The following is a 72,089-nucleotide window of genomic DNA, read 5'->3' on the forward strand; positions in this document are numbered from 1 at the left end:
CGGTAAGCTGTTCCAAGGTTCCATTACCCTGCTAAAATAATAATTTTTCCAAATATCCATGTTAGCCTGAGATTTAAATAGCTTAAAACAATGACCCTTTGTCCTGTTTTCAGGACTAAACTTCAGCCCCGTAACATCTTTCATTTTAATAAATTTAAACAACTGAATCATGTCCCCCTCGGTCTCTTCTTTGCTCAAAACTGCATTTTTAGCCTTCTAAGCCTGGAATCATAGTCTAAGTGAGCAAGTCCATTTATTAGCCTTGTAGCCCGCCTTTGAACCCTTTCCAATGCATTAATATCTTTAAGATAAGGAGACCAAAAACTGAACAGCATACTCCAAATGAGGTCTTACCAAACTTCTATATAAGGGCAGAAGAACCCCAGACAACCACAATTGTCCCTTAGACATCCAAAAAGGTCCATGGCATATCCAAATATCCATTGGATTTGCCACACAGCTGATGGATATCCATATCTGGTTATGTCTATATGGATTTCTGATATATCTTCAAGACATCCAAACGGTTACATGTTTTGGATGTGGATATTCGGATAGCTTATGGATATCCAGATTTTGGATATGGATTTTCGTAAGTCGTCTAGCTATCCAGAGTTCTACATGTTTTAGACATAGATATTTGGATAGCTTGTGGATGACTGTTCAATAACCTGAATGTTTAAAATAAATATCCATCGAAGTCTCATTTACGGATATCTGCTAGATATTTGACTGTTGGATATTACTTGATTTGTTTATATTCAGGTCTCTGCGACAAAATTCTTTTAATTTAAAGTTTTGTTGATGTGAGGTGAGTTTTTTTTAAATTCATTTCTTTTTAAAGTGTGGTGAACTGAGAAAACTAACACTTCTTCTAAACTTCATTGTTTATCAACAAAATCGCGATCGCGATACGGCGTGAGTTTGGTGGATAACAATTTTGTACTGGATACTTTTCTTTGTTGTTACTACATTAATTAATGTAGATGTTCTTTTCTTAGATAAGTGTTTCAGATGCTGCTGATTTTTTGTGTTTTTCAAATTTTAGAACATTTGTTGGTCAGCAAAAGGCAAGCGTTTGTATGTTACCTACCGCTTTTCCGTTTGATTTGAATGTCGGCCATTGCTACTTTGTTTGCTGTTTTAAAAATTTAGTGGAGTATTAAACTGTTTTGACGTTTTTCTTTTCTTTATTGGTATGTTTCTTTGTTTCTGGTAAATGTATTTTTTTTTTTTACTCTATGATAATTTTTTCACTAATGAAGAGTTAAGTTCACAGGTACCCTAACTTTGATTTCTGTTCGTGAATGTTCGATCTGCATTTCTTCCACAATGTTAACTTTTCATTTTTTTAAATATAAAAATCTATCTTGCAAGTAGACTAGGTTATTAACTTAGATTTCTTTGCATGTGTTGTGTTACTTTGCTGAAACTCTAAAGTTGTTTTGTGGAAATGTTTAAGGCTTATTTTCTAGAAATTTTTATGTTTATGAATGTTCAGTTTAACCATTCAATTTAAGCATGCATTCCCCCAAAACATCTATCCAGTTTGTTAATTTTTTCAATTGCACATTGCTTGAACATGTGTTTGCATTATAAAGATAAAGATTGCATTTTTTCTTTCCCCTTGTTGTCGGATGGCACAAAAAGACCCAATGTTGGGTTTATTATTTGCATTCATGTTTTAGCACCTCATCGTTTACATTAGCAAGATGTGCACTGCTATTAATATTATTTCTCCCTAAAAGCTATGAAATCTCAATATGCTGGAATTTTGGTTTTACCAATGTATTCCAAGTGTCTCACTTACTCCTCCTTAATAATAAGCATTTTTTGGCATGATTTTTTTTCAATTTCCCAATTGTTTTATTTAAATTCAAATGGTATTATATTTGCTTGAAAACTCAGCCCACTGTTGACTAAAAAGTGGTTGCGTTTAAAAATGCCAGGTTAATGAGAATGCATATATAAAGTTTTTCTCTCAGGTGTTTTTGTCCTGCCAGAATGTAGATGAGTTTTCTGGATTTGATGGGGTTATTAAGTATCAAGTTTTTGGAAATCTACCATATTAAAATTAGCGTAATGTTTTATAAGTCTCTGAATGCTGTAAATTTTGCAACAATTAAATATGAATCCAAGTTAGCCAACTATTACTCATAAAAGTCTGGCTTCAAAATTCACATTGTATGTATTTGATGTGTAGTTTTCACTAGTGCCGTACCAAGTAACTCTTAGTTCGAGTTCAGAGTATCAACCTTGTTGACATACACTTTACCGAGGATGTAGAATGACGCTAATACTCGTAATACAATATACAAATTATTCTTTTTCAAATATTTCATTATTTTATAGTATGAAAGAGAAAATAGAGAATGAGAAACATCCAGAGAGGAACATTTAACAGCGACTACCTAATAAAATTGACATAGTTTCTTTTTTATGTTCCTTCTCTGTCAAGCCAGTTTTTTTTTTTTTTTTTTAAATTGCAGTATCCTGTGTTTGTCAAGTATGTAAATATATAATTCATAAATTGTTATGAAAAACAAGATAGCAAATATTTATTTCTTTATTTTAGCAGAAGAAAAAAACCAAGCGGAAAAATTACTGAGAAAAACATTCAGGAGGAACTATTTAAATTAAATGTAGTTTCTCTTTTATGTTTGTTCTCTGTGTTTTCGACATCTTTTAAAATTATATCCTTTAACGCTCAAACATATAAGGTATGTATATCTTATAATTTAATAATTCCAAATGTGAAAACACATGCTTTATGCAGCATCAGTCCATTATTTTTGCAATTTTCTCATATTTTGAATTAAAAAGTTTTCTTGGCTGTTTTTCAGAACAAAAATTAGAAAAAGGAGATGTTTAATTCAAATATTTTGGAACAGATTGGACTTTTTGGTGAAAAGGTCTTCACGCTAGTTACATCTGCAATTGTGGTTATGGCTGCAATTTTCTTGAGTATTGTATACTCGACTGCAAGTTTACTTGACAATGGAGAAATAAGATGAGACCAAATGAAGGAAATAGTTCATTGCGTCTTTTCCGATATTGGGGTGAAATTGTGCTCTACCGTTTAAAAATAAGATTTGTTCGTTAAACCCATGCATACTACCTTTTTTAGTCTTAATTTCTGTCAATCTTTAAATATTTTCAATTTTACGAGCAAAGCAGCGAGGAACATTAAAACCATTTGAATCAAACACGCTAGCCAGTAGCAGCTCATACACAGGTGGTGATCTCCTCTTATTCGTGAAGCAGGTAAGGTGAGGAAGCTAATAAGTGTGACATTTTATCTTTTAACTCGGTTTTTCTTCTGTGTGTGGTGATGATGTCACTGTCCACTTAAGTTGCAGACAAGTATAGTTCCAAATGTCATGTTATTGTAATTGAAATTCTAAATTTTTGCATTAAATTCTAAGTATTTATGTATGCTGTAATATGTAGTAACAAAGTTCCAGATTGCATTGCCAAAATAAGTACTTTTATAAATTGGTTTTCTCCCAGTATTAATCAAAATTAGGGCAACAGGTTCTGCCATGAAAGTTGTGGTTAAAAAGTAGTTGCAGCAAATCAAAACCTGACTAGATAAAATCAAATAAATAATAATAATAAACCTGAATTTTTGACATCTTGAATTAAAATGAAGCTTTTTGCAATCATGAGTGTGCATGTGCTGGTACGTGTGTTTTTGTGTAGGTATGTGTAAAGATATACGAATGTTTGAAGGCGTGTGTATGTGTAAAGACGTGTGTATGTTTGAAAGCGTGTGTGTAAGATACAGAAGCAACCGCACAGCAGGAGCGGATTCTGGTGGTCAGTGCTGCTGATGGAGACCGTGCTTGCTGAAGAAGCAGGAAGCTGAGCCAGTCAACAGTGGTGCTCCCGAGGCTCCTTTCCAAAAATCAAAGGACTAACATCATTCACCGGTGAAGTGAAAACAAGAAGCAATTCGTGATTGCTGAAAACAAACATAGATGTTTTGTCCCTGTCAAATTTTCATGCATTTGTGATATTTTGTTTGTATGCATTTTTTAAAATGTTAGTCAATAAAAATATTTTACATTAATTTTGATGACATTAAAGCTTTTTTCACTACGTAGAATTTAGTTTTAAAAAGTAGAGATTGCTGTGTGTAACTCATGTAAAGGGAAGGAGCATATAAAGGTAGGTCATTTTGCCTAAAAATATCAAAATTTTATTGTAGTTCAGTTTTCAGATTTGAAATTGGACATCTTTTAAGAGATATGAAACAAAATAAATATTTTCATATTTGTCTATTATTTTTTTTTCTAGATTATACATGCATTAATCACAATGCATCATAATATTTTAGTGTGATAGTTAATTTTTTTTGAACACTTATCAAATAAACTAAACTTTATTAAGTATTATGCATTGTGTGAAATCCTTTTACTTATAAATTATATTTGAGCCACGAGTTTCTAATAATATATTATTGGATGTAAAAGTTCAAATTGGTTGCAAATAAAGTGAATTACTAGCTGAATAAAAATATTTTTTTGTGTGTGTATGGGTGAGGGGGGGGAGGTTGCATATTTATTAGTAAAGCTACTTTAAATTACCAAGTATAATTTAAAAGATTTAATCAAATACAATTAATGACATAAGGTTTATAAAATATATAAAATTGCAGTAAGGAGGTTATTGCTTAGAGTTAGCAATTATGATTTTATCAAAATAAAGTAAAATATAAGTACACATTTTAAATTTGACATTAGTCAAAAAAATTGATGTAGTTATTTTTATTTTTTGATCAAACTACTATAAAGTGTATTAAACCTATAGCATTTAATATCTGAGTAAATATAGGTTGCATTTTTAATATTAAAAATGTTAAATTTGTCTTAAGTAAATATTTTAAATGAGTAGTAGTGAAAATATATAAATTTTAATAATCACTGTTTTTTTTAAAATGATTTAGTATTTAAAATTTTAAGGATGCATTTTATGTCCAGATTTATTTTGCTTACAGGCTTAGTACACAAAGTAAACAACATGGATATTCTAGATATCTATAAACTATCTAAATAGCTATCTCCCATGGCTATCTAATGCACGTAATCGACGTAAAACGCATATCTCGTGGATATCTATCGCAAATTCATAACAACCATTGGAGATCATATCATATCCAAGAGAGATCCAAATATCCAGACCTCCCTGGGATGTCTTTTAAGTGCAACCTTTCTGACCTCTGGTGGATATGGACTTGGATATGTAGACCACGCATGGATGTCTAGTGGATTTGGTGATGTCTGCTTGCTTTATCCAATGGATATCTTAAAGATGGCTTTTGGATTTGGTTGGTTGTCTGGGATATTTTATGTCAGTGGAAAAAGAAATGAATGATTGTTTACTAAAATATTTTCATTGTTGATTTTGAGTAAAATTTGGGGAGGTTTGGATACTATACAGTTGAATCCGCTTATAACGAGGGTGATGGGACCTTGATATTTGCTTGTTATACCCAGGTGCTTGTAAAAACTCCAGTTAGTGTAAAAAATCAAAAATATTCATTCATACATGCTATTGTTTTCTGTACAGTACCAAACAAGTTTGTGAATTTTCTTCGAACTGCCTTATTGTCTCTTATGTTATTGTTTTCAACGCATACTCATGACCCAAAAAACAGTCATTTGCACCTCTGGTTTCGAAAAAAGCTTTTCTGCACATCAAAAGTCACGGAGCATGTTATTGCGGGGTTGTTCTGCTTCATATTTTTTACATTTGTCAGTTTCTTTACTTTTTCATCTGCACTTAGCTTGAATTATAGCCACTGAGTGATAAAATTGACGTTAACAAATACTATATAATTTTCAAATGCTTCTTTACACCACCAAGTTAAAAAAAGGGGGGGGGGGAGCCTCTCTGAGTTTGACTCATCTCATCAGTCATCACTAACTTACGACTGACTTCAGAATTTTTCCAAAAAAGAATAAATTGAGCTGGAAGTCAATAGCAATTTTAGGTGCTAATATGCTATTCTAGCAATGCAATATTTTTGCAAATTTCTCTTTATTAATTTGTATTTGTAAGTTTAAATTTACAAGAATCGAAGCTGTTCATTGGAAAATATTTTTCATTGAATTTTACCTTGAAAGACTTATAAACTGCTTTGCTGCACTGCTTTAAGAATGTAGGTGGCTATGTGTAAATTTGATAGTGTTCCCTTGTAGCAACTAAATGATTTTAAAGGGAAGTTTGTTCCTGTCACTTTGACTTTTTCGGGGGGAAGGGAGAGGGGCAATGGGTGTGTACTCAATGCAAATTTAATCGGAAAGCATAAAAAAAAACCACTCCCATAGCAAAAACGTTACTTTCTCAAAGTTGGGGAGCACTTACCCCCCCCCCCCCCCCATCTTTCACTAAAATTTTTGACAGAATTTTTTTTAATACTAAGTATGAAAAGAGATGTTGACTTTGTTGAAAATAACTACATAATACCATTAATAATTTCCATTAACTACCAATTTTATTTTCAACCCCCCACCCCAACATTATGATATACCGCAAAATACGAAATACCATATTCATTTGTAGCAGTAGACAGTTCATCTTTTCTTTTGCATTTTGTCTTTAAATAAACGGAAAAGTAATTTAAGTAACAATTAAATTATTCAGATTTTAGTTGTGTTTCATAGATGTCGCCACTAGTTTTTCAATAAAAAAAAAAAAAATAGAAGTAAATGACCAATTAATAAAAGGATTTTAGAATAAAAACTGAAATCCATTTGAATGTTCACTTTGCCAAACTATTAAAATAGTGATGAAAAGTAAAATTATTTCTGCTAAAGAAATGCTGCTTATCATATGGCAGAGTTATGCGCGAAATGAGACCGACCGAATGGTAGCAAAGCTGCATTCTTAGCTCCGCCTACTCGTTCGCAGCGGGGGGTCTAGCGAGTACGAATTCCATATATGCCTGCAGCGGTCACCATTCTAAGCAATTGATTGGTTGATTGGAGCACGTGATCATTAGCTGTCACGTGATTAACTAACCGGTCGCTCTCGTCGAACGCACCCCGAATGTAACCAAAAAAAAAAAAAAAAAACCCGCTTTCCTTGAGGACTAGAGTACTGACCAAAAATGTAAAAACAAAAAATTTTAAAAACTTTGCAGGCATGTTGATTGAGTTAATCGAAGGTCAAAATTTCCCCTGAGACGAAAGACAAGAATTTTAAATCTTTATTTACTAACCGATCAACTAGACTCAAATTTTATCACATGATATCAGTTAGCCAATCAGCGAATCTAGATTCCGATGTCCGTCTGTTTTCTTAACGACAGACGACACATTCTCAAGAATCGAAAATTTGATTAAAAAAAAAAAACAATGCTTTTGTTTGAGTGGAGTTAGTTCTGTTGCAAAGTTTTCTTTCAAGTTTTTGCAAGATGTTTCGGAAATCATATTCTTACTCCAGTGTTTCCGAGGAACAATCTTCGGGATGCTGTCGAGGATGTAAGTAATTTTCTTTTTAATCACAAAACTTGGCATATTACCTAGTTTCGCTAGTTACAAGAATTAATTGAAACACATATTATAATCCACTTCTTCTGCGTTCAAATACTTTCAAACGCAGTGTCATCCTCATTGGTTTCACAAACTGCTCAGCTTCCTGCAAATATATTTACCTCTAGTACAGGATCAATATAAACTGAGGAAGTTTTGTAGCTGATTTTGAGGCATGCATGATAATTCGATTTTTTTTCTTCAATGAAGACATTATTTTGCTACCGCCGACAATCTGATATAGTAATCCTTGAACTAGAAAATCCGACGCATCAGCTTTGCATTTCAATGACAGAGTCCATTTCTTGTTTTTGCTGTCAGAATTCGGATATGATGTATCATACTTGAATGATATGAGCCAGTTATGGGTAAGAAATAATGTCATGGTTTGTAACATTGGATTTGGAACCTTGTCATTGTGCTTTTGAGCTTTTAATTTTTTAAATCAATGTAGGATTTTGCTTATTTTTAAACCCTGTCGGGAATTTTAATTTGCCAATCATTTCAGGTTATAAGCTAGAAATATGTATTTCTATATTTCTGAGATTCTCTATGTTAAAACTGTTAAACTATTGATAAAACGTGAAATAAAAATTATTCCCCCCCTCCCCCCAACAAATCAGGGATTTGTTATGGAACGTTTCTATGAGACGAAGTTTCGAACCTCATCTTTCACAATCAAAAGTTATAATAACTATTTGAGGTAGTGAGGCGTGTGGTCGGGTCGAAAAAAAAACCTACATTCATTCGGGGGTGAGCAAAATGGAAATTAAGGTCGATTTTCGAGTGAAAACTTTTTTGCGAATACAATACTTCCTTTTTTGTAAAAGGAAAAGTCATGTGAGGTGTTTAATCATTTTATTAAACATAAAGAAATACCCTTCTTTACCGTAGTTCAATGGGCTCGAACCACATCTAAACGGTACTCAAGTTCATTCTATGTCCATAAACGGTAAAAACAACGGTAAACTCGAGTAATGAAACATTTACTTTTTGTTTTACAATATAATTAAACACCTCACATGACTTCTTTTTTATTTACTGTGAAGATACTGCGATTACTTATAATTACACTTTTTCCTTTTTTCCCTTTTCTTACGATGTCATAAAACCTTCTTGAACCTTTGAAGCATTATGGCGCAAACCGCATATTCATACCACAATTTGTTGCTTTTCTGTAAATTTTCAAAATGCGACAAGGTCTTTTCAGATGTCCTACATATTTTCTCAAGTCCCGCTGGTCGGTGGTACTGTTAATAACGCGCAATACACTCCATTCTAATTTCGAAATCTTTTATCTTCAAATAATTCGCTCTCTTGCGTATTGGTTTTGGATAAATGAGGTAGTGAGAAGCAAAGGGATGCAAGTGGCAAAATTAAAAATGTGGAGATAACCAGTACACATGGTATGTGAACCTCTCCTCTGTCTTGGGGCAAGAGATGGTACTAGTAGCCCTGGTTGTTACAGCATGATTTAGAAAAAAAAATCAATGAAACCCTACCGCAGATGTTATCTTTAAAAGCGCTTTACTCAAAACTTGAAAATGTCCACTTACATCCCTTTGCTTCTCCCTGCCTCATTTAGCTTTTTATTTTGGGAAAAGGGTGTGATTTTTATAACTTGCTAGTACAAAGTATATTTCTACTGATTGATGTTGTTGACATAATTCTGTCCTATGCAGAGCCGTGTCCAAGGGAGGGTTTTAGGGGTTAAACCCCTCCCATTAGGAAAAACAAAACAATGAATCATTAAATGATTTTTCAAAATGTATTTTAAGTTTTAATCAATTTTAGAGTTAACACTCTGATACAGTCACATCAAAAAAAAAAAAAAAAAAAAAAAATAGAGGGGCAGGGGAAATGGTTACTTTGCTTACTATTAGGTTTTTTTTTGATGGTCAAAAAGGGAAAGCTTATTGGGTTTCGGGAAAGGATATATCCTCAAATATTTCCCTTTGGATATGCCTTTAGTGTTTGCTGGATGAATTTGTCGTTTCACATATCAGAAGAATGCTTCTATGCGAAACAGCAGTTGTTTGCTATGAAATTTATATTTTCATTAAATTCCTGTTAATATTATTATTTAAGGAAAAAGAAAAGAAAGTAACTAGCATTTGGTGGCATAAAAGACTATGCCACCAAACTATGTGTGCAGTTTTTTCCACTTTTGCAGGTTGTTAAACTGTAAAAAAAAAAAAATAAATAGCAAAAGATTTCATTAAAAAAAACACAAAGGGTAAAAAAAAGGGGGGGGGGAGGTTCTGGTTATCGAACTAAAATGGTTTATTCAAATTGCTTAGTTACTTTCCTTTGAAAATCTAAGTTTTAAGGAAAAAAAGTTTGAACCCCTCCCTTTTTGAAATCCTGAACACGGGCCTGGTCCTATGTATACTTTTACAATATTATGAGAGAAAAGTAGCGTAAAATATGCACTATGAATTTAAATTATCTTACACCTTCCATTATCAAAGTTGGTGTTTTCATGTGGGGTGCTGAACATTAGAAAATATTTTAAAAAAAAAACATCGGAATTAAAATATTGTACATTTTTGAATACAATATTTTCTTCGAAAAATTTCAATTTCTTCCCAAGTGGAAATAAATCCCTCCAGAGAAAACGCTTGTTTCCCCTCAAAACTTGCGGGTTTTTTCTGACTATGGCTCATCTTTAGGCACATCAAATGAAAATATATTGAAATGTTTACTTAAACATTTTCACTAATTAATGTTATTGATATTCTAATTATGTTTTTTGTACATATTTGCAGCTTTAATAAAAAAAAAGTAGATAGCAAATATGCTTAGGTATGCTGGGAAATTAAATGATCTTACAGCTTGCATTATCGAACGTAGTGTTCTCATGTGGAATACTAGCCATAACAGGATATTTTAGCAAAATGCATTGGAATATAATTGTTATAAATTTCTATATACAGAATTTTCTGCTAGAAATTTTCAAAATTTCCAATTTTTTTTCTGGTGAAAATAAACCTCTTCTGAAAAAACTGGGGAAAAAAACCTTTTTTCCCCAATGTTTCCGGTTTTTCCCCCATCCTATGTTTTCCCACCATTCCCATCTCTACTCATCTTTAATTTTTAATTTTAACAAGCATCGACTAAAGTTTTCATTCTTCATTATCAAAATAACCTCTGATGCATTTTGAAAGACTGACTTATGATTCTTTAATATTTTAGTTTAAAACTTTGTTATTGAAAAAAAAAATAAATAATAATAATAACAAAGGTTTTTATTGTTGTAGTAATATTTCATTTCATTAAATATTTTAGTTATTTACCTTTGCATACACATTGTTTCTGATAAATTTCCCTTTTAACTGAATATTTGCTCACTGCTTAACTAGCTTTGCTTAAACAGGGTGGCGACAGATCAGGGAGATCAGGGAAAAGTCAGGGAACTTTATTAATCAGGGAAAAGTCAGGGAAATATCAGGGAATTTTGAAAAAATAACAAAAAAATCAGGGAAAAGTGATTTTATGAAGAAAAAAAAAATTTTTTTTTTTGCTTTAAGAACTCTAATTCCCAATGCATTTTCTGCCAATTATCTGTAAAAAAAAAAAATAATGAGGTGCGATTATACACTGTCAAATATTTGTGCATCTTTTTTCCTCAACGTCAAAGTATTGAATCTTTCTTATTAAACACAGGATGAACTTCCTAAGATTGCTTCTGTGTTTGTTACGTTGTTTATTTTCCCTAGCTTGAAATTTCCTTTTACGCTTTCAATGCTACGTAAGATAAACAACCATACAGGCAAAGAGGGAGCCTTCATTAATGCCTTAGCTCCTTTGTCTTTATTTCATTGTCTCAAAGTAATTAGGTACTGTAATCACGATTTCAAGAAGAAATCCTTGGTTTCCGAATTAATACTATAAAAAGCTTAAAAATTATTACTTCTTTGCATTTTTAATTTAATTGCTAAACTTGAACTTTCAATAAAAAAAAAACTAACGGCAAAAATAGTTTTTTGCCGTTATACTATTTGTTGTCACCGCAGATTATAAAGGTTTTCTTTTCTTCAGACTTAAGTGATTCTTTAATTTTATAACCAAGTTGTATTTTTCTTTTATATATTTTGAAATTAACTAATTGCTTTTTTTCCCCTTGCATTTCAAAGTTGTTTATTACAAAAGCAATCTAAGATTTTTTCAACTATTATTATACTGTTTGAAAACTTAGTTCAAAATAATTTCAATTACTTTTTAGTTCTATCATAAATACACATATGTTTTTAAGAGTAATTTTAATAGTTTCTTAAAATTCTTATACTAAGTGGTTTCTGGAAGTAAAGTATTTTTTTTTTTTTTAATTTTCTATAATCTTTCCATTGTAGAAAAATTTAATATACTGTTTAGTAGGGTTTATTTTCCCCCAAAAAAACTGACTTGATATGTTTTTTTAACCATTCTATTAAAAAAGTAGCATATTTTAAAAATATATCTTTAGTTCAATAACTTTACACAACTTAAACATTTAAAATACTGCATTTTATACAAACATACAATGGATTTCAAGTAGAGCAAAGAAAGAAAACCATTATCTTTGGTAACTTAAATCAGGGAAATTTTGTGAACTTAATCAGGGAAAAGTCAGGGAACTTTTTTTCACAGTTTCTGTCGCCACCCTGTTAAATCCTGAAACTTTTTTTTTTAAATGAAAGAAATAGTTCTTACCTGACATTCCAAGTGTCAATAGAATTTTCTTATTGAAGCGTGATGTAACATTAATTGGGAAGCCTTTTTGTTCTTTTTGCCATGCCTTTTTTTTTTTTGTTGTTGTTGAGAGGATGCCAAAAAAATCAATATTTCCATTTTTTATGGCTTCTCTTTTGTTTTATATATCACTTGGAGTTAGTTTGTGTCATGGATGGCTTTCAAGGGCCTGTGATGTTTTCTTATCCTATTCCGTTTCACTTTTTAGAAGAATACCTGTATGATGAAAAAGGTGAATCATTTTATAAGTTGCTTTAATTTTCAAAGATTGTGGTTAGTCTAGTTTTACAGTTAAGAGAAATAATTCTGTCGGGAGAAAGAATGTTACAGGGTACCTTTTTCATTCACTGATAAAGAAATGTTTTTTTAATATTAATGTTCTTTTTTAGGAGCTTATATAAACATTACATCAAATGTGCCACTCAGTAAAAAAAAGGTAGGGGAATGTGGGGCAAAGTGAAATGGTTAGGATGACTGAGCCTTTTCAAAATGAACAAATTAGAAAATTATTTCGAAAATTATAGTACATAAAGAAAGAACATTCTATTTTATAATAAAACTAACATTGAAACAATATTTTTTATTTTTGGCAATAAATTTGCGCCTTCAAAAAAAAGTGGAAAATTTTCATTTTTTTCCCATGTGGTAAAGTGAAAAGTGAAATTTTTTCAAATGAAATATTTTCTATTCAATCACAAAAAATATTTTTGATCAAATGAATCGGTAAATAAAAGTTTCATGAGTAAATGAAATGATACTGAAACATTAAACTGGAAATTAAAAATAGTTAATTAATTGAAATATGATGAAAATAAATGAGCAATTAAAAGAGTGTGAATGATTAAGAAAATAAGTGAATGAATTAATAAATGAATACATAAATGGTTTAGTAAATGAATGAGCAAGTAAACAAAATAAACTATTTCACTTTGACCCATCCACTTTGCCCTGCATATACTTGACTGATTGTAGAAAATATTTAAAATACAAATCAGCTTAATATTAACTAAATAACTATTTTACAGAGTATTAGATGGTCTCAAACAAGAATTTTATTGTTTTATAATAATACAAATCATTTTTGACTTTCAACAAAATATTACAATATGGGTATCAATTTTTGAAAATTGCCTGTGTTATCATATGCTTTAATCATCAGTGGTATTTTTTTCTGACTGGAATAGATTACATGTGCTATTATATGTAGGTAAAGGATTACCAGATGTGTGGGGGCTAAAAGCTGAGTAAATATTTCACCATTTCACTTTGTCCTGCTATTTCACTTTGCCCCACATTCCCTACCTACTGTACATACTTGCGTGTAGAAGTCGATCTCTCGTATAAGTAAAGTCCCCTACTTGATACGAAAAATCAGTAAAAAATAAAAAACTTGCTCTTAAGTTGAGCCATTACTTTCTGGAAGAAGTCTGAATGGTTTTGCCATGACTTTTTTTGAAAAGTGTTTCAAAAGTGAAAGGAAAATGAAATGTAATTCACGTGCTTACGATTGGAGGCACGTGATTTTCATATTTTGTACAAAAAAGCTTCATTTCTACAAATGAGATTTTTTAAAAGCTTTTGTTTTCATGATTATGATTTTTGTTAATTGCTGCTTTTACTGAGAATCAATAAATAAGAGTTTGTGTTGTAGCTATATTACATTCATTTCTTTAAATGAGCATTAATTTGCATGCAAATGACTAGGAAAATTCTTGTATCGGGTATTTCCCGCACTTTTCGAGAAACGTAGTTATTTATTCTTTATTTAAAACCGTGCAAAATGTATGCATATTCATTTCTTCGGCACTTGCTTAAAAGGGTTAGACTCAAACCAGGAAAAAGTTTTCATGTTTAAGTGATTTTTTTCAACAATAGTTTGGGGAATTTTTTTCAGAAAGCCTGCCCTGGTATATTGTCAACTCTACAAAGGGGGGGGGGGGTTTAACCTCATTCTTTTTCTTCTAGATTTTTCTACCCTTATGTGAGTAACTGTATTTTAATATTCATGAAAATGATATTCAGAAAGATTATCTTCAAAAGAAATCATTTATTCATAAGAAAAAAAAAGCTCAATATAAATATATATATATATATATATATATATATATATATATATATATATATATATATATATATAAAATAACAACCAAAACAAAATAAATAAACATATTTCTGTGCTGAACCAGCATAATATTTTTCATTGCAGAGGGTATATTTCAAGAATTTTATAGTGGTTTAGCCCTGGATGACCAGAGCAAACGCGAGCAGTTTGACAAAAATTTTCACATTTTGATTTTTCCAAGAATTTTCAACTTGAAGGTCTTAATAAATCTGAAGTTCTTTCTCTCTTCCAATCAGAGAGCAAAGAAAGTATAAAAAATTTTTTTCGGAAATAATTAGAGGCCAATACAATAATTTTACTATTAAATCTTTTTTTTTAAGTTAAATATCATACAAAGTTTTACTATGACAATAATAAAAGAGATTATATTGAATTTTTGAAGACTTTATAGCTAAATTGCCAGATTTGGCTTGCTATATCTTTTGTTTGCGTGTAACAATGCTTGATGTTTAATAAAGGGATCATAGCCAACCTAAATTTTGGATTAATCCTACATTTTCATAAAAGGGAAAGAACTTTCCTATATTTTCTATAAATCCTTATTTAAGAAAAATGTACTGTAATCTTGGTACTCCAAGAATTACTTTCCAAATTTTCTCAATAATCCAATACTACCATCTTTTCTCTGAACCTTGAGAGTTTAAAAATTATTTCTTTTAATCAATGAAATTTATTTTACTAAGTAGCAGTCAATGAAGTTTTTTTTCTATAGTCAGATATTTCATTAAAGTTACTTCTGAATGAAAACTTTTCAGTTCACTGATTTTTTTTTAATTTTAAAATTTATTATTATATCTTTTAAGATTTGATAACATTTCTGTTTTATTTTTGTTTATGATTAAGTTTCTGCTATGTAGTTGATAAAATAAAAATCTGAAAACTAATTTTAGAACAAGACCTCATGTGTCATTGAGAAAATATTTTTTAACAAAAAATTTGAACATTGATGTTTTTAAAATTATGCTAATAAATACTGCTTGTACTTAAATAAAAGTTATACAAACAATGATGTACATTTGTTGTCTTTTTCAGCGTGCAGATGTTTAACAAGGATACCTTACGCTACTCTTATAGCAACAGTATTATGCTGTGCTGGTTGTGGAATATTCTTAGGTTCTTTTTACCGTGGTATATCTTTGACATTGAGAACATTTGAAGAAGTTTTTCATTTTCAGTTTGAATGGTATGATTCATGATTTTACTTTAGTATGGTCTGTTGGGGTCATTTGGGTATAAAAATGACCTACTTTGAACTTTCCAGTTCTGTAATAAATTTATATAAACATATATTTTTCTTTTTCCTGTTTCAGATTAGCATTATTACTTTCTAGAAAAGTTTCCTACAAATTATATATTAATAGACCCATTGGCATATAAATGGCTAACATAAGTTTCACTATGCCCAAATTACCCCGTGGAGGGGGAAATTTGGGTATGGTAATGGTTAAAGAGCAAAGCATGGTTTTAATAACAATCTTACTCAATGTTTTCAAACTTAGGTTTAATGTAGGTACAATAGAAATGATGGAATAGTATGAAAAATGTTTTTAAGTATTAAGATGTATTAAACTGAAAATTGCATAATATGACATTCCGTTAATAGACGGGAAGTAGTTTTTTTGTTACAGAACATTTAAGCAAATTTAAACAACCGTCCAATTCATTTTTAGCATATATTACCGTGGGTAGCGAGGATGCACATACATGCCTATGTTAGTAGTCCAATAAAATTATTATTTGTCCTTCTGATTGGTAAAATGTAATTTATACCCAAATTACCCCATGTTTTTAAATCATTAATTACATGAAAACTAATTATGTTAAATGTTTCAATTCAATGCCAAATTAAAGTAAACATATGTAATGTCTACATACCTAAACTTGAAAGACATAGAGTGGCAGGTTAATTAGTAGCACAATTTGGAAGTAGTTGATTTGCATTGCATTGACATCTCCAAAAAGTTGAATTTATTTTTTATCAATTTCAAAAAGAGTGTTGGCAACATTTTTTTCAGCTTATATTCATTGGTAATGATAATTTTTGTAGGTGTATCAAATGAATAGTTTTCATTTTATTCAATAAAATATAACTTATACCCCAACGGTCCTTATTCTTTAATATAGAGTTTAAGTAAACTATTTCATAGTTTTATAGTTTTTTAGGTCAATCAATCAGAATGAACGTAAAATTTGTCTTTATCTAAAGATTGAATTGAAGCAAAATGCTTAGATTCCATTTCTACAATTATTTTCAATACTGTTTTTCAAAAGTTCATTCATTAAAGAATAAGTCAGTGTTTGGCAGATTTAAAAAGTGCACATTTGTAAAAGTTAAAAAAAAAAAAAAATCAATAACCACCTGGATACTTTTTTTTCTTTTTCTTTTTAAGTAAATAAGCGCTTTTGTTAAAATAAAATGTGCTACTGACTGTTCTAAATTAAAATTTGTCCCTAGAGATACTTGTCTCCACCATGGTTTTACAGAACCTATTTGTTGAGATTTTCACATGATGGTATATCATTTAAGTTTTAAAATTGTATGATTTTTCATGTTCTTATCAGCAACTACTTTTTGCTTGACTTCGCAAATGAAAGTTTTAACTTTCTTCCTTCAGCTACAAATTTTAAATCAAAGTAAATTATCTTTGTTTGTATTTCCTTATGATATAGTAGAAATGAATAAAATAAAAAAAAAAATAGCTACAGTAAACAACTAAATATTAAAATTATTTCTTTATAAAAATATGACCTTAATTTTATGTGTAAAAACAAACTCCAAATTTTTATCTCTGTTACAGTTGATTTAGCTATGCAAATGTTAAAGTGCTTACATGAATGTTTCAGGCTGAATGACATATACATTGTGTTCATTATCATCGGAGGAGTCATGGGTGCCTTTAGCTTAATATTATTGCTTGTTGGATTTTTAGCAACTGGTGCAACAAGAGAAAGAGTCTATCGTGGCTTTAAATCTAGAATTGGTGGCCGTCTATCATGTGCATTTGTGAGTATTGATATGTTTGATTTTTAGTCTCATATATATAATCCCCAGCATAAAGTTAAGATATCCTACTGTTGCTCTGAGGCGACAATATATATATATATATATAATGTTTATTGGTGATTGTTAATACTTCTGCTACAAATTCTCCAAACTCAAAATGATATACAGTGATATGTGAAGAATACATATGCATATTAGGGATGCATGAGCGAATGGGTCTAAAAGAACAAATTCTTAAAATGAATAAGTCATAACGATCTTCTAAAAAATAACCGATCATTCTTTTGAATGATGAACAGTTAAGAACATTTTGTTGATGCACTTGTTATAAAATTGCGTTTATTATTTTTATTATGTTTTTTGTTTACAATAGGAGTCGTCTTCAAATTTTAATCCTCAATTGATTGTAAATTTCCTTTTTCTCAACACAATAACATTTATTCATTTTGAACTATTTTCATTTGCTGCTTTATTCATTATTTTCCTTTAACCCTTGTAGTTTATTTGCAATTTTTCAAAGTGTTCATTAGTAATATTTTGTGTAACTCATTCTTTTTAATCGAAATTTTGTTGAATCTCATTTTAAAAACTGCAACTATTGAAAAATTTAATTTTCCAATTGAACTTTTAACATTGTGCATATGGTAGGTTTACAGAAAAACAAGAGGCAAAATTTTTATAATAGGAATTTATATTTCAATCTCTGTTTAGGGTTTTCCCCCTTCCAATAAGGGGGGGGGGAAGCCGAAGCCTTAGTTGGAGTTGGACGTTTCAAAATCCAGCAGTCAGAGCCAGCCTTGTTTATATTATTGTTATAGATGAGTATTATTGCACATGAAGCTTCTAAATGTGCTAAAAATCTTATCTGAAAAATGTATTAAGAGATATGGATAGTCCAAATAGAGTTTTCAGAAATTTGTAGCAAATTCAATGTGAAAGAAGCTGATTTTAAAATCTATTGTATAAATACTATAGCTTCTTCAAGATGGTCCAAGCTACACTCTATAACAAAACGAACTGACGTGTGCATCACATGACTTCCTTTTACACCAATTTAAAGTTATTTTCCTATTATTGCAATTTTAATGTGATTCCAGAATTAACTCTCTAAATATCACCAACAATGGCCACATTAAAACCAGATTAAAAAAAAATCGCCAAATTTGTCGACAAAACTTGGCGACCAAAAAACTGGCGATATATTGCCAAGTGTCCGGTAAATTATAACACCACTTGAGTTTGCATCGAAATTAACAATGATTTCCCCCTTAAAAGGGGCAAAAAACCTTTTTAGAAACACCTGAATGCAACCAAAAGGGGAGATGCACAACTAGACCCCACTAGGAGTCTACGTACGAAATTTCAACTTTCTAGGACATACCGTTCTTGAGTTATGCCACATACATACATGCATACAGACATCAGGAGAAAACTCGTTGTAATTTACTGGGGAAACTTCAAAATGGATATTTCAGGCATCTATACGTTCTTAGGTACATTTGGGGTGAGCAAGATGGAAATTAAGGCCGATTTTTGAGTGAAATTTTTTTCACAAATATAATACTTTCTTTTTTGTAAAAGGAAGTAAAAATCGACGCACCAAGAAGGAGTGATCCGATTGAGCCGAAAATTGGTGGATAGGAAGACAATGCACAGAATAGTAAATGATCAAATTCTCGAAACGATCGAATAATTTATGTCAGAGTTACAGTAACAAGTTAAAAATGGTTTTCACCCGCCTCTAGCCTGGATACAAGCTGAGGCACGGTGTGGCAAACATCGATAAAGCTCCCGAAGGGTGTCCTGTGGTATTTCTGGCCAAATTCGCTCCAATTGTCGGACGAGGTTATCAGCATTCCTTGCCAAATGCAATCGCCATCCCATCATATCCCAGACATACTCGATGGGAGAGAGATCTGGCAATCTGGCAGGCCACGGAAAAGTTTGACAAGCTTGCAGACAGTTCATAGCAACATGTGACGTTGTCCTGCTGAAAACCAGCCGAGGGTACTGCAAAAGGAACGGCAGCAAAACAGGTCTTAGGATGTTGTCGACGTATCACTGTGCAGTAAGTGTACCTCTAGTTACGACCAAAAAGGTCCAGTTATCAAAGGAAATGACACCCCAGACCATAATGCCTTGATGAGGGCCAGTGTAGCATGCAAAAGTGAAACCAGGATCCCTCCTCTGCCCTGGGTGTCTCCAAACACGTCTTACGACCAAACAGCACGACCTTGAGGGTCACGGATTTGGACAAAATTCTAGCTATATGTCGATTCCCACTACATATGAGCGCATGCAAAGCGGTTTGACTGCATGGGCCCTAGTTTCTCTGCTACGAGGGTCCAAAGTTGCCAGTTAGGCCCCAGATTTGCAATGGCGTTTCAACTGGAATTTCAGAATTCGACACTATGTTCGATCTCCCAACATCTTGGGCATTTTTTTTTTTGGTAAATTGAGTATAAGGGGAACACGTATTTATTTATGAGCATTATCTAAGCTAATTGAAAAGTCGAAAGATTTTTTTTTTGTGCCATGTGCAAACGATGAATGTCCTGTAACTATGTTATTTTAGCATTCAAGTTATTGAAATTAAAAGAAGTAGCCAAGTTGAATTTGAGAACAGCTTATTAAAAATTAGTTTTCAATGTAATTAATTCAAAGGTAAGCATGGCTCATAATGCAGTACAATAGCAGAAAAAGCGATAAAAATGGTAATTTTAAACTTAAAAGGAAACTCCATTGCATTTCTAGGTCCAAATTATCAACTTTGGACCCCCGTTGCAGTGGAACTAGGGCCTATGCAGTCAAACTGCTATACCTGGGCTCATATCTAGTGGGAATTGACCTATATCTAGAATTTTGTCCAAATCTGTGACCCTCAAGGTCGTGCCGTTTGGTAGTTAGATGATTGTCATGAAACAGTTGGAAGGGGGATTCATCGCTAAAGACTATATGTCCCGAGTGGTCACCATTCCAACCTGATCGAGCCATGCACCACTGTAATCTGGCTCAGCAGTGTGTAGGCATCAGTGTCAGGTGGCGTAACGGTCGGCTCGAGCGTAGATTTCGTTGTCCCAACCGTCTGTAAATGGTCATGATGGACACTGGTGTTTGGGTTCAACGTCTGATGGTTCATAGAGATGAAGAAAGTGCAGTGACAGCTGATCGGACAATCACTCCGTCTTTACGATCTATTGTGAACCTAAGTTGACCACTACCATCCTGACGTTGAACTCTGCCATTTTCCTCCCATCCTTGCCAGCATCTTCAAGTTGCTGCATCGCTTCAACTCAAATGATGAGCAATTCTCCAATTTGACCAACTGGCCTCTTTCAATCTAATGATACAACCTCTTTTAAACTCTGACAGTTGCTCGTAATGAGCACCAACCATGCGGCAAGGAACTTTTAAGTTGTTGAAAGGTAATCTGAATCTCAATCGAACCAAAAGTTTTAACAACTGTTGAAGAACTGCTCTTTATATACATCTGCTGGATGCACGGTATTGATGCGCTGGAGATCAAACTATTCATTCATTGGACACCAAATTTTAACCATTTGCATATCTGGTCAAAACACTGATGCATACAAAATTTCAAAGCAATCGGATGATTGCTTTTTGGTGCGTAAATTTTTTGTAATAGAGTGTATTTTCAATCAAAGACAAAAGTTACCTTTTATTATCTCCATACATAGCTGTCAAAAATCAACACTTTGTCTATGCAACCCATGTTCTTTATTATGTAACATTAGCAACCAGTCACATACAAATACAACAACGACAAACAGCGTCAGATTTTGAGCCCAACTAGGCTGGTCCTAGTCTATAAAATATATCCAGCATTTTTTAAATATTTTTATGAAGAATATCATAATTTCAAAATATGTTGCAAAAATTATTAATAGCAAATAGGTTATTTACTTTTTGCACTGTTTGCATACATTTTTTTGAAAATGGCTCGCAAAAGTTGCTACCATTTCTTGTGACTTTGGCAGCCAGTGCCTTCTATTCAGAATTCCTAGTCTTGAGCTTTAGTAAAATTTAAAGAAAAGCATAATTGTTTTCAAAAATGTCCTCATTTACGGCCTTTGCAATGTTTCTCTTTATTTGTCTTCTTTTTTTTGAAAGTTTGTCTCTATAACATCTATTTTCATGTTGAAAGCTCTAAAATCTCTTTTTTGTGTGTGTGCTGCAAAGTTCTTACTTTCAGTGTCTTTTTCAAATGTTTTTAAATTTTCAGAAGTTAATATTTTGAAAACGTGTATGCTTTTACACCTATCAAATTGCTTCTAGATATCATAAATGTGACTCAAAAAGAGCAAGCTTGGTGAATCTAATGTACCAGTTTGTTCAATAAACTTCTTCCTCTTTACAGTGTACTTCAAAGAAGGGGTATTATTGTAAAAATAGGTCATTTGCTTTGTTTTGCATCAGGGGCCACCATCACAAAAAGACAAGTGTGTGGGGAGGAGAAATTATTTTTCAGTATGCCAACAATGAGCATGTTATTGCCATAGTTGTTTTCTGTGCTTACAATTTCAATCCTTTTGCATCCTGCAATTTTTTGAATATAAAGTTATTTATCATATGACTAAATAGACCTTTTTCATTTCAATATTTTATTTTACTTATCAATATATTTTTGGCAACTGCATCTCATTTGGAGGAGTACAAAATGTAAAAGGAGTAAGAATTTAAATGCTAAATATTTCATTTGTTGCAAACTTGAAATAAAATTCTTACTGAAAACCTTTTTTAAATAAAATAAATTCAAAAATGAAAATATTCAAGCATGCTAACATTGAAACACGTGATTGACAGGAAAACTGTTTCCTGTTACATCTGGAAAGTATTTCAAGTATTTTGAAGTGTAAAAGTCATTTTAACTCAGAGATGGCTTCTTAATATTAATAATTTATTTTACTTATTTATTAATTTTAGCAGTTGTGTATTTTTTTGGGGAACTACCGAATGTAGAAGAATAATCCATTAATTGTTTATTTCTTCTTCAATTTTTAAATTTAAATACTGTCTGCACCGTTTTAAACAAGTACTGTCAATTCCAACGTATAACATTCAATTAAGCATGGTATTTGATTATGCGGGGAAATGTTTTTTACCTAACCAAATTGATAAAACTTGTCTAGAAACCTAATAATAAATCATTAGCTATTTAAGTGAAGTAATGAATGTTAGTGGTAAAAATTTTTTAAAATAAGCTAAATGAACAACAAAATAATGCAGGAATTCAACTCACGCTAATATCATAAATACAGACAAAAATTTTTGAAATGTGGGTTAACTTCAAATGTCAAATGATAAAATCTTAGTTTTGGTACCCATTTATTTTTTAAAAAGTCGATAGTTGGGAATTGCTTGCTCCAAGAGTTTTGGGAACACTTTTGTATCACTTTTTCCAAACTTCAAAAATTGTTTGGTGAAAAATGGCACATGATATTTGAGAGTTCTTTTGCAGCCTGAAAATATTTAAGTTATTTTTAGAAGAAGGGGTGGGAGAGGAGTGGTTTTATTGTGTGCTAGGTTGAAATGCCTTTAAAAAAATAATTGTTTTTAATCTTTTTGTGAACTTAAATTTAGTTAATTAATAAATTATTGGTAATTCCTTATTTCAGTACCAAATTAAAAGGTTATCTAATTGTTTGATTTTTGTTTTGAAACGAAAATAATATATTTGAATTTTTCAAAAATGGTGAAAATTTAAACTATCAAAAAGAGTATTTAAGCATTGCAACACTGAAACATGTTCTTCGCATACACTTGATTCCTATGTTTGCAGTTTCAATCCTTTTTTATCCTGCCAATACATTTCATTTATTTTTAAGTATGAAACTCAGAATAACTTTATTTATTTTTATTTTCACTTATTAATAAGTTTTTTTGTATTTGCATATTTTTTAGGAAGTACCGAACTAGTGAGGTTAATTGTTTGATTTTTCTATTGTTTTTATATTAAAGTAAATTTTATATAGTGTTTTTGTATTATATTAAAGAATAGTTATTGAAAAATTGAAAAAATAAAATGTGTTTGGACATGCCAGCATTGAACCCGTTTGGTTCACCAAAAGTCGCTTGCTGTGTTTGAGATTTCAATCTTTTTACATCTTGAAAGTTACTCAATTGTTTTTCAATACAGAAATTATTTTATAATTTCTTAGGTTACAATGAATTCTTTTTAATTAACTTTATTTGTTCAATAACTTTTCTTATTTTACTTATTAATAAACTATTTGCAGTTGGTAAAAAACACATTGAAAACATTATTGTGATTTAATAACATTTCTCATATTAATTATTAATATGTTGTTAGTAGCCACAATTTTTTGTATGGTAGTTATAGAATTTGAAAGGATTAAGTAATGGTTTTGATTATGAGTATTTTTCAGTTAAACAATTATTTATTGAAAAAAATATTTTAAGTAAGACATTAAAAATAAAAACAATATTTAAACATACTGAAATTAAAATATATACTTCATGTCAAGCTACTTGCTGTGTTTGAGATTTCAATCCTTTTGCATACTGCAATTTTTTCATTTATTTTGAAATCTGGGAATTATTTTATCATTGCCTAGCTTTGTATGACTCTTTTTGAATTATTTTTATTTTGCTGAAGATATGACTGGTTGGAATTTTTCTTGTTTCAACTTACAGAATTAAGTTGCTGATTTTTTTTATTTGTTTTAATGTAAAATATATTTTTAAAAATAAAAATAAAATATGTTTTTTAAAAGCCTTTAAAAAGAAAATGTAAGAATAAAATGTTATTGGACACCTGATTCACAGAAAATGGCTTGCTGTGTTTCAGATTTTTATCCTTCTGCATGCTGTAAATTTTTCAGTTCTTTTGAATTATTTAAATAATTCTATTGCGTCTTAGCTTAGAATATCTTTTTAATAATTATTTTTTATTACTTATTTATGAATTTTGCTTGTTCATGAATTTTTGGAAGTTACATTTCATTTTATTGTTTCAAAAAGATTTATTTTGTTTAAGTGATACCATACAGCAATAAAGTAAAATATCCTTTAAGTTTTTTTAAAATCCATTTTACTTCAATATGTTTTTGGCAACAGAAGAATATCTTGCTTCGCCCTTGTTTCAAATGTTTTTCTTGCCTACATTTTTGGAGCGTCCATCTTATTCTAAGGCCTGTGCTTTCATTTAGTTACAATTGCCTACATTTGTATTATATTTGTAAAATATTTCCTTTTGTTTTATGCTCATATCTATACATTAAAAAATATATCCAGTAAAAGTTTGTTTCCTTTGAAGAGTATCATAGTCTCAAAATTTGTTTTTAATATTACCAATAGCAAATGCATTATTTATAAAATTTTTTCTGTGTGGGAGCATACATTATTTTAAAATGGCTAGCAAAGCCTATTTATTGTCTTTTCTCTTGTCTGATTTTCTTTTTGTATGTACATAAGCTGTAAACTTGGTACTAATGTTTGTATTGACACATTTTGATTATTTTGTTTTGGTGATATTTGTTTTTCTTAGTTCATGGGGTTGACATACATTCTGGAGCTGGTTTGGTTGCTTGTCTTTGTTTCATTAGTCCTTATAACCTTTGTGTTCTCTGTGTGGTGGGGAATGTGCAACAACTTGAAGTATGAACCAAATCCAGATAATAGATGCATTGATTTAAAACCATTAGGTAAGTTCATATTATTGGAATGTATTTCTAATTCAGAATATTTGATAGATTCCCTTCTCCTTACTGTGAAAAATTGATAATGATAATAGATTTTGTTTACATTTCAGAAGAGAAATAGAGCATCATAAATTGAAATACTCTTTTTGCCCTGCCTTTAAGTGAATAAAATATTTTAATCATCCTAAGACATCTTAAAACCAATACATGTTTGCTCAAAATAAGCTAACCAGAAAAAAGAAATTTAGAGTGAAAAAAAAAAAAAAAAGTAAATTATTTGCTTGTGCACAGCAACTAGTCATTTTTCTTTTACTACTCTGTTAAAGTGTGCAGATTGATGTGAAAATAGACATAATTTCATTAGCACAACCCAAGAATTTATTTTTAACAGGGTGGCTACCCATCTGGAAAACCTGGAAATGTCAGGGAAAATTCAGGAAAATTTACTTTTGTATGCAGAAAACCTGGAATTTATTTAAATTATGACTAGTTTCAAAAGATTTGTTTCCTTTTTTGCAGTTTAGTAAAATAAATTTGGTCAGAAATTCATGCAACTTGAAAGTACTAAAATAATATATTTCTTTCCTTAAACCAGTTCTTCAACCTCACCTTTTGCTTACTGGTAATTCTCGCCCACCATACAATCTCCTCTGAGGCTGAGATCCTAACAAAGTTGAATGGTTCATACCCTTCCTCCCTCAGACAATAACTGTTTCTTTCCTCAAACCAGTTCTCCAACTCACCTTTTTTTTTCTCTAATTTTGCATATTCCAGTTTCCCTTGGAGGTTGAGAAATTTACACCCCCTATTAATGGTAATTACGTTGCTTCTGCAACTATCAATGAAAAACTGTTTAGTTTTCCCAAACCAGTTATAGATAAGCTCTTCAAAGGGTAAACTAGCTTATAAATTACTGTTCAATTTAAGTATTGCTTAAGTGTTTGTGTAGTTCTTTATCTCTGTTGAGATGTGTTTGTTAATTTATATTTAAATGCTTTGAAACAATTCCTCTTGAAACAGAGCCAAACAAACTAAAAATGTCATCAAAGAAAAGTTTTTTCACCGAAATTTTGTTCTATTTGATGGGTAGAGGACTCGACTGTTGCACAAAGGATTTCCCGGAATCCAAAGTTTTGGATTCCGGGCTGTTAAACCAATGGCCCCTTTCCTGTGTGAAGAGATGTATTTGATGCTTTACAATTTAATGAAGCAATATCTTAAAAGTTCTGAAAAGCATATTTTCTTATTGAAATGAAATTTCTTGTTTCCTAACCAGAATATGATGTTCTTATCAAGTAATGAATTTATGGTGGAAGATCTTCCTGCATTTATTGTGTATATGTACATGCATATAAACCTATATAATTTTATACTTAAGTCTCAATATCATAGTTCAACATGCTTCCTTTCCTTGTGTTTTCTTTGTATTGTGTATTTGTATAAAAGTTAGGTAAAAAAAGCATCAAATTATAATCTGAGATTCATGGGTCTCTTATTTTTACAGCTTTTCTTTTCCCAAATGGTACTGATGTAAATCTACTTAGAATTTGTGATGAAGGGAAGAAAAAGAACTTTTGTAAAGACTGTGTAAGTTTTTTTTTTCATTATCTCTTTTTCGAAAACTTAATTAAACAAAAGCGAGGATTTTGTCACTTTAAATTAGATTTAAGTATTCTTTCTATGCTCTGAGAAAGGATAAAATATGCCAAGCTACCAGACCTGAATTTTTTATGATCTTGATGTTAGGAGAATTAGGAAAGCTAATAAGTAGGTCTTCTTCATTCCTTTTACTGTTAGAATACAGCTTTTTTCTTGTATGTCTATAACACAGTTTGTCAAAGCATGCTGTGGCTTAACAGTGTTCTATTTCAAATGATATTGTAAATTTCTATCATGAATATGGTTATATCTATTCTAACTAACATGAAGATTGGCAAGTTTTTGCCATAGGTAGAAAAAAACGCCTGCAGAAATTGGTTTTTGCCAAAGTAGCAAAAATCAAGTTTTCACTAACAGCTCCTGGAAGCAGTTTTTACATTTTTTTCTTCAGCAAGTTAATGAAGGAACATAAAAAATACAGTACAGTAGGCCCTCGTTTTACGAGGGGGTTGCGTTCCACCGAAATGCCCCGTAAATCAAAACCGCCTAAATTAAGACTTAATATTAGTGTTAAAATAGGGGTCAGGTTCCATTGATAAAAAATACTCGATTTTAGCGATAGATAAGTAAATATATATACAAGTTTACTGTGTGCTTATTCCAATACACTTGCACAATGTGCAAACAGAACATATCAAATAACTTAGAGTTTATAAAAAAGAGTGGCAAATGTTATTCTTTTGGCAGTCATTAATTATTTTCCTCTTTAGTTCTTTGTGGCCCCTTAACGCTTCCATGATCACTCGTGTCATTTCGATGACGGGATCTTCATTCACTAACAAATCAGAAAGATCAATTACCGTTATCAAGGAATAGCTCAAAATGCCTTCATAAGTGTCCTTGAAGAAAATTAGTCCTTGGATAAGTGTCCTTGAAAGTCCTTGGTAAGCTTTCAGTGTGAAAGCTTTTGGTTGTGTGTCTTCGGTGTCAATATCCGCATTGGTTTCATTCTCCTTTGTCACTTCTAAAAGCTCTACTTCTAGTGACCTCTGAACTGTGAGTTGAATAACTTTACTTCTGGAAAGAGCTCCTCAACCAATCGCAAAAAAATGTCTCCAGTGCCCAAGCTCACTTGTTAGCAATCCAAAATGCAGTTTATTACTTGATATCTGCAATCTCAGGAATTTGGATTTTGAGAGGGGAAAATTTTTATTTGTTTGCAATGCTGTATCCGCATATAATCAAAACTCATCCAGGTAAAATAAAATAAAGGTGTCAAATCTTAAGCCGTGTATAGTCAAATCCACGTAAAATTAACCCATGTAAAACGAGGGTCTACTGTATACAATACAAATGGGTACCGAGGGTATACAATACAAATTTGACAATCAGCTACTGGGCGTGGGCTCGGTTGGCTGGTCCTAGTCAGTTTATTAGTCCTCAATGAAGATCAATGGCTGTCCTGAAACTATCCACCTCGTTGCTCACTACAGCCATTTCCGGTAAACTGATCCAAGTGCCCACAGCCCTATTAAAGTAGTAATTTTTCCTCACTTCCAGGCTAACCTGAGATTTGAAAACTTAAAACAATGACCCTTTTCTTGCTTTCCATGCAAAAATTTAACCCATTAACATCTTTCATTTTGATTAATTTAAACAACTGAATCATGTCTCCTCTGACTCTCCTTTGCTCTAGGCTATATATATTAAGCCTTTCAAGTCTGGTATCATAACCTACATCACTATCCTAACCTAACAAAGTTTAATGAAGTTTATTTGAAAATAGATTTTGCCATTCATTCAAATTTTTTTTTTTTTTTTGCATTTTTGCTGTATTTTTTTCTTTTGTCCTGGCAATAATACCTTTTTGCAAAATTACCTTGATTTCGATTTCAGTTTTTTGCCTATTATTCTTTTGAAAAATACTTCATTTAGCTAGATTGTTCTTAGCAGATTTGATCTTTTAAAAATTCAAATCAATCGTTAAATGATTCTTTGAGTTCATCAGTCCTTTTTAAGTATATCGTGGAAATTCAGTTCAGCTATTAGGTTATCTGAAGAGTCTTTGATACATTTTAAAACTTCACTGAAATGCAAAAAACTATTGTACGAAATATGCAGTTTGCTGCATAATACTTTACAGATTCACGAATTTATGACATTGTAAAAAAAAAAAGGAATAAAAAAGACATAGAAAAAGTAATTATAAGCAATGACTGTATTATCATGGTTAGAAAAACCAGGCACCATGTGAGGTGCTTAAAAATTTTATTAAACTGAAAGCAATACCTTTCATTACTCGAGTTTAATGTGTGCACCATATATTGCTCAAACCTCATCTAAATGGTACTCAAGCTAATCCCATGCCCACTAATGGTACAAAATTGAACTCTGGAAATGAAAGGTATTGCTTTCAGTTTGATAAAATGAAGAAGCACCTCTCATGAAATTTATTTCTCTAACTGTGAGGATACAATGATCACATATAATTTTTCTTTTCCCCCCTTTTTTGTAATAATCTAAAAAATATTTGAACCTGTGAAGTATTATAGCCCAAACCGCATTCATACGGCAGTTTGTTGTTTTTCTATGAATTTTTAAGATTTATCAATGACTTTTCAGACAACCCGTAGGTTTAAAATATTATCTTAGTAAATTGACAAATTAATAACAAACTAGTGGCCTGTGACGCTCACATAGTGATGACATCAGCACTCATGTGACAATGTTGATGTATGTCATTAAGGTCAGGTGACATCAAATCTAGCCTACCTACTGTGAGTCATATAGTGATGACATCATCCACAGAACAGCCAATCTGGAGACTATTTATTCTATCGACATAGATACATAAATGTTTTTTACAATGCAGATTAATTGGGTTGAAAGTGTATGCTTCTGTAGATTGCCGTTTTCAACATTTGCTGTACAATTATTCTCTATTATTTTTCATTGATATTTAAAGTAAACCATGAATAATGCAAGTTGTGTCTGATGAGGTGAAATATACCCCATTGTATTCCTTACAGACACTAATAGTTTCAGTCACCATTTCTCTTTAAAGTGTTTTTTCTTTCATGTACAAAATGTTTAGTTTTTATTGATTAGTTCTAAACCATTTGTACCATTATCTGCCACTTTTTACTTTCATACATTTTAAAGTTGTAATGTATTTTTTTTTTTGAAGGTTGAGACATCTGAAGTATTATTTCTTGTTGCTCTATCTGCTAGTTTTTTGGTGGTTCTAAGTTTGGTAAGTATGTGTGTGTGCACTATGTACACACCCATTTGATGTAAATATGCAAATATTCTGATTAATTTAACATCTTGTAGACTTAAACTTCATTTGAAATGTGTAGTCTTTGGGTTATTCTCTTTGAAATTTGCTTCGTGCTTTAACTTTTGCACCGCACTGTATCTAAAAAACATTCAAAATGATGTAGTGTCTCTTTTACCTGAAAATATTAAACTACACTTTGTTAATAAAATTTAAAAAGCCAAAGATTTACATAATCCTAGATTGCACTCCTGATGACAGTAAGATTGAGCTAATGACATTTATTTTTGTTATAAAATCTGAACTGATAAATTGAACCCAAATGAGTTTACTTTTGAAATTAACGTAAGCTTTTTGTTGGAAAAATTCAAAATTTGCTGGATATGATGAATAAGCTTATGATAACTGATCCAATATGAGAGACCAAAAATCAGGGGTACTATCTCGAATCAGGACGTTAAATTTGCTGGCAATCAAGACTCCATGTAACCACTCTATAAATCAAGTAATTAAAAATATGGCAAATGGCACCCTTAGAGGCTTGTAGCATTTTTTAAAAACTTTTTTTATATGACTCAAAACATTTATATATTCTTTCCTTTATCAACTTTTCATTGAGCTATATTATTGAAATGTGTAAAAGGGCATACTTTAAGACTGAAGTGGTACTCTATGGGTAGGCCGAATACAGGCTATAAACCCTTAAAGTATCAATTAGGGGAAGTTTATGATTCTTTTCTTAGCATTAATAATTGTTCCAAAATTGAAAACTATTAAAGATGAGGCTTCTGGAATGTTAAACCTTGAAATTTTTAAGCTGTATTATTCTATGGTTCAAAATTTTGAATTTCATGAATCCAGTAAGTTATTACTGACCAAGAACTGCAATCCACCTCTTCCAAAATTTCTTTTTGAGGATCTTCAGTCAGATGTGTCTTTTAATAAAATGCCCTGTGATGCTACAGAATTATCCAATTAGATTGACATCCTCAATAATTTGAAGTGAACTCAGCCGCATCACAAAGTTTAGAGAAAAAGTATTCATTTCGTATATGAGTCTAAATGAAAATGTAATATAGAGATTTTTTTTACAATGGATCTAGCGAGAAATGCCATAGAATGCAGATTTGACTTAATAAGTTCATAAGTCAATTATTCTTAATTGTTATGCAATGAATATGATTTAAAAGATGCTCCAAATGATCTATCTATTAATCAAAGATGGCAAAGATTTGGAAATAATGTTGACCAATGGAGACTCATGGGATATAAATGCACATAATTTAACAGATGAAATGATGACCCTTTTGTTCTTATGAAGTAAAAAGCAAAGACAATTGATGTACCATTATTAATTCAACTCTAGATATCGTCATACCAAACCTTGTTATTAATTTCAGAATTTCAATCTTTGCCATTAAGTGTGGCAAGTGGAAAAGAGGAGATCTTCAAAATTGTAGTAAATAAATTTCATACTCTCCACTTCTTTTCAGTATAAGAACAAATCATTTTGAAAAATTCAGAGAGTTTGCAGAACTAAAAGTAAAAAATAAACCCTTTAGATAGTTTGTTTATTAATGGGTTCAAAGTCTTCCTAATATTCTTCACAAAAGGAATTATCTTTGCCCCGTTTTTTCTTCTTCTTTTGACTTAGAATTGATAGAAGTTGAAATTTTATTACACTTTACCACAAGAAGGAAATATTGTTATATTGTGATTTGATTTCTCAATTTTTGTACTGGACAAGATATATTTTAAAACATGTTATGGATTATTTTAAAACATTTTCAGGGTAGCTTGATGTTTTTAAAATAATGATTTTATTTTAGTCATCAATTAGTGTTTCTCCACACCTCTTTCATTACCAGCAATGTATCGCATTTCCAGTATTTATTTGCTCTCACAAATCTTCTGCAAATCTTTTTGAATCAATCAATACTTTTTCAAATCAATACTTTTTGAACACAAACGTGCTTTTAAGAAGTTTTCAAATCACTTCTGATGATACTTATTTGGTTCAACTCCCATTTTTAACATTTTTTGAACTCGGACACATGTTCCTACTTTTCGAAAACATTTCACATTACTTATGGATCACCAGTAGTTTTTGCTGTTAATTTTACATAAATCTTGCTGGACAACTTTCAACTGCGGCCAGGAAATGAAGTCTTTAACCAGGGAATCCAATCCTTTTTGACAGCACTTGTCAGATCAACTGACCACAATTCATTGCAACAAAATTTTTAGTAAAATCATATTGAAGAGATTTTATGGTCTATTATTAAAGAAAGAGATGTTCATACAATTGTACCTAAATGTGTTCTCTATCCGCTCTCAAATGTGCCCAGTCTGTTCTCAAATGTAATCTTAAGTTTAAATTTTACATTTCCTGAGTGGAACACATTTCGAAACACTTTCTTTTTGAGGGAACACTTTGGAACGCATTTTTTTTGCACATTCAAACTAGAACAGTTTTCTGAATTTAAGTGTTCCAAACCTGTTCCCAATGTGTACTAGGAAAATGCAGGATATGATTATTGCTTATCATATAGTTTCTGCTATTTATTTTTATATTTATGTGTGTTTTATTGTACTAAAGATGTAAAGTAAATTTTTTTTGTTTCTTTTTTTTAATGTACCAAGCTGATTATACTTCGAGATAATTGCTACCAGACACGTTTTGCGGTACTTGGTTTGAACTTGTCTCTTTTTTTCTATAGTTAAATTTATAGCTTTTATAAATGCATAATATTTTTAACTGCTAGAGCCCTACCCCATCTTTAGTGTAAGGAAATGATTATATGCTAAAATAAATAATATAAGAATGAAGAGTAAGAGAAACACTAATAGAACATTATGGTTTATCGAAATAAACAGTCAACAGTAATAATTTACAATGTTGCTTAATTTAAGGAAGGAAATAGTTTCTTGATTATTACTAGTATTAATGTCTAGTTACTGTGAACATTTATATTATTGTATGTTTCAGTAATGTAACATTTTTTGATATGTCATAGTAAGCTATGCCCAATTTCTTCAAAAGTATTAGTTAAAAAGAATAATCATTCAATTTCTTTCTTCAATCGTATGTGAATTTACTTATTTTTTTAAATTCCAGGTTAAATAGTCGTAACTTCTGTATTAATAAAAATTCCTTTCAATTTAATTTAATACTCTTAAGAGCAAGAATCGGAGAAACAGTCACACCTAGCATTATGAGGTGATTCATGCCATCTTAGATTTTTTTCAAAAAAAAAAAAAAAAAACCCTACTGTCATTCATCTTATTAAAAGACCAAATCCAGAATTTTTCGTTTTGAAGTTGGGTTGTTCAGTTTCTACAGGCCCCTAAAGATTCGGTATTTAAAATTAAACTGATTTTTGAGACATAGATATTGCTATGTGCCACAATGCTTTCTGAAAACAGTTTACCTCCTTTTTTTTTGTTGTGTGTATGAAACATTGAAACATGTAACTTAATAAAATAAACAATAAATTTGCGGCGATTAGTTGCCTAAGGTCAATAAAAGTCACGTAAAAATGGCGGTTTCCTGTTTTTTTTTTTTTTTTTTTTTAAAGCATTTTTGAGGTCTAAAAACAGCTTGCACCTTTCAGTTGTCATGGCAAAGTAGTGTCATTTGAAAGGCAAGTATAAACACTTTTAAAAAATCTGTAACTTTTTGTGGCAAGTTCAATGTCTTTCAATTACATTAGACTGAAGTGTGGAAAAATGGCAGATTTTATCAATATTCAAACTAGCGTGACTTCTGGCGCAAACAACGTATTGAAATAATCGTTTTGCTATTATTATAATCTATTATGTCTTACCATAACAGTAAAATCCATTGAGGTGAAATGCTTTAAAAAATTTTGAAATTTTTTAAAACTTAGCCTGTTTTTGTAGTCTGGACTTCTTGCTTTTTAATGCTACTTTCCCTACTTACTGTTATGTTAATCATAAAGCTTGCATTATAAAGTGGTATTTTAATGCTCTGTAACTGACAATTTTGATATTTATTTTGTTTTACACGTGGCATTAACAACATTTAGGCGAGACTGGAGACAGTTGATATGATCCCCTTTTATGTTGGAGCTTATAACTTTTGTTTGACTCAATGGAGCATCTAATGTTATATACTTTGAAGAGATTTTTATCCATCAAAATGCTACGCCATTTTTAAAATTTATTGCAAAAAAAAAACAGTTGGTTCTCTGTTTAACGATTTTCAAGGGACCACAAAAAATCATCTTTAAGTAGAAAGCGTCCTTAAATAGAAAGCTTTTAACACTATAGGGGATCATCTGAAACTGTCAAAAGCCGTTGTTAAACAGAGAAAGTCGTTAAAAGAGCGTCGTGAAACAGAGAGCCAACTGTGTTTGTAAAAAAAGCCGAAACTTTGTAAAAGAATCAAGTCTTCTTTGTACAAGAAGACTTGAGCCTGGAGGCAAAAGTTTTAAATGCTCTTTTGTGTTTTAAATGCAAGTCAAGCATTTATTATTGCAACATGGTTATTATTTACTCATAAAGAAACAAAATTTATGGTGTCAAATTGAAAACTAGAATAAAATGAAAATATACTATAAATTAACAAAAAAACGTATTTAACAAACAAAATCAACTCTGTAATAGGATCTAATAATTTAACTTTGTCATAAATCTTGATTACATATAGGGAAAACTAAGAAATAAATAATAAAACGATAGTTGAACTTTAACGTATATACTATTAGTGACAAGCAAAATTAGTGTTTTAGCGTCGTAAACTATAAAAATATTTCAAAATTGACCCTAACATTTAGCTGAAATTATTGGTTTGAATGAAAATGAAAAAGAATATTAATTTTGGAATTTCAAGAATTTTTTTGGAAAATTAAAGTGTTTAAATATGCTTAGTAGTAGATGTAACCAACTAGGTTAAGGCATTTTTACATCTTAATTTTTGCTGTATACTCAGTATAATAAAATGAAAGAAAGGGGGGTTCAACCAAACCAAGCACTGCGACCACAAGTCTATTGTACTAGTCCCCAAACAGAAGTCTTAAAACAGACCAGCAGCTGAAGTAAAATTCAGCAAACACCCAATAGGAATATCATGAATCTCCCATGGTTCAGGCAAATGATAACCAAGGTGTTCAGACCTATAGGCAGAAAACACTTCACAATCATACAGGGTGTGAGTAATAGTTTTCTCATTAAAGAGGTAACCTCCTCAAATTGGATCATTACTGATACCCATTATAGCACAGTGCTGCTTTAAGGTGTAAATATCAGTAAGAAGACCAAAAGCCTTCCGAATACTATTTTTGCTAAGAAGCCAGTATTTTTGACATATGATCCCCAAAGAGAATCAGGTCTCCTTCTTAGGATGACAGGCTGAATATGTTCAATGTCATTGCGAGATAACCTCTCCAACAGGATGGTTTCTCTCACAACAGCCATCTTAAACATACTCACTGCTTGAGCATAGATAGGACTGTGACTGACTTGTCCATACTCGTTAAGAAACAGCAGTTTGTGCAGGGGAAGGAGTTGAAGCCTCTGACTTGCTGTATACTTAATCAAGATGATGAAAAAGTATTGGTTTCTCACTCTCTCTCTCACTCTCTTTAGCGCTGCTAGTTATTTTACCTCCTTGCAAACTCCTTATAAACTTCTGCTTTTTAAGAAAAGAAAATAAGGGCCCTTAAAACTCCTGGATTTTGTTATTATCTACTCCTATTAACTCTTTATTTTTTAAATTCTTCATGACCTTAAAGATTTTCTGCTATCGCCAATCCAATACGACTGATTACTTTTTACTGAATTTTACCGGAATTCCGCTGTTTTTTCCATCTAGTAATATCAGAAATCCGATTTTTTCGTTGCACTATTTTTTCCACACATCCAAAATTTTTTCCCCAATTTTCTGACAATTACGTCAATAATTATTAATATAACATCTTGTAGACTTGTTAAAGTACCATTCTCAAGTTTTTTTGCTTTAAAAAGGGGTATTTCTCCAGGGCTTTTTTCGATCCGTGAGTAAAGAAGGAGGCAACTTGGAACGAGTTCTGAAACATGAGTGTTTGTTTATTTTGTATCACATTGTACAAATGGAGTCGGAAAAAGCAAAGAAAAGTTATTTTCAAATAGACAAGGAGTCATATACTGGTGACTTTATTAAATTCAGCTGAAGTTTCTGATTTTGAAAATATCTTTCAAATATAAATGCATCTTTTTATCTTGTAAAATATAAATAGTAGTATACCTTACAAATAGTTTTTTTTTTTTTTTTTTAATTTGAAGCATCAGCATTAAACTGATATGTGGTTTCACTATTTAATGCATTATTGATTGGACTTAAACCTCTAAAAAATCTTTACTCCCAACTTGACTTTTGAGAGATTGAAAAAGTAAATATCTTTTCAAGGAAGAGAAACTGTTTTAGGTCTTATGCACTTCTAAAAGATTACTATTGGCAAAATTATATGAATATTCATTTTCTTATTTAGTTAGATTTTGTTTATTTTCCATAAACTAAAATACAATTTAGTGTTAAAATTGCAGTAATTAGCTTTATTTAAATATTGTAATTCTATAATAAATTTCACCATATTCTTATATTAGTATTACACATGCATAATCTAATGTTATATTGCATCTGTTAATTTGCCTTGGTTGTATTAAATGCTTCTTGAAAAGTTTTTCTGATGCCAGTCTAATGCAACTGAAAGAACATTGAACTTGGCGCAAAAATTTATAAATTTTTTAAGACTGCTTGTACTTGCCTTTCAGAAGATACTACTCTTGCCATGGCAATTGAGAGGTGCAAGTTGTTTTTAAGCCTCAAAAATACTAAAAAACTTCAAAAATGTCACTTTTTGGTGACCTTCATTGACCTTGGGGCAACTACAGTAGGCTCTCTGTTTAACGACGCTCGATTTAACGACTTTCTCTATTTAACGACGACTTTTCACGGTCCCAGATGGTCCACTGTAGTGTTAAAAGCATTCTATTTAAGGACATTTTCTACTTAAGGATGTTTTCTACTTAAGGACGATTTTTTGTGGTCCCCTGAAAGTCGTTAAACAGAGAGCCAACTGTAGTTGCCACAAGTGCTTTATTATATAAAGTTAGACCCTTCTATATTTCATACACAAGAAAAAATTGAAAATAAACTGTTTTCAGAAAGAATTGTTTCACATAGCAATTTCTATGTATTAAAATTCCACTTAATTTTTAATACCACACACAAGTCTTTAAACGCCTGTAGAAACTGAACTACTCAATTTTGGAACAAAAATTCTGGATTTGGTCTTTTAACAAGATGAATAACAGTCGGTAATTTTTTGAAAAAAAATCTAATATGGCATTAATCACAGGCGTGACACTCTCTCAGATTATTGCTCTTAAAGACTACTCATATGCCAGCATTTAAATTCTAACCAATCTTGGAGAACTTGCTCTGCCGTAGCACTAGTTTTATTATGTTTGTTTGTTGTGGTGTCCCACAGTTGTGGAAAAGAGTGGTGTCATTAGCACTAATTTCAAATGAATTAATTCTGTCTTCGGTGAATTAAAATGTGTTTATTTGGAGACATTAATTTACTTCAAATACTTGTGCTTTCATTTTAACAGTTAATTCCTTTTCTTGGCATTTATTATTTTTACTTGAATTCTTTTTTAAGCAGTTTTTTGTTCTTTATTTTCATTTATACAGTGCTTCATTTCATTTTGCTCTACAATTAACATGAACCTTTTGTTGGGTGAATAAAGTAATGTGTATAAAAAATTACATGTGAGGCAGTGAGAAGCAAAGTGATGTAAGTGGACATTTTCAAGTTTTGAGTAAACCACATTTAACATCCTAGGTAGGCTTTCATTGAATTTTTTTCTAAATCATGCTGTATAGCAGCAACTACTAATGCTGCTAGTACCATCTCTTGCCCCAAGGTACACTAAGCATGTGTACTGGTTATCTAAAATTTTTAATTCTGCCTCTTACATCCCTTTGCTTCTCACTGCCTCCTATGTGGATTATTCAGCATTAAAAAAAGATGTGTAATATTTATTACACTTTTCTTTTCAGTAATAGCTGAAATATTCTGTTTTATATTTTTCAAAAGTTTCATAAAAATTAATTCATAACTAGAAAAGTTATATTGATAAATTTAGGAAAAACATGCAAATATTATGCAGAAACTGCATATCATATAGAATTTATTAGCTGTCTTCAAGGTATTATATTTTTTTTTCCTCCTACAACTTCCTTGTTTGTAAATCAAGTAATTTTTAAAAAATTTTTTCCCAGATACACTATTTGATGTGCTTATCTGCAAATTATGCAAGAATAATGGATAATGAAAAATTCCAAGAGCTTCAAGATTTACAGTATTTACACGATACCGAATTGGGAACGCTGAACAAAAATAGATTTTAAGCTTTTAATTATGTGTTACTTTGCGAATTGTTAAATTTTCAGACTTTCAAAGAATATGAAAATGATGATTGATTGGTTGATGTATTTGGGTTAAAGTATTAAAATCTAGTTTGACATTTCTCATATTATGCTGTGAAATGTGTAAAGAATTATATTTGTTTTATCCTTTTTTTTTACCTAGAAGCCTCGGATGCATTTAATTTATCATACATCAACATTATTTAAAAGGGAATTTATTTAAGCTGGTGAAAAAAATACTAAGGAAATGCATCTATGTACAGATTTGCTCAAGTCTTGACAGAGCTAAAGTTTCACTAACAATAAGCTGAATTTATCTGTTTAACAGAATACAAATTAGCTTTTAAAAGTGTTTTTCTTATTTTCAATTTTTTCTTCATTATATTAACTGAAACATAGATCTTGTCATAAAGTACTTTTTTGCATGGACAAAACTCACAAATACTTAAATGTGATTGTATTGTAACTATGTGTAGATCCAAGTATTTATATCTTTAAAAAAAAAATAGCATGTAGTTTAAAGATCATGTCTTATTTATTGCTCAGCTGTTTCATCATTGACATATTTATAGTAAATGTGTAGCACATATTATGAAAATATGTTGCACAAGTAGCTGTTGACTTGACATTCCATTAACTTTTGTTTTACACTCATGCATTTTATTGTCTATGTTTAGCACAAGTGTTAAAAGCAACTATTTGTTTGTGAAATTTATTTAAAGAAGAAATAGTTTTACCTACAATCATTAAAATATTTCATGTTATAAATTATGAAACAGTTTGATGTACTATGTTGATTTTCAAATGAATTATAAATTATTATATAAAAAGTGGTGTGTCTAAATTGAGACGCAAGCATTTTCTGAGATGATTTTTGTTGCTAAAGGGGAAAAAAATCCACTTTTTTATATTATGGTCATCCAATTGCTGCCAGTAAATGTTTTCTTGTACCTATGACCTCCCTTTCTTCTAATGATTTTAAATCAATCGAAGCAATTTCCCTTGTATGCAATATCAAAGAAATTTGCTTTCAAATTATATTGTGTAAAGACATCTCACAAATTTATTCATTATTCTTGGCTACATCCTCCTAAAATTTGTTTTATTTCTTTACCTTTAAAGCAAATGCTTTATAGAAACGGGATATGACGTATTATGAGGTAAACACCCCAATAGTGGTCAGTGCTTCGCAGGAGGTAAAACCTCCTGCATGTTTGATGGCCTTTTGAACCCATTGGGAGACCTGGAATCCTATTTTTTCACACATAAGCCTTGAAGTGGCCATTACTTAAGTACTGGCCACTACGGGTGTTTTACCTTATATTGATTTATTTATTTATTCAGAAACTACACAGCTTCACCCACATAGAGGACTGCGTACTAAACGCGTTGTCTCTCGACACACACAAAGATTTACAACACAAAAGAAGGAAATAACACGGCAGGAATCGAACCCACGACCTCTGCATTAGAAGACAAAGCTTCTATAAAAATTATTCACAAAGTTTTTCTCTCTAATTCTACTTGTTTCATAAGAAAACGTGAAATATTCAAGTTTCTTTCAACATGCTAGCAATGCTTTCCCTTGAGTGGGGTGATGCATGATGATGCTCCATTTTGATTTTACTCTTTTGGTTTAGACATGTGGAGCTCCTTAAGAGATCCCATCATACAGCAACACTCCATGGCCATATCATTTCATTTTTCATATAATATATTTCTTTCAGTAGTTGCATATTACCTATTTCATTAATTGAAAATTTTAACCAAAAAAATCAGCACAAAAATTTAGCTTTTGCTTATTATTTGCATAATGCATTAAGTATTTTTATTAAACTATTTCCATTTTTGTATTTCTGTAAGTTATTCCATTCAAGCCTCAGTTTGTGTTCTTGTCAACAATGCAAGAAGTTTTTCTTAGAAGCACCCCATCACAATTTCTTGTCCTCAAAGCTTATCAGGAGTACAAGCAAAGTTCATTGAAATATCTTAATGACATTTGAAAATAAATTTTTAACTCTTCAAATAGTACTATTTACAATAATGAAGACCTCTCAGTGTTCTTTTATCATTGAAAAGCTGAGTCTACATTTTCTTGATTTATATATTTTTTAAAATACATAGTAGTACAAATAAAATGTTAAGGTTTGCACAGCAAATTGAAGCATAACCTTAAAGTTGCAAATCACAATAAATAGTGGGATTTTATGCACTGTAGAGGTTGTTTGTTGCTTTGTAACATTGAGACACATGTTTTCAATTCTAATTGTTATTGGTTTTTGCTGCCCCCTTGTGTAGTTGTCAGAGGAGTCTGACTGCAATGAAGAGGTCCCGGATTCGAATCCTGGCTCTCGTGCATGGATGTACTTTCTCTCTTCTGTCCTTGTCCTTTCTTTGTGTGAATGTGTTATTGTGTTGTGAATGGTTGCCTACCCTATAAATGGGTCCTTATGGTGTGTGTATACACCAAATTATAGTACAACTGGAAAAGTGAAGCAGCGCATCCCTAATTGGCAGCTTAGCTACAAAAGACAAAAAAAAAATTTTTTTTTGCTTATACAAGGTGTCTAGACTACAGCTATTAGTAAATTTAGAAAAAACGTTATTAAGTTTGTAATGTATAAACTAATTTTTGTTGAAAGATGTCGCCTCAAAACATGGGAGTGACTTTTAAAACTTATTGCTCCTTCTTTTCGCTTGTGTGTCACTTTCCTTGAAAAGTTACCTGCGGGATTAAAAGATGGCAGCTGTGAGATTTTACTGTGTTACGACACTAAAAGAGGAGCCTACCACCCTGGCTTCTAAAATCGTTAGGACTAATTTTATAAAGCTGTAGTTTTGCATTTTGTCTGTGTGTGGAAAGAGTTGTTTCCGTTGTTTTTCATTCATTTACTTGGATTTGTTACTGTTAGCTTGTTCAGTACAATGAGTTTTTGATCAAAGTTGCATTTGATGCCACTTTTATTTTGTTTAATTATCAAATCCAATCTTGTAAAAATTTATTTAAAATATGACTCTCTCTTGACTAGTGAAAACTCTTGTTAAGTTTTGTGCCATAAAAACTGCATAAAGGAAAATCCTGATGACTGTATAGCGTATTAAAACGTGGAACCTAACTTGCAGTTCAATTTTTGCATTTCAATAATAGTTTAAATCATATTTCAAAAATTCACTTCATCTTAATGTCATTATTTCTTTGTATAAAGTTTGTTAACTGCTTATGCAGTTTAAAAAAGCTGCAATATCCTTGTGATTTCAATGCAAAATTTTTTTTAACTTATTGTAATTGGGATTTTTTTTTCTTTTAAAACCTTATCTTGTACAAGAGCACCACAAGCTGTTAATTAATTGAACGGCTACGGGAAAAGAGCGATCAAAGTCCATTTTTCTAAAAATCTCTGGTTAATCTATGGGAACACTTAGATTATTACAGACAGTATTCAAGAGAAATATTATTCAGGCAAGAATCATCATAGTGAGTGAGTTTTAACAAGCAAGAATGAGGCTAACTTGGAAACGATTTGAGATTTCAAGCTTACAAACGTAATGAGGGAAATTTGAGCATGGTGGACTATGCTCATTCTTCCCCGTGGCCCTTCAATTATCTATCTTTTAAGATTCTTTGCTGTCCCTCTAAACATTTTTGAAAGTCACACATTTCTAGTGCATAGGTTTTCTTTCCAACAATCTATATTCAGAAGGACTCTGTTTATACGAATGAGAAAAAAGTTTATCAAAATAGAAAGATTTCTGACAAGAAATTTTTGACCTGAAAATTTAATACAAAGATAATCAAATGCATGCTGACTGTTTTCTCGCATTTATGCATTCTTCCTTTTCATTGCTCTGTCATACTTTCATGTGGCTAGTAGAATAATGATATTTAACTGCATCATCTAGCATCGAAAAAAAAAAAAGGCTATAACAGCATGTTTTGTATTTTCTATGTATTACAGATTGTTAGTGTAAAACCATTGAATCATTCCAAGTATTGTGATCCTAATTTTCTGCTTTAACCATATCAGTAGGAGGTCCAGTCATAAAAAATAAATTCTTTAAATAACAATCATATTTATAATGTTTAGCAATGAAATAATATCTTTTATAATTTTTAAGAAACTTTCTAGTATTTGTTTGTTTAGTTAGTTTTACCTAACATAATTCATGAACAAATCATTAGTAAATTTCCTCTTCTACATTCTATACTTCGTTAAATCATCACTGGAAAATGGGATTTTTTTTCTTGCTATTTTTGTATATGTGCAATTACTTTTTATAGCATATAGTCCAATCTATTTTTATACTGCAATTTTGCATATCTACTTTTATGTATAATAAAGACATTTGAAATTAGAAAAGTGTCGTTTTTTTAATTAAAAAATAATCAAGCACCATTTTTTTAAAAAAAATATGTGCTAGTATTGTACTTTATTTGCTTGAACATATCTTTTTTGACAGCAAATAATTTAATTTTTACTTGTGACTGTTATGAGCTTGTCAAATTTAGTTCAACTTAAAGCTCTAAGAGACATTTCCAATTACAACTTCAGAAAACTTCTTCAGAACTTCAAAATATATTAAATTATCAACATTAACTATGATCCGAACAACAACAAATTCTAATCAATATTACTCATTTAATGCTCGGTGGCAATTCAGTACTTTCGATATTTTTTTTTCCTTCTTCACTTTGCTTTGCAGATTTTGTTAAGGTAAACCTGTTTTCTCAAACAAAAATGTCTGAATGCTGGCAATAGATCAAATTAAAATAAGGTATGCAATAAATGACAAATCATTTGAAAACTAGTTTTATGAATAATACAAATCCATTTAGAGCAAATGTGGTGCAAGCGACTGTCCATAAATTAATTATTTCAGAAAGGGCATGTGTCGCATTTTTTTTTAAAAATTCAGTTAGCTTTGATTTTACCATATTTGCATGTAGAGCATTTGACTAGCATAGAAGGGAAGTGAATCGTTGTACAACAAGGGCCTTTCTTTAAGGGCCAAATTTTCGTTTCATGCTGAAAGGACAAAAGTCCCGGACTTATGTCATTTCTGTTTAATGTGCAAAACAGATGGTATAGGGTTGTTCAAGCAAAAGTGGTCCAATCATAGGGTAGTTGCTATTCGAAGTATCAATATTGAAACTTCAAAACAATGGCAACCCAATGACTGGACCACTTTTGCTTGGGCAACCCTATACCGTTGGTTTTGTAATGTTTTTTACCTACCTTATGTGGAAACTCGATGAGAGTAAATTACAGTAGACCCTCGTTTTACGCAGGGGTTACGTTCCACCGAAATGAAGGGTAAATCGAAACCGCGTAAATTGAGACCTAATAGTAGTGTAAAAATAGGGTTTAGGTTAAATAGATGAAAAATACTTCATTCTAGTGATGACTAATTGTATAGTATAACAAGTTTAATGTATACTTATATCGATTTTTATGCACAACATGCATGAAGAAAACAAACTAATTTCATGTTCTGTTTAAAAGAAATTCTGGCTATGATAGTCTTTTAAGAATTTTTCTCTGTAATTCTTTGCAGAGCATTAACGCATCCATGATCACTTGCATCATTTCCATTATAGAATCTTCCTTCACTCACAAATCGGAAAGATCATTTCTATTGTCTAGGAATATCTTAAAATGTTCAATACGAACGGTTTTGGCTGTGTGTCACCGATGTTGGTATTCTAGTTGGTTTTTGCCCTTCTTTGTCACTCCTAAAAGCTCTTGTTCCAGTGAGTTCTGAACTGTGTGAGTTAGATAACTTTACTTCTGGAAAGGAGATCTGGAACCAATTGCATAAAATGTCTCCAGGGGCCCAAGCTCGGTTATTAGCACGCCAAAATGCAGTTTATTACGTGTAATCTGCAATCTTTTGGGGTTTGGATTTTGAAAGAGAAGAAAATGTTATCTGTTTGGATTTCCGCATCCACTTAAAATAAAATAAAGTGTCAAATTTTAAACCGCGTGTTAACTCTAAACGTATTTAACTTGTTGCAGGTACGGGACATTTGATTCAATGTCCTAGATTCTTACTTCATTATTTTACTGAATTTAAACTCGAGAGACAACGCTAAACTTTAACAAAACTATTTATTTAAAAACAAATTAAAAGCATGGTTAGTTTACACACGCGTGAAGAAAATGAAAAAACAAGTACTGACTACCACAACACTATTTCCTATTTAGAGTCACAACTGACTTCAACTGTATTTATGTCGAGGACTGCATACTAAGTGCCTTGCCTCCATTATTTTATATACCGATAGATGGCAGCACCATCACCGGATCGAACAGTTAATGAGAATTTAGAACTAGTCCAAGAGCTAATAGCTACCTGGTGCTAGCACCCCCAGAGGTATCGTTTCACTAGGAGGACATTGAGACCACGAGCATATTTAACGTCGCCCAGTCCCCTTTAATGACGACGGTGGGTCTTCGACCAGCGAGGATCGAACCCGAGACCCTCCGGCCCCGAGTCCAATGCCTTACCGATCAGGCTACCACGGCCCTACCACAACACTGGCAGTTTTATACATTAGACAACACTGTTGCCACACCAAAAGTAAAAGCCATTAGAAAAATAGAACAAGGTTAATTTGCATAAACATTATATAAACAACGTTAGTAATTAAATATGAACACAAAACATTGAGAATATTCAATTATTCAAATTCTTTATTTTCAGTTCCAACACCGCGTATAATTGAAATCGCGTAAAACGAGGGTCTACTGTACTCATTTTTTGGGCATCTTTTAGCCTCTAGCAACCCTGATTAGCTCACACGTTGGCAATCTTACTTTAACGTTTTATTTACAGCTTTTACTCTTCATTTATGACAACAATGCCCGGAAACTAAATAATTTACTAAAAACGTAGTAAATTATCTACGTTTTTGAAAACCTTTTATCCCCTGACAATCCTGATTAGGGACCCGAAAAAGGGACTTCGCCTCTGAGAAGAAGAGCTATGGCCTTGAGCAAGTCTATTTCTTTCAATAGAGAGCTATCAGTAGGCAGAGGAGTTGTTGGGGGGGGGGGGGGGGGCGAATACATTACTTCCTTTTTTGTAAAAGGAAGTAAAAAAAGGTAACACGACACTTGAATTTTAAAAACTAATATTCTGCCACTTGTCATATACCATGCTCTTCAGAAATAAATGAATTTCTTGAATCTTAACCTGTTTTTACTTCCTTTTACAAAAAAGGAAGTATTGTATTCGCAAAAAAATTTTCACCCAAAAATCGGCCTCAATTTACATTTTTGCTCTCCCCCAAATGAATGTTGAGTTTTTTTTTCAACCTGACCACACGTGGATATGTGCCTAGGAACGTACAGACACCCGAAATATCCATTTTGACGATTCCCGAGTTAATTACAACGAGTTTTCTCGTGACGTCTGTATGTACGTATGGATGTGCGTATGTGTGTATGTATGTCGCATAACTCAAGAACGGAATGTCCTAGAAAGTTGAAATTTTGGTACATAGACTCCTAGTGGGGTCTAGTTGTGCACCTTCCTTTTTGGTTGCATTCGTATACTTCAAAGGGGGTCTTTTGCCCCTTTTTGGGGGGGAAATCATTTTTAATTTCGATGTAAACTCACGTGGTGTTATAATTTGGCGGACACTTGGCGATATATCACCAGTCTTTTGGTCTCCAAGTTTTGTCGCCAACTTGGCGACAAATTCGGCGATTTTTTTTTTTTTTTAATAATCTGGTTTCAATTTGGCCACTGTTGGTGATATTTAGAGAGTAAACTATTGAATCACATTAAAACTGCCAGTAATGAGAAAATGACATTAAATTGGAGTAAAAGGAAGTCATGTGATGCACACATCAGCTCGTTTCCAAATAGTTTGATGACTTTCAGAAAATCAAGTGCAAAATCAAGTTCTTTTTATGGTTTTACAGAGCACAAAAATCTGTTTTGTTACATACTGTAATTTAAATAAACTTATCATCATCAAATAATATTTAGGTTAACTTTTATCTTTTGAATGTCTAGTTAAACTTCTTGGTAAGTAATTTCAAATTTCTTTTATTTCAACCATGAAATAGGTCCATTACTGAGGTGACAATTTGATGTCCTTCCGTTACCAAAAATACTACATCTCAATTAGTTCACCAAAAACCTATGGTGTATATAGAAACTAATGTTTTTTTTATGCAAAGCAGAATTTTATCCCTTGTCAAGGGGACATAGTTAAAATTTTAATATATATTTAACTTATATGGTTTTTAATTGGTAACGGAAGGACATTTACCCATAAGCTGATACAGGTAATATTTAAGAATGCTAGTACAGTGAAACCTGTGTAAGTTGACCACCTGCGGTGCACAACTTTAGTGGTCAACTTCAACAGGTGGTCAACTTACAGAGGTTGATTTATATGATAAGGACTAATTCCGTGCCTGAAAAAAGCGGTCAACTTAGACAGGTGGTCAACTTACAAGGTTTTACTGTAGAAAAAAAAACTATTGTTTAAAGTTAGTAGTCACATTTAAAACATATGTAAGTAACATTTGAACAAAGATTATAAGTGCTTTTATTTAAAAAATAAACTTTTATTTGAATTTTTAAAAAAAAGTTTGTGATTTTGTTTCTTCTATTGTATCTAATGAAAATCATGAAAACTACTCTTAAAAATTCCTAAGCATGTGAAAATCATTTTGGTACGACATGTTTGTGATATGACAAGCCATTCAAGCAGAAACATTTGCTTACAAACTTGAAATTTATATTGGAACAATATAATATTGAAACTGCTTTCAGATTAGCTGCCACAAGTCACAGGAAAGGACTGTTGAGAGCACTGGTTTAACTGTTAAACGTACTACGAAGAGATCAATAAATTCAGAAATCAACTTTCACAAAGATAGAATCATATCCATTCTCATCCTGACACACAAAATAAGCACTATTTGAACCCTATAACAAGTTATGTTATTGAATGTAGTAAGTACTTCAACAAATCTATTCTAACAAATCAGAGGAGATTTCACTTTAAAGTCAACAGAATGAGGACAGTTATAAATAATGTTAAAATTAAAGATACAGCTGAATCAAAAACACAAAATCATAAAGAATATGCCAAATGATTCATTAATATTTGAACAAGCTTTGTTAGTTGGATGGAGGGGAAAGAAATTAACAAAGAACAATATTGGGACAGATACTTCATATAGAAGATAAAGGAATAGAAATAGCTTGTTTGAGAATGCATAATAATGTGGGAATGATCTTTGTATTTCCTGAGAAAGAAGATAAATGTTCTATGGATTCTGATAAAATTAGTAAGTATTTAAAGAATTCGAAATTATAACAGATGGCTCAGGCATTAGATATTATTTCAGACTGCTGTATTAGCTGCATAAATGTTTTTTAATTGAAATTTACCAAGTTTAATTGCTTTGGAATTTTTGTCCTTCCGTTACCCTTAACAAATACGTAATTTATATGCTTAAAATGATTATTTTTTAAAACTAGAGGTGGAATTGCAATGATTGAACCCTCTCGTCTATGTTCTGATTTTTATACAATTTTCCCTTTTATAGTTTAGCTGAGCTTTTGGGGAAAACATGATAGCGCAAAAAATTCATGTCACTAAAATGTCCTTCTGTAACCGTTTTTTAACTTTGATTTAAAAAAAAAATTACCATCGAAAAATTCTTGGATTTGGCTTTTTTTAGCAACTTACTATGATGTGTATAAAAGTCTATGCATTAGTTTTTGAAAAAATATGTATTTTGATATGCTGACAGACAGAAATTCATCGATTGTTTTTGTAAAAAACCGTCCTTCCGTTACCGCTGGAATTCACTTTAACATAATAAAAACTTCTTTGTATTATGTAGTCATATAAGTTTTTTTCTAGTCTATTCAGTGATTAGAACAGGCTAGGAGACTTTAGAATTTGACAGTGAGCAGTTATATGTATATTCGGGTAAAAATATTTTCTTAGTGGGACAATTACTGTACAATTGAAACTAACGTAGTATAGGTTACAAACCCTTCAACGTATTTGTTACCCGTGTTCATATGTGCTCCCAGAATTGTTCACATGAGCCCCCTATAGGGGCACAAGTGAACAACTGAAGACGTTTTTTTAAAAATACCATAAAGTAAAAAATATATATTTTTTAAAAATCCCCAAAAAAAAATCCATGGCACAAAGAAAAGTTTATTCAATCATGGGGACACTTCTGCGTCGAGAAACTGATAATGTTTTTTGAAAAATAAAGAAATACAAATACAAATACAAATGTGACGACCAGCAACAGGCTCTGGGCCCAGCTAGGCTGGTCCTAGTCAATTAATTAGTCCCCAATGAAGATCAATGGCCCTCTTAAAGCTATCCACTCCCTTGCTCATTACCGCCTCTTCCGGTAAGCTATTCCAAGTGCCCACAACCCTGCTAAAGTAGTAGTTTTTCCTGATTTCCAAGTTAGCCTGAGATTTAAATAGCTTAAAACAATGACCCCTTGTTCTGCTTTTCCCGAAAAAATTTAATCCATTTACATCTTTCATTTTGATAAATTTAAATAACTGAATCATGTCCCCTCTGACTCTCCTTTGCTCCAGGCTGTACATGTTAAGCCTATTAAGTCTGGTATCATAATCTAAATCTGAGAGTCCCCTTACTAATTTAGTTACCCTTCTTTGAACCCTTTCCAATACAAAAATATCTTTCTTCAGATAAGGCGACCAAAACTGAACAGCATACTCCAAATGAGGTCTTACTAAACTCCTATCAATCAAAAGAATTGTTCACATATGTCCCCTTTTCCCCTACATGTTCAATTTTTTGTAACAAAAAATGAACGAAACTTAAAAGTTTTTATTAAAAGCAAGTGAATAGGTTGAGCAGACAAATGTAGAAACTACTTCATTTTTTAAGGGAAGGTGAAAAAATATTTTCCTTTTTATTGAGGTAGGTGAAGGGAGAAATAATTTTCTTGATACTCTACTGGACTTAGCGAAGTCAATGAGGCTTACGGAATAGCACCTTTCCCAGATATTTTACAATTTTTCTGAAGCTGACAAAAGCGCTCAATTTTTCAAAATGACAAAATGCAAAGAAAGCGTTTATTTTACTTCTCATATTTTGTTACAAGATATTTATTTTAGAGCATCGCATTTTCGAACTCATATATATGTCGATAGAAGTTATTTCCCCGCTTTAAATTTTTTTTTCCGTTGCCTAAAAACCCGCTGCTTAATATAGTGATGCACATTTACTAAAATTTGCATTCCACTATATTGCAATTCGTTAAAAGCTGATTATTAGTTAGAGGGACCAAAACAAAATAATAATAAAATAATAATAATAATAATAATAATAATAAAACTTAATTTGAATTCTGAAATTTTGAATTCATATTATGTGTTTCGCAATCACGAGTTGGGACAGGAACCTGTCCAATAGAGTTATTGTTTCTAGAAACCTCTCCTGTCCCGCCAAACCTGCCCTTCCTCCTGGGCGTTCACGTGTGTATAGTTGTGTGTGTGCGTAGACAAGTGTATATGCTCGTAGGCGTGTGTGAGTATGCGATCGTGCGTGTGTTTAGGACAAGGACGCCACCGACCAGGAGAAGCGGGACCTGGGGGACAGTGCTCGGGACCAGAACAGCCGCCCCTGCAGAGGACGGCGCCGGCGGACGGTGTTGCTGCAGAGGCTTCTGGTTCAAGTTGAAAAAGGAACGGAACATCAAAGACGGCCAAGTGAGAACAATAAGCAATCGTGATTGCTCAAAAAAAAAAAAAAAAAATTGAATTTTGAAATTTTGAATTCAAATTATGTTTTTTGCAATCACGAACTAAGACAGGACCCTACTCATTGAAGTTATTATTTCTAGAAACAGCTCCTGTCGTCCCCCTCCCCCAAACCTGCCTCTCCTCTTGGGCGGTTACGTGTGCATAGTTGTGTGTGTAAGTGTGTGGGCTTGTGTGTGTGCGTAGACCTGTGTGTATGCACGTAGGCGTGTGTGTATGTGTGTGTGAGCGTGCGTGTGTGTAGGACATGGACGCCTCCAACCAGGAGAAGCGGATAGCTCAGGACCGGAACAGCCGCGCCGTCTGCAGAGGACGGTGGGCGGTGGTGCTGCAGAGGCTTCTCGTCCAAGCTGAAAAAGGCACGGAACATCAACAACGGTCAAATGAGAACAATAAGCAATCGTGATTGCTCAAAAAAAAACTTTTATTCCTTTTGATTTTACCTTCCACCTTTCAACCTACACATTTGAGAAAATGTCACGTGAGGTACATTAGGCTCTTCACCTCCCTATTGATAACAATTCAAATAAGATCTATTCTATTAAAAATTTCGTAACAAACAAGCTTAGCAAAAATAAAAAAAAAAAGAAAGAAAGAAATTGACTGCAGTCGTTTGAAAAAGCATTGCTTAAAAAAAGATAAGGGCTGGATTCATTAAAACTGAGCATTTTCTTATTCTTTATTCAAACAGAAAATTACGACATTTTTCACGAGCTATAATTTCTTAAAATAATTTTTTTCGAAACAGTTTGCGATCTCCCCGCCTTTTTTTTCTTATGTCAATAAAACTCTTTCACAGTAACGGAATGAAATCCTATGCTTTATTTACAAGAAGAAGTTTACATCATATAAAAAATATTCAATAGCACGAACAGAGAATTTCTAATTCAACGACGGCTGTCTTAACAATTTGAAATTGTATTTGATATTGTATTCAATGACAAAAGATGGACTCACCTAAAAGTCAGAGCAATTTTCAGGTGACAGTATAAAACTTTTAGGATTTAAAACGAATGACCATTGTCAATCTTTCAATTGTTTTAAAGAAATCATCTTTCGTATTTAGTCGAGTTCTGAAGATATTTTAATTCACAATATTTTCAACTTAATTATTTTTTGTTTAACTATTTGTTTTAAGTTTTTTTGTTGACATCCAACGGACCTGAATTGAGAAAATGGTGCAATAGTAATTTTTAAAGATACATAGCGTAAAGTTTTTGATGTTTCACTATTTGTCAAGAACGCTTCAAAAAAGAGCATAAATAATTCATAAGTTGACTGCGACATTACACTGTTAAAAATTCAGGAAGATTTTCTGGTAATTGTTACTGTAAAATTGCATCGCCGACGCATCGCTGATTTTTACGGTAATTTATACCGGAGAAATAAGCGATCCCAGCGCCAATTGGTTGCTGCGGCCTACCGAGGATACCGTAAAATTTTACAGTAACATTTGATTTTTACGGTAATAGTTACTGGCAACATGGATGCCAGTAACAATTACCGTAAATTTTCCGGAAAATTTTTAACAGTGTAATTGTAATGCTTTTATAGAGTTTAATTTGATAAAAGCATCGGAAAATGTCCAGACAGCGAAGGGCAAATTGGGAAACAATTCCTTTAAACAATAAAAATATAATCCTTTAAACAATAAATATATAAATAAGCATGGAAAAGTTTGCATTGCATCCTGCCAGTCAAAATAGCATCGAAACAAATAAATATAGGACTATTTTGGCCTTCAGACTACTTTATAGATTTTTGAAGCAAAGAAGTATGGCAAATTTATGCATATGTCAGTTGCCATCCGGAAAAGAAAAAGCTCTTTCGTTTCAAAATAACTATTTTTCGTAGTCGGAAAAGAAAGAAAAATGCATCCAATACCAGATTCCCAAATTATCCCTAAAATAGCATTTAACTTATGCCTTTAGGATTGAACAAAAAATATCTTATTTTCTAGGAACTGAAATGCATGCCAATTCAATCCTTTTCTCGAAGATTTTGGTGAAATATATCTCCTCTAATGGTTCCTTGAACGATTTTTATAGAATTATTTTTTGAAAAAGGGTTTGTCAGAATCTTTCGAAAAGACGGAAGAAAAAATTGAATAAAATCGCAAAATCATCAGAATTGATTGGTAACTATAAATAGACATTTTAAGCACTAAAGGCCAGAACAATTGAAAAAGTTCAGGTTAGGTAAAAGGGAAAAGTGATACGGGATGTCACAAGAGAGGGAAAATGACTTACCATCCAGACATGGGGAGAAAACGAAAATGGAACTCAAAAGTGGTTGGCTCTGAGTAATTTTCTTTATTTGATTTAAAACCTAAATGTTATTGTTTTTTAAGATCACAAAAAATCAGGGCAAAGTTTTATTTTCATATTTATTATATATTCTAAAAAGTAATTTCAATTTTTATATTCAATAAAATGATAGAAAAATCGATCATGAGTTTTTCTTTGCATTAGACATTTGCATAAAACCACTCGATTTGGGTTATGAAATGGGTAGGGAAAAATAGTGTTGCAAAAATTCTGAAAACAACCTACTGAAATGGATTTTAATGAACGCAAATGTTTAAATAACAGTTAAAACTGGTTTTTGTTTTTGAAAATACGCACGGTAATATTTTACTACAAATATTTAGTATGGCAAAAGAATTTGTGAATGAAAAAGAACAAATAAATGCTTTAAATACATTAAAAACATCTCAAAAGAAAAAAATTAAGCTGCCCAAGAGACATTAAGCTCATTGCCCTATAAAATATGATCCTTAAAAGTTAGACCTCGAGAGAAACTCGAAGGGTAAAAAAAAAAATCAAACAAGTTTATGAGAAGTTCAATGAAATGAAGAGTATATACAAGCAAAAACTTAAAAAATAATAATAATAAGTCACAAGAGATGAAGAGCAAGAAGCCTGTGAATTAGAACATTTTGCTTTGTTCCGAAAAGAGTTTATTCTAACTAATCCTTTTCCCAAGAGAAACATTGACAGCAGGGTGCTTCTATATTGCTAAACTACAGCCAACAACATGCAGTCGCGGACTTTTTGAATATAGTTTCAAGAAATTTTTCATCATTTGTCTACAAGATAAATTTTGTGCATTTCAGCAAGTTTTTTAAATTATTCTCAGCTTTTAGTTTGTGTCTCAAGAAACCTTTTCGTGAGAAATGATTAATGTACGTACGTTTGTGCAATAAAGAAATAATAAATAATTGTGTAATGTTATGAAGCAGTAGTACATTTTGTCATTCCAAACATTGTTTTAAGTATAAGTGTATGTTTTGTATGCAGAGCGACGATCTTGACGCATTTCCGAAAGTATTTCCTAAGATGGTAGAAAATAAAGGCAGCTTTTTAGATATTTTTACAATTTTCTGACCAGGCGTTAAGAGAAAAATGGAACTCTTTCAAAAATATGTGACACATATCAAGACTGGGGCACGTTTGCGCAGTGCCTTTTTTCAAAACGAATTAGAACTGGAGGGCCAACAGTCATAACAGATTTATGCTGCTCACTAGCAAATATTCTCACAAGTTTTTGAGCATTAGTCGAGCTTCGGTCTAGCATTCGAAAAGGATAATCTCTTTTCTACCGAGTCGAGTAAATTTGGAGTTGAAAGTTTTGGAGCTATTGTGAATAAATAATACTTAGTTAAGAAAGAACAAATATATAAAAAATAGCTGAATTTTATCCTTTTTTGAGAGTTCAACTTGTATGAATTGAAATGTTATTAAATGTTTTGCACGTTAAAAATAAATCAAAACTTGGCGACAGGGCAAGTTTACGCGTTAATGTCGGAGCACTTTCACGCACGTTCTTACTGTATCTTACTTAAACGTGCCCCTGACACTTTTTTCGCTCCAAACTGTCTCAAACCTTATTAGTATTTTCCGGCTATTTAGTTTTGAAAGTTACCATTTAATTTTTTATTAAGTTACACATTCTTATGTTATAGCTTACACTCATGTAGTGCTGTCTTCATGCCTCTTCAACTTCAACTTTATGCACTGTTCAGTCTGTAATAAATTTGCTTTATTTTAACGATGGTATGACATTATGTTCAAAACACTAACAAAACCACTTTTGCTGCCAAAATAAATACGCGTAAACTTGCCCGGTGTCCGAGGCAAGTTTACGCAACCGACTTGGACACAAAAATAATGTTTTTAACGGTTAAAAGCACAAACTGAGCAATAACTGAATACAGTCGAGTCCCGACTTACGCGAGGAATGCGTTCCAAGACACCTCGCGTAAGTCGGAATTTCGCGTTGTGCAACAAGGTATGTTTAGTAATGTTTTATAAGCATACCTAATTGTTTCAGACGTTTGTGAACACCCGTCGTATTGTTTCAAACCATTTATTAACTATATATTGCAGTATCTTTTACAAAGAACCGACTTTTTCTGTATTTTAGAAAAAGCGTTATTATTTGACATAAAATTCTGTAATTTAGCACAAAATCAATGATTAATGGGGGAGAGAAACGTAAAATAAAGCAGTATGGTACTTACAGTATGTACACTGCAGCATTATTATAGCACTTAACAGTATAGATATAGTAAATATATTTATAATTTAAAAAATGAGGAAGGGTTTTGCAGCGCGATCAGAATGTTATCAGAATGTATTTTATCAACGTTCATATGTAAAATGAAAAAAAAAAAAAAAAAAAAGAATCGGAGCGGTTATTTGTATAAACTAAAGCAAAGAGTTGTTCAGACTAATACACAGTGAGTGAACTTCCACTTTCAGTGATGCTAAAGGGATGAAAGTTCATTCACAAAACCAATATTTAGTGTCAACGAAGCCCATTCTAACTCTCCGCCGCTCTTTTCCGAAAAATTTCATGTTGCAGGAGAGTAATTTGTGTCCGCACTAAAAAAAATCATTACTCATGAAAAACTCGCGTTATAGGCATTTCGCGTAAGTCGGATCGCGTTGTAGTGGGATCCGACTGTATACCAATTTTGACTCCATTAACTGTTTCATAACACCACAATCTAAAACTTTTTGTAAGTTAAAACATAACAATTAAAAAATTCATTGAAAAAACTCCGCATTAACGTGCCCCGGTCTACCTTATACATTTGCTTGCAAAAATGAAATTTAAGCCATGTTTAAAATATAGTTTCTGAATTGAAACTTGTGTGCTACATTTGGTGCATGTTGTTCTAAAGTGACTGAGTTATTTAAATCACCTTAAAGATGTAAAAAAAAAGAAAGAAAAGAAAACTCGGCAAATTATTTTGGGTTCTGGAACAATGTTACTGTTTAGTTAAAAATAAGTATTTTGATCTCAGAAAAATAAAGAGGAAACATTGCAATAAACATTTTCAAAATATACATTTATAATCGGATTCCATGTAGAGAGAGCAGATTAGGTTTTTGATTTAATCTTTTTCCATAAGTCTCCATGTACATATTGCTAGCTTCATTAGTTGTGCAATTGCATGTGCCCATAATTTAATTTATTTCATTTTATTACTTATTTATTTGTTTGGGGATACTTTATAAACTGTCGAGCCTACTTTGGGGTTATGCGTATAATTAAAAACTATAAATCTGATAAATTAATACAACAATTATTTAAAAATATTTTAATTTGTGCGCTCTTTTGGGACAAATGATGTTCAGAAATTCTTCAGTTTCTGACATTTCTTATGACGATGAAGAATAGCTTTGTGTACGATGGATTAACTGCTGGTACGGAAATTAATGTTGAAACAGTCAGAAGCATCACGGAAAACTTCGACGGAAGAAGCAGTAAAATGTGGAATTCTAACTGAGATTACTTTGAAGAATTCACAAAGGCGGCAAAAATATTCCAACAGCTGATATTTTGACAGACGACATCAATGCTGTCAATAAACCGAAGTCTGAGTGAGACAGATGGCGAAACAGAATTACATATTAGATCTCATGTTTCAAAGAATGGAACTTCAAAATTTTACCATGAAGAAGGAAAACGCCTTTTTTTTTTTTTTTTTTGAAGAAATTCAAAAGTTTTAACATGGCTTTTCAGATATGGATGCTTCACTTGCCGAATCGATTAACTCCATAAAACAAAAAGTCGAGAAAAGTGATGAAGAAGATAGTGTTATCCATAGGAGTGAATGGGCCCTAGTGTTACATTTTCTGCCATCATAGGATCAGAAATGTACTGAACCAAAACTTTAACATAAATTCATATGCTAAGCATTGATTTAGCACTATTAAAGCAGAAACGAGCATTTTTTTTTTAAGTGGAGTTAATCAATCTTCATAAAGATCGATTAACTAATAAATTTTCGATTGCAGAAATGAGGATTGTTTTGAGGAGGCGATAAAGCAGAAATGAGAATTTTTTTTTTAAAGTGGAGTCAATCGATCTTCATAAAGATCGATTAACTAATAAATTTTTTCGATCGATTAACTAATAAATTTTGAAGTAATCGATCTTCATCGATAAATTCAAAATTTCACCATGAAGAAGGAAAACGCCTTTTTTTTGAAGAAATTCAAAAGTTTTAACATGGCTTTTCAGATATGGATGCTTTACTTGCCGAATCGATTAACTCCATTAAACAAAAAGTCGAGAAAAGTGATGAAGAAGATAGTGTTATCCATAGGAGTGAATAGGCCCTCGTGTTACATTTTCTGCCATCATAGGATCAGAAATGTACTGAACCAAAACTTTAACATAAATTCACATGCTAAGCATTGATTTAGCACTATTAAAGAAGAAATGAGGATTTTTTTTAAAAGTGGAGTTAACCGATTTGGCAATTGAGACATCAATATTTTACTAATTTTTGCATTTTTTTGGAAAGGCAAGGGCATTTGAAACTCGATTATTATGTTTGAAATTTTTAATCAATTTTACAAAAAAAAAAAAGCCTTGAAACTATAATAAAGTATAAGAGTTTTTATGCATTACTGAGATTATTTTTTTTATTTTCATATTTACTTTAAAACCAGACTCGAAGTCGAATACGATGAAACGTAATCGATTATTGTTATGATTAGGACAGCCTTGTTTATTTATAAACAAAGGCAAAAAAAAAAAAAAAAAAAAGCCTTGAAACTATAATAAGGTATAAGAGTTTTTATGCATTACTGAGATTATTTTTTTCATTTTCATATTTACTTTAAAACCAGACTCGAAGTCGAATACGATGAAACATAATCGATTATGGTTATGATTAGGACAGCCTTGTTTATTTATAAACAAAGGCAGTGCCTGTCAATTTTACAAGCAGGCAGGATACCTATTCTAGCCAGAAAACTAGAAAAACACATTATGTGATCTACGCAAAGTTTTTTAAGGATTGACCACGATAAGATTGTTGTAATCAAACCCTGAAGCATTATTTTTCAGATGTTGTTACGGCGTGACTACACAGTTCATAAATAAAATAAATAATGGCGATAACAGTTGTTTTTTTAAAAATAACACTAGTCATTCCCTATCGACAGAAAATATTTATAATCAATACGTTTGTTGAAAATATTGGTGTATGACAAATAACTAAAGGCTTTTTAAAAAATCATTAACTTTGCTTTAAGTGAATTATCAACACGTAAATAAAATATTGTACCTATTTTTGAAACTTAATGTTAATTTAATCGATCATGACATCATAAAAACACACTGTAATCATAACTCTTCTAAACCGTTTTTTTAATGTTTATGACAAGAATACAATAGGGTTTTAAACAAGTATTTTTTTTTTCTAATCTGAAGTTAACAAAATTTGGACTAAGAGCCTTTCCTTGTAAGGGTCAGGTCAATTAATCTAATAATTTGTGACTTTGTAATTTCTATGACTTTTTAAATTATTTTTCCATATTTCGGTAAATATTGTTTATTTACATTACGTTACATTCAGTATTGTGGAGTAGTTAGTTGAAGGTATTTGTAGAGGAACATGGGGCAAAGTGAAAACGTGAAATATTTTCTCTGCTCCACCTATCTGGTATTATTTTAACTATATAGTAGTAACATATGTAGTCTATTCCAGTCAGGAAAAAAAAATACCGCCGAGGATTAAAGCATTTTATGATACAGGCAATTTAAAAAAAAAATGATACTCGTATTGTAACATTTTGCTGTAAGTCACAAATTATTTTTTTTACTATAAAATGATAAAGTTATTGTTATTAACATTTTAAATAATGATATTTGTATTTTAAATAAATTTTACAATTAGTCAAGTACATGCGGGGCAAAGTGGATGGGGCACAGTGAAATAGTTTGTTTCATTTGCTCACTCAATGATTTGTTATAAATCACAAACTTACGTTTTCATTTATTAGTTAATTCATTTACGACCCTTCAGTTAGTAATTCACTTATATTTATTCATTCATTCACTTATTTTCTTACTCATACATTCTTTTACTCGCTTATTTATTTTTCTTCATATATTAATTGATTTATTCATTTTATTATTCACATATTCATTCAACCTTTCATTTAGTAATTCTTTCGATCAAAAATATGGTTTACAATCGAATGAAAAATATTTCATTAGAAAAAAAATTTATTTTTCATTTTGCCCCATGAAAAAAAAAGAGTGAAATTTTTTTCCTTTTTTTAAAAAAGTTCAAATTTGCTGCCAAAAATAAAAAATACTGTTTCGACGCAAGTTTTATCATTAAAAAAAAAAATCTTTCTTTATGTGCTGTAATTTTCAAAATCAATTTCTGATTTGATAATTTTGAAAAAGATCAGTCATCTTTAACATTTTACTTGCCCCACATTCCCCTACTAGAAATTTTTTTAATGCCTATGTCTTTGATTTCACTGGTTTACATCCAACTAAATAATGAGAGACAATGGCCATGGAAAATGAGAGACACTGACTTATGTGTACCCTTGGTGATGAAAATGATGCCAATGACCATATTAATGAACATTTAACTTTTTAAAATTTAAAAATAAAGGGAAAAAAAACATCCAACCCAAAACATTCATCAAAACAAAACAAAAAAATGTTCTTTATTACGGTGGGGGGTCGAAAAATAGATACATAGTAGATAAGCGACTTCTAAGAACAGAAAAAAGCTCGTGTTTTGACTTCCTAAATAAGGGATCAAGAACAATAAAAAATATTATTTAAGTCCTCAGAATGCCCGTTCATTATTCCTTACCTTCTAAATTCTCATTTAAAGAATCAAAATTCAAAATTTTATTTCAAAAATCAATCAATCTATTTCAAGAATCGTATTTCAAAATTCTTATTTTTTATCCACTTTTGGCCGAGACGTATTATTTACACGTTATTATTATTAAAAACTTGGAAGTAATAGTAACTGATAGATCATTCAATTCTTTACTGAAATTCTAATGCATTAGGGTTGATTAAGCTGCCTCTTATCAACTCTTATGGGAAATAAGCAACATTGTATGCACACCACACACACATATATATATATAACACACACACGCATATATATATATATATATATATATATATATATATATATATATATATAAATCTCGTGTCACGATGTTTGTTCGGGGTAATCTCCGAAACTACTCAACCGATTTAGATGAAATTTCATACCTATGTGTAATTGGGTCCAACTTAAAAAATAGGACAGTTTCTATAATTTTTTATTGCAAATTAAAAATTAATTATACAATAACGGTGTGTATTAATTGTTTAGTTCTAAAAATTCCTAATAGATGGCGCCGTAAGTTAATTAATCGGTACAATTCTAGCATCGTTTGACTTACTGCTAAAAACACTATAATAAAAAAAACTCAGGAGCGTTGCTTATTACTTCCATGTAACATTTCTGAATTTTACAGGTTTTTATTCACTTCCTGAGAAAATCAACTATCTTTGTCAAAACGTTTGTTGAATTGCTACAAATTGCAGAAATACAAATTTCTCACCGTTGTGAAAAATATTTTTCCCACCAGTATCAAAATTAACTGAACGTATTTAATAAGCGTATCGATTTCAGTTCGTAACAGAAAATTGCAGTGACAACATAAAATAGTTAGACATTGCTGCTTGAGATTTTTTAGATGGTAGACGAACAGCACATTCAGCTTTAAAGTTCCCTATTAGATATTCATAACAAACCAACCGCAATGTGTGACATTAAAGAAAAAACGTGGCATGGCTGCTGCGTTGCAAAAGAGTGCAATTATAATTTGGCATAAGTGTACTATGGCCCATCAACAAAAGCAGTCATTCCACGCACATCATAGGATTATGCAAGATTTGAAAGGCAACAATCCTTTTCAGTGAGATAATACGATTGACCATGAACATGCGAGTACAAAAGCAAAATGACCTATTCGCACAAATATTTTTAAAGCAATTGCTGGGTACCTGAAACGGTGAAATTGAACTATATCAAAATGCACAGTACATCAAATAGCCCGACAATTTCAGCACTGCCGTTGAAATGAAAAGTGAACAAATTGAGAGTGTATTCTCTAATAAATTTAATTTTTTTTTATTATGATTGCCTCTGTAATCGCACTATTCTGGCAGAAAAAAATGTTAATGCAGACGCAATTAACTTTTAAATGCAACAGTTGTTGCCCGGTAAGTTGAAATCATATAAATCAATTGATATATTTGCTGATAAGAACAAATCAGTAAAGTTTCCAAATGAATTTTAAATTCTCTAGATATACCAGGAATGAAACTACACAATCTTCAATTGAAAATTAATTCAACAATTATTCTTCTCCATACTTTAAATCCACCTAGGTTTTTACAAATGTACACGTATAATTATCAAAAGGGTCACCGGAAATGTTCTTGAAGCAGCAATTTTGACGGGAAAGTTTAATGGAAGAGTCATTCTGCTGCCATGTATTCCATTAATATTGTCAGAATCTCCAACACAGCTCAGAAGGCTTCATATTCCGCTTAGCTTAGCCTTCGCGATAACCATAAATAGATCTCAAGGCCAAACAATGTCAATTTGGACTAGGAAAATAGGCGTTTCCTAATGGCCAATTACATGTAACCTGCTCCTGTTTTAAAAAAAACCATCAAATCTGTTCGTGTTAGCAAAAGACAGATTAACCAAAAATTTTGTAAACAAATTAGTACAAAATTTTTTTTTCAATTTTTTATAATTTAAAATAATTGAAATAATAAAGTCAGACAAAACAACGTAAGTAGAAGCACAAATTTTGTGCTTCTACTTACGTTGTTTTGTCTGACTTTACTGTTCTGCACAAAGGTATTTATTTATCTTAATCGAAATAATAGTTCGAAATTAATGTTATCTACCTTATTCAAAAAATTCCTCTTTTTTTTTTATAGCTTATCAATTTATGTAGTATATTTTGTGAGAAGTCATTGATTAAAAACTATAGTTAAAGCTTAGATGAATAAAATGTAAAAACAAAAACTGTATATTAATTAATGCTTAATTTCAACATTCTGATACTTTATTTACCACTTTCAAGTTATTTTGCACCCTTGGCCGAACTAATTACACTGCTAAAATTTCCGAAACGTTTCTGAGAATGTTCGTGTAACGTTTCAGGATTTCAATGGTTTTTATCCACTTCCTGGAAAAATCAATTATCATTGTCAAAAAGTTCTCTAAATTGCTACAAGTTGCACGAACACAGATTTCTCACTGTTTTCAAAAATATTTTTATCTTCCAGTTCAAAGATTAATTGAGCGTACTTATAAATTGTAACGGGTTCATTTTGACTACGGCCCGTCCATGCAGATTAACTTCACAAAGAAAGCAAAGCGATATGGACGACGTTGATTTGCAATAATCGCAGGCGAGTACAATGCGCGATGCTTGCCTGCTATTCTGGTTTGACTTTGGCCATGTTTGCAATACTGTTTATGCACTCTCAAAAATGGACTTTCAAATTTGACGAAATTTTCTTCGTTTTTGACGAAACCACTTCCAGGGATATGCTCCGAGCGAACATTTCGTCAAATTGAAGAAACTGCTTTTGTTAGTGGTTTGAGGATGCGAATTTCGTCAAATGTAGCAAAATATTTCTTCATTCTAGTTTCGTCAAATTAACAATCATTTTCGTAGTTTTGAGAGCATTAGTTTCGTCAAATTAATTTCGTCATATATAAGGACCTTAATTTCGTAATTTTTAAAAAAAAATTATTTCCTTTTTTTTTTTTTATCTTGGAGCACATTAGTTTTTTTTTTATTTTTCAGAATACAGTCGAACCTCGTTAATTCGAACACGCTTAAAACAAATAACTGCTGAAATGAACTTTTTTGCAATTCTTGTCTGATTGTTTATTGTTTTTCGGATAAAGCGAACCACGTTTTTAATCGATTTTAATGGTTCATTTAAGTTCGTTATAACGAGGTTCGACTGTATTTTATAAGATTCGTGTGCGTGTGATCAAATTGTAACTTCAGAAGTTTACCACCGTAGTTTCCCATTTTAATGCGTATAGTCACTTTCACAGGCCCGTCATTTATGGGGTCAGGGGGTCAATTGACGCCCCCCCCCCTCCCGTCTTGATTTTTGAACATTCATGTTTTTACACATGACTGGCCGTCGTTTTACTTGGTTTTCTGTAAAATTTTTATTGGGTACAGACTCTTTGCCATATTTGGGAAAAAATTGAAATAACGGGCCTGCAGCCCCCCCCCCCATCAAAAAAAAGACAAGTAATTGTTGAAAAAAGAGGCACATAAAATATGTCAAGCAAATTTTTATTTATGTAAAAATGCAAACAAACAACTTCTTAAAAAAGGTAAAACAAATCATTGCAGATTATTCCTGCATTTAGATTCCCCATGGTATCTAATTAAACCCCCATAATGGGGGTTTTCCTTCAAAAAATCTAATTTTTGTGGGATATTTTCCGAATTTGGCACAGAGGTTCGTTATTGAAGGCTCGGGAATTCAAACAAGGTCGTTTGTGTCTCTCTATTTAGGGGGGGGGGGACAGACAATCCCGCATTGAGGGTTCTCCGTATTAAAAAAAAGTTTTTGTCCGATCTTTTTTAAATTTGCCACAGAGGTTTGTAGATGCTCAAGAATCACGCAGGGTAGTTTTCATCACTTTATAAGGAGGGGGGGGGGGGTCCTTGAAAAAATTTAGTTTTTGTCGGATTTTTCCAAAATTTGGCACAGAGGTTCTTTGATGCCTGGGGATTCACGCAGGGTAGTTTTCGTTCCTCTTTGGGGTGGGGGGGGGGCAACCCCTATGATAGTTTTCCTATAAATAATCCAGTTTTTGTTGGATCTTTCCGAATTTGGCACAGAGTTTCGTTATTTAATGCTCAGGAATTATCTTAGGGTGGTTTTCGTTCCACTATGGGGGGGGGGGCAACCACCATACGGGGGGGTTCTTATGAAAAAACAGTTTTTATCATATCTTTTCCAAATTTGGAACAGAGGTCCTCTGATGCTCGGAAATTCACACATGGTAGTTTTCAACCCTCCATGATGGTGGGGGGGGGAGTCCCGCATTGGGGGGGGGGGAGTTCGCCGTATACAAAAAAAAAGTTTTTATCCGATCTTTTCTAAATTTGCCATAGAGGTTCTTTGATGCTCAGGAATTCACGGACGTTAGCTTTCGTCACTCTATGGGGGGGGGGGCAAACCCGATGGGGGTTTTCCTTGAAAAAAATTCATTTTTTGTCGGATCTTCCCAAAATTTGGCATAGAGGTTCGTTCATTGATGCTCAGGAATTCTCATAAAGTAGTTTTCGCGCCGCTATGGGAGACAACCGCCAAATGGGGGGTTTTCTTATAAAAAACCAGTTTTATCAGGACTTTTCCAAAATTGTCACAGATGTCCTTTGACGCTCGGGAATTCCCGTTTTCGTCCCGCTATGGAGTGGGAAACCATGTGTGTCGGGGGGGGGGGGGGGGGTCTTATAAGAACCCAGTTATCGTCTGATCTGTTCCAAATTTGGAACATTTGTCTTTTGATGTTTGGGAATTCCCATATTGTAGTTTTCGTCCCGCTATGTGTGCCAAACCCCAAAATAGTTTTCCTTATAAAAATCCAGTTTTCGTCAAATCTTTTCCAGATTCGGCCCAGATGTCCTTTGATGCTGGAAATCCACATAGGATAGTTTCCCATGGGGTAGTATTCATATGGGTTACTACCCCATGTGGTTAAAGGACCTATGTGCCAAATTAGAAAAAGATCTGACAAAAGCCTGGATTTTTGTAAGGAAAACTCCCCTAATGAGGGAGGGGGGGGGGTGCCCCTAAAGTGGGAAGAATATTTCAAACTGTTTGGACTACATCGCGATGTAAGGATGGCGATGCATCACGATGTAGAAATTTCTACATCGCCCTGTCCTACTGGAAATATAAAAGTGCTACTTCCTCAGCAGGACATTGGGTTCTGGAAAAAAAATCATGTGCCACTTTTATGCACAGTTACATCGATATATGCTCGGGAGAAATTTGCTGGGGATTTTCTTCTTCATTGCAGTGCATGAAAAAATTCCAGAAAATAAAAAAGAAAGATTTTTATCCAACTTATACCACAAATTTCAAAGAAAAAGTACAATAAAATGAACAACTTTAAGTTAGTATATTTTTGTTCTAAAATTAGATACAGAAAGTAAAATTAGATTATCTTAAGAAAAAGCTTACCTTTTTCTTTTTCCAATCAATTATTTGTTTTATTAATTTTGCTTGTATCTAGAATGTTTATTTGGCCAAATTTATGTTTAATACAGGAACTTTATTATTGCATGCATTTCATACTTCATACTTTGAAAACAATTCTCTGCCGAAATTGCAAAAGGTATTTGAAAATATGAATCTTAAAAAAATGCAGATGTGAAATAAATCTTTTGGTAAAATTAATTTAGTGTAATATTTGTTAAATAATTATAAAATATACCTTTGCTTTTTACCCCTAAGTTTTTATTATTATTTCCAAACATGTGTAACATGAAATCAATGTATAATATACGAACACTCTGAATATTGTTATAATTATGGAAAAAATCTTCGTCTGTCTTGGTTCTGATTATCTCCATGATGTTGGATCCATCCTAAAAGAGTTTTAAAAAGAAAATATATGTATAATAAGTAAATGTGTAAGTCCATGGGTGTATTCCCTCATGCACATTGATCTTTTTTCTATTTCGAGGCAAGTTTTACGATTAAATGCAGCAGCTTATTTCTGAAATAAAGCATTTTTCCACAATTTCTTTCAAAATTGTTCCCCTTCAGTTAAAAAGCTACGATTCTCTTGTGACTTTAAGGAGCATCTGATTTCAGTTTCATGTTTTTCAAAATATGATTCTTTCGACGGTGACAGCTATTTTTCCAAGCAGATTTCAAGAGTGAGTTATTTTTACAGCGGATGGGCAAAAATTTTTATTTAGGCAGAAAGTCAATGATTTCTCTCAGTTGGTGTCTGAAATTAATTTCTGAATAGCATTCTGGAATTAGAGTTTCTTCAATTTATCGACAATCAGCATTACTTAGCCATTAAACTAGTTAATTCCTTTGCATATCAAGTAGTGGATTTTCATTTTTTTTTTCGAGCTATAAAAAAAATCAAGGGTGCGATAATTGTTGATTTGTGATTTTTTTTTTTTTAATTTATTTTTTATTTCAGCCGACAACCAAAATACACCGTTTTCTCCCGACTTTCGTTTTCAGATTTGCAGTTTTCTTGACGAATGTTTCCTGAAGTACTCCCTCCACCACAAATTAGTTCTATTAAGATACTAACAAATTAAGTAGTACTGAAACTGATGATTATGATTTATTTTTACTTTTTTCAGAAATTTTATTGTGTTATGTTATCAATAAGCAACATTTACTTACCGAGCCTTACCTCCTTAAATTACTACCAAATTAGAATAAAAAACCAAGGGCTCCAACACTCGATTAATTGATAGTATAGCACCTTGAAATCTTTAAAAAATATTCAAACAAAATCATAAAAGCGTCAGAACTAATCACTGGTACAAAAATATTCAAACGTCGCTCTACTAGTTTGAGACGGAGGGAGTATTACCAAGGAAGTATTACCTTTTCCCCAAGCATATTTGATTTCTAAAATATGTAATTTTCACGCAGTAAATAAAAAACACGCCAAGGGAGAAGAGTTGCCAACGACAGGGGAAACCCAATAACATAGTGCTTTTCTTTGTTTGTGTCTTGAGAACTAATTGACAGAAATCGATGGATTTTCTTTTCTTTTTTTTTTGACTATCCTTTCAATTTTTCAATTAAAGTATAGCTGTTCGGTTAAAATTTCAGATATTTTACTTTGCATCGAGCAAAAATCACAACTGTAATTTACATTTGGATTGATTGGTAGTTAATCTATAAAATACTTCTTAGTCTGGTTTCATGTAGACCCGGATTTCTCATTTTTTGTTGACAATACCTTGAAGCGAGAAATATGGCAATAAAATTAATGCTGCATTAATTTTAGCCGTAGAAACTATGTATAATGGAAAAACTCATAATTATCACAAATCATGTAACACAAATTGACATAGAAAAACTGATAAATTTAGTGTATTAAGTGTGGAAATAAACAACAAAAAATGCTTATCATTATTATTTTCAAAACATGTTACTGTATATGTATTTTTTTTTAAATCGAGGTTAAACATTAAAACTCTATTTTCATTAATTTATTTAATTTGCGGAAAAATTGAAAAAAATATTGAAAATATTCTGCTGAAATATCAAGCACAAAGATAGAGTTCTTTACGGAAATTAATATCTTCTCTAACTTAAAATGATTCGTATTAAATTGATATTTACTTTACTTCATGTTTTATGCAAGTAAAAAAAAAAAGGCTCCACAAAGAATGAACATAAGCACTTATTGCTAGAAACATCTGCCGTAGGGAAAGAGATTATATAAACAACATGGGGTAAGCATTTATAAGTCCGGTCTACGAGCATAAAAAAAAGAGGGTATCATTTCGGATCCAAAAGCTGATATAAGCGATTTGCATTTATTTTTTATTGCATCAAGCGCTTTTTTTTTTCTCGAGTTTCATCGGTTTTATTCAAAGATTGCTAAACAATTATTTTAAAATATTTTCTACGAACACTTTTGTGTTATAAAGTTTTTGATACTTTTTTATTATTAAGTTCTTCAAAATCATATTTTATTTTGTTATTAAAATATTTCATGTAGTTTTGTAATATTGTTTACCCATTCCAAAATATTAATTTTTACTAATGGGTAGAGCAATATTTCATTGAAAATGATAAGTGTACGAACACTTTTGGGAGCAACTGTATAAATTATAACATTGAATAAAACATTACATGTAGAGTGGAAGAAGAAAAAATATAAATACTTATTGGGGAATGGGTACATATTTGTTAAAGAAAATAAAAATGCACAGTGATAAAAATTTTAACTATTAAACTAAAAAATACACTTTGTTTTACAGAATTATTTTTGTAAAATTCATGGAGAAGAATGAAAACACATAACCATGCAATATATTCAACGTTGAAATTAAAAGCTTCAAAGTTCTATGCCTTTTATAAAAGCGCTGTATTTATCATCTGCGTTAGTTTAGCTACGGTGGAATTTTTTTTGTAAGTTTAAATTTGTACAAATTCTGTGGTCATGTTTAACATTTTTTTAACGAAATAAAGGAAATACGTTTTTGGAAACTAATGTCAATAAACCAACATTTCCTTTTGCAAATAAAAAAAACAACGCTAGTTAAGCCTAACGTGGAGGTGACTCAAAGTTAGTTCAAAAAACACACAGAGTTCTAAACCTAATCGAACGGTTCGTTTTCAATTTTAATGTGTTTTAAACACAACTATAAACACAACACTAAACAAAAATGTAACAACAAATAAAAGAAAAAGCACATTGCACATACAAATTTTAATAAATACTAACCTTTTTTATGAATCCTTTAGGATAATTTAACGAGCAAGTACAAGACTGAAACGAAAACTCCCAGAATGCACTGCAATATGACGAAATCGGGACGAAATAATTTCGTCAAAAAGTTAAGATTTCTGGTTTTGTCAAATATCACGTGATTTGGTGACGAAAGGATCGTCGAAAATAACGAAATAGTGCTCGAGGATTGCCAAATCGTCAAAATTGAGCGTTTCATTTTTGACAGTGCGAAACAGATAAATCCAGTTTCTTAAAGCAAATACCTACCCACCACGTCTACACCTCAAAAGGTTACCAACATTTTTTTGTATGTCTTATCTCTTTTATTGTAGTTCTAGAAGAGTTATGTTGATAACGATTCTTCCAAACTTATCTTTTGTGTTTATAATCTAGATTCAAGAAATGGCCAAAAATATTTTATTTATTTATTTTGTTGACCAGTTCAAAGTTATTAACTTTCAGGATTAGTTTTATTCAACTAGAGATGAACAATGTCGTTCGTTTTAATGATCCGTACCTTGTTTTGACCCATACACTGAACTCGCTCGTTTGAACGACTTCGTTCATTTTAAAAAGTCGTTGGGTGACCTTTTCGCAAGAGTAACTTACACACAGGGTTCGAAAACATCGAAAATATCTGATATTTTGATATATATCGGATATTTTGATATATATCCGATATTTTCAACCAGCACAAAATAATATGTCTTCAAAATAGTAAATGCATCCTCAAATCACTCTTTAATTATTACAGTATGTAGACTTAAAATTACAGTTTCTTTCATTATTCATATCTAATATTTCATTTTACATTTTTTTCAATTTTAATGGAGTTAATTTAGCATTAGCCGTTCGTTCATTAATGTCACATTCCTCTATTACCCCCCCCCCCTCACTCTATTTATTCAGTTGAGCAGGAAAAATGCGCTCTAAGTAATGAAGCCCCAATCTACTAAGCCATGTTTTATTTGAAAATATTAAATGGTTAATTTTATCTTTATTTTGTTTTACTTCAGTTTATTTCAGTAAAAACTAGTCCAAACGGCTTTGCATTTTTCGATTTGTTCTGTATTTTTCCAGGAAAACTTATTTCCAAAAGGACTTGATTGCTTCTTTTTTTGTATTGTTATACTATTTTTCTTTAAATTCCTTATTCAATCGATAACAGGCAAGCTTTCACCTTCTCGAACTACATTAAAGTTGTTTAGGTCTTGACTTCTACGAAACTAATCAAATAATTTAGAGCAGCACATAAATAGGTATAAAAAGACAAATGTTGAACTTTTTTTTTTAATTTTGAAGTTATATTTGCATTATTTCATAAGTTTATTGTTTCTATACGAAATTTTAGTGCCCTTATGTGCGAAACTCTTTATCATTGTGCATGCTACGCATTAGTTATTGTACTTCATAATTAATAGGAATGAAAAAAAAATCTCTTATAAGTTCTACAGCGAAGAACTTGAACTAACTTTTAGAGGACAGAAGGTAAAATATAACTTGAAAATCCACAATTACACTCATACCATATAGTTTTTATTTTTGTTATTTTTTTAACTCATGCTTATTTCTATGTAGTTATTTTTATTCATATATTAAAAAGTCGCCCGTCATGGTATGACGGGTGAAAATTTGCTTCTTCACCTGAACGAAGCCATTGCGTGTTTGGTGATATTTTGGTAGTTTTAAGTTTTAACCCTAACTCCAGTAGATAGTGGTTATTGTTGACCATTTTTACGTTTCTCCATTGTCCTGAAATGACAGTCTTACCAGTAAAACAGTTAAGTCAGCCCCCTTGTTACAACAAAGTATTTCCTTGCATGTTAAATTATTCCAAATCATTTTATCAAATTATCATGCCGTGACGCGAGTCTCATTGCGGGCGGGTTACTCTATCATCGGCTATTATTTATATGAGAATTTAAATATTTTTTTCACAAAAATAAATGCAACTACTACAAGGGAAAGTTCGTCATTTCTTCGGGCTATTTGCACCCCCCCCTCCTCCCATTTTAACTGCTGTCTGAGAACTCATTGTTTGAAAGGATTTATTTAGCTCCACAAAATTTGTGTTTGCTTAGAAATGGTTAACTAACCAGAACGAGAAATAAAAAAGAATTGATTAGTTTCTTCTTGCTTCCTTTTTGATTTTTTTTTCCCTGTGTAGTTCGTTGTATTTGCCATTGGATGATCCTTAATTAGAAATCGGGAAGCTGATGTAATTAAAGTACTAAAAAAAAAGTCTGTTAAGTAAGGGGAAGAAATGTTTCGGAATTAAATTAACTTGCTTTCCTTGTCCTTGCAGAAAATTTCAGAATCTAGTTTTTAACTTAAGTTCCGTGAAATTAATTTGTGTTAGCTCCATTTTATTGACTTTTATCCGGGAAGCCGCAGTCAGCTAGCGGTCTTGGCAAAGATTTTTAATCCTCGCAGCTGCTGAATTCGTCCGAAAAGAGCCCAGGTGCACTTGACACAAACAGTATCCGCTTGGTGTAGCAGGTCATTTGGATAAACGGGGTAAACATGCTTGCACATTTTAAAAAGTGCAGAGTGAGGTTCATTACGTTTATTCCCCTACGGAATTAAAATTGCTGTTGTGCTGTAAATATGTTGGCGATCATTTAAAGGGCACAACTGGGGCATTCTCTCGTCGCCAGCAGGGCACAAGCATAGCAGTTTTATTAACAGATAATGGTGTCGTTTATAAAATTTTAAAAATATTTCTTTCTGAAAGAGCATGCTTAAAAGCATAGGACCTGACCATTTTTTAAATAATTTGTTTTTTAATATTTTTAAAAAAATACTTAAATCGGTGCGCTTTCATTGTTTATGCTTCTGGCCGATGACATCACAAATAATGAAATGCCATTCAATGTTGCCATTCACAGAACAAAATGTTTAATTCACATCTTTACTCACATGTATTGGCAATGATATGGTTCATAGCAAACGTAGAGTGCAATTTTAATTCGCTTCTTGGTTATCATAACGTGGAATCGCGGTAGAAAGATGCGGCAAAGTGCATCATTTGTGACGTCATCAAGACCACGCCTTGTTTCAAAAAATTGGACAATAAAAAAAAAATAATTAAAAAGTAACTGTTGGGAAAATGAAAGTATTTTTTTGGGTACATGTTTTTTTTTTTTTTTTTTTTTTTTTGCTTGTTCTACTAATTTCAGTGACAAAAAGTACTACTTTTGACTCAAGGAAACAATTCCATTGTGGAGGTGGAAAGAGTGGCCACGTTTTTTGCTCAAAGCTAATCGATGTGCCTTTTTTTTTTTTACTTTTTGATTATTTATTTATTTATACTTTTTTGGGACTCTTTCCTATCAGATTGGACATTTTCATTTAAAATCGAAGATTCTTGGATCTCCTTAAGCATACAACGAAATGAATGCCTCAAATCATTTTGAAAACTCGCTGTTAAAAAAAAAAATGTTATGAACGAGTTTAAGGTTGGAAAAATTGAATTTTCGTTATTGTATTTGAGAGGGGTCCGTTTTTACGATCGCGAATTTTCGTAAAGGGTTCGTTTTTACTTTTGCATCTTTTATTAATAGATTTCTTCTTTAAAATTTCCAATGATATTGCTAGTTGACAAAGTAGGAAGAAAAGAGCGTAAATTCGGTATTGTTACCTGAACTACATTCTAGGAAAAAAAGTGAAGGAGGCGCTTATTCGGTATTTGACGCGCCATTTTTTTTTTTTTTTTTTGTTGATAATTTGAGTTTTTTATTGATATTTTTTTAATCGACATTTTTTTGAGCAATCACAATTATTTATTGTTCTCATATTTGACTGTTTTTGGCGTTACGCTGATTTTATTTTCCCGCCAGCACCTTCTGCAGCACCACTGTCGACCGGCTGCCTCACGATGCTGCTCCTCTTGCGAAAACCGTCTCCAGGTTGCGTCCATATCCTACACACACACACGCATACATACACGTACCTACACATACGCACCTACACACACACACCTACACATACACACACTCCTACACACACATACACAGACTCATGCCTGCACACAGACACAAACATACATGCCTACACACACACAC

At 31.7% G+C, this 72,089-nt stretch overlaps 1 protein-coding gene across 1 annotated transcript; it reads left to right on the forward strand.

Moving 5' to 3' along the window:
- The first annotated feature begins 7,388 nt into the window (after positions 1–7,388).
- Positions 7,389–42,724, forward strand: LOC129225783 (neuronal membrane glycoprotein M6-a-like). Its single transcript, XM_054860291.1, has 7 exons — positions 7,389–7,487; positions 15,424–15,574; positions 17,236–17,395; positions 24,924–25,080; positions 26,582–26,664; positions 29,864–29,929; positions 38,244–42,724. Exons 1-7 carry the CDS (start codon positions 7,421–7,423, stop codon positions 38,370–38,372), a joined length of 813 nt encoding a protein of 270 aa, XP_054716266.1. The 5' UTR covers positions 7,389–7,420; the 3' UTR covers positions 38,373–42,724.
- The last annotated feature ends 29,365 nt before the right edge of the window (positions 42,725–72,089 follow it).

The sequence above is a fragment of the Uloborus diversus genome, chromosome 7 (genome assembly GCF_026930045.1).
Source record: "Uloborus diversus isolate 005 chromosome 7, Udiv.v.3.1, whole genome shotgun sequence".
Taxonomy (NCBI): Eukaryota; Metazoa; Arthropoda; class Arachnida; order Araneae; family Uloboridae; genus Uloborus; species Uloborus diversus.

What these genes read in the sequence shown, in the direction of transcription:
- LOC129225783 (XM_054860291.1), top strand. Translation starts at nt 7,421, where the DNA reads ATGTTTCGGAAATCATATTCTTACTCCAGTGTTTCCGAGGAACAATCT. An exon ending in TTCGGGATGCTGTCGAGGAT is followed by an intron (nt 7,488 to 15,423) that starts GTAAGTAATTTT and finishes TGTCTTTTTCAG; the next exon opens with CGTGCAGATGTTTAACAAGG. An exon ending in TTTCATTTTCAGTTTGAATG is followed by an intron (nt 15,575 to 17,235) that starts GTATGATTCATG and finishes TGAATGTTTCAG; the next exon opens with GCTGAATGACATATACATTG.